The 72089-nt window shown below is 44.8% G+C and overlaps 1 protein-coding gene across 1 annotated transcript; it reads left to right on the top strand.

Moving 5' to 3' along the window:
- Positions 1 to 53836: 53836 nt before the first annotated feature.
- On the top strand, positions 53837 to 71693 carry LOC129811690 (placenta growth factor-like). Its single transcript, XM_055863207.1, has 7 exons — positions 53837 to 54095; positions 68067 to 68103; positions 69811 to 70007; positions 70151 to 70230; positions 70370 to 70399; positions 71051 to 71113; positions 71241 to 71693. Exons 1-7 carry the CDS (start codon positions 54027 to 54029, stop codon positions 71260 to 71262), a joined length of 498 nt encoding a protein of 165 aa, XP_055719182.1. The 5' UTR covers positions 53837 to 54026; the 3' UTR covers positions 71263 to 71693.
- The last annotated feature ends 396 nt before the right edge of the window (positions 71694 to 72089 follow it).

The raw sequence follows: 72089 nt of genomic DNA, 5'->3' as shown, positions 1-72089 counted from the left end.
AAACATATTTCGGTGTTCACTTAAGGGATGGTGAACTTAAGAAATGTATTTTTAAATGGTTTACATTGTATGGATTGAAATTCTCGGGTACTCAATGTGACTGTCTGTCATCACAGGGCCTTTTAGAGTGTGGCTTTCAGCATTAGACCTCTTCTAACCTGATCAGTTATCTGAATAGAAAGTGTTAGGGGTCATATAGGAGCTGAGGTGGACACTAGTTGTCAATGACCCCTCTAATCTTCACCTCAGGCCTGCCCACCTGCAGCAACTGCTGTTCCCCTTACTCTTTTGGATATGTATCAGTCATGCAACAAACAATATGATTTTAACAAATCTCAATACAATAGGTAATAGTGACTGTGACCAAGATTCTTAGACACCTTTCTTTTTAGATTTGTCAGAGTTAAAACAAACCTCTGTGAATCTACAGAATCGGTCCAATAGTATTGTATTGTAGAGCCAGCTAAACAAGTATTTATTAACTGGCCACAGGCAGAGCCATTAGACTATAACATTGGAAGCCAAAACAAATAAAAACAGATTTAGATTGTCTCTGAGGCTCATAGCGTGCACTAACAGCGTCCAGGAACCCAGTCAGACTCCAATGACCATGAGAACCCCTGGTCCAGGTCAGCAGACATGATAGCAGGTACTAATCTCAGAGGGTTTTTGCTTTAATGTTGTTGTTTCCTGTTATCGGCCATGAAAGGTATTTTGATTCATGTTAAGAATGAAAGTTGTGTGAGATGCACAACTTAGCAGTGTTAATGCATTTCACAGTATGTGAAGTATAGTTTATCAAAGCTTTGATCATACCGTAGGACATGACAACAAGTTTTGATTGAGACAGATTAATGAACATTTTACAAGTAATTTTCATCCAATAAAGTTTCCCTTTACTGACATGCTCTCCTTATAGGATCCAGCAGAGTTTGTAGATGCCAGGAGTCTCTTTAAATGTATTTGCATTAATGGAGATAGCTTGTTGCTGTGAGTGACGGCTAGTGCCAAGAACTGCCAGGAAAATCCGGGAATTGCATAACATCATCTCTCTACAGTCTGTCCATGGGAATGTCCATCTTTATTTGAGCTTTTTCACTATTTTCTCTTTCCTTAGGGGACTTCCCTTTGGCTTGCATTCATATTATTTCTGATACCATCTACTTTGGGCAGGACAATGAGTGTAGTATGCCAATTACTATCTCTCTGCATCTGTGTAATTATGTAGTGCTCTCATCTCTTCCTCTTCTCCACTTTCCCCAGCTTTCGTCTAATTTTCACTAAGACAGATTCAAATGGACTCTGAGTTACATTGCACAAACTTTTTTTCAGCATTGCTCAAATTAGCATATCATTAGACCAAAAGGCCGTTTCAATAAAACTCCTATTCAGATTAATTCAAATTCAATTAATAAAACAATTACCAAGTGGGTAAACTAAAAGAAAATCACTATTGTATACTAGATCTATATTTATTTGTATCTGTTTAATGTATTAATCCACTTCATTAAATTATTAATCTCCATGACTAAAGTATATGAAATAGTGGATATAGTAGAGTACTGTATATAGACAGACAGTATAGTGTATTTTATAATGTAGTTTCCATGGCATAGTTTGTGATATGTCCCAGCTGTTGAACATCTGCAGATGTGTGTTTCCTGCCCTCAGTAAAAAGCCTGTCAATCCCATGATCATGTGCTTAGGAGGATCCTGTTGCTTCCATGTTATGTACCCTTAGCATTACCCTGTTGCTTCCCAGAGCTCTGTAATCTGTAATCGGACTCCACTATGCAGATCCTTGAGGGGAGGGCCACCAGGCACACTGCCTAATAGTTCCCGAGACATCATCTACCCCCCCAATCATCTTCTGTCACTGTGGACTGAGAGGAAGCACGACAACACAAACAGCAGTGTGCAGGCTCCTCCAGTTAAGGAGGCATTTCCTCTTGTGCCTTCTCCCACATTGATAAGAGGCACCAGTGGGATGGGGAGGCTGGGGACGCACCAGCGTAATTGGTGATTCCCTGAGAATGTGTCACGTGAGTGTGCAAATGCACTTGCCAGAATTCATTTGTCACGTCTTATCTATTAGATTGCGGTGTTCAGAAGGGAGGCGAGGAGCGGGACAGGGGGTCCGCTGGGACAGCCTTCCCCCTCAGCCGTTACAGTGTCATAAACCCATTGGGTTATCTCTGGGTTGGAAGTGGACATAGTCACGACAGAGAGGGCCAAGAGCATCAGACTCACTGTGGGAATACAGTACTGTACACCCCCTCTGCCATTCAGACACACTGGAGGAGGAGGAAGAGGAGGAGGGATGGTTGTTTTTCTTACTGTACTGTACCCTGAAAGGGACAGATGTGGGACCACTTAAATCCCTCGTCCTGCAGCCCCTCCACATAAAGGAGAAACTTCTTAGTTGGGGTCCTTGGAGTTGAATTCCAAATCATGGCCCAATAAGTCCTCCCCATGGCCATCCCACATGTATGTGTCAGTGTGTTATGACCATGCTGTCACTGTTTCCCATAAATCCCCCATTCATCCCCTCAATGACTAATCCTTCCATCTAGAGCTGTCCTGACTGTACAGGTACCAGTAGACTAGGGCTCCTTTACAGCCAGGTGTAGAGGAGTGAGCCTGGGACCGGGAAGACCCAGAGTGTTGGCCAGCTGAACATTAGATAAGAGTGGCATTTGTCTTGTTCTAAAACACGTCCCGATGATGGATGAGTTCTGTGTAGTGTCCCTCTTTTGTTCCCTGGAGATATAGCATCACATGTAAGGAACTAAGGACATGAGAGAAGTGCCTTTCCTATGATCTCACCTGATGTCTCTGTATGGACATAAAAACAGATAACACCACGTTTCCCCAGCAAGAATGGCACTAATAGTAAAATCTGTCCTGCTACCCTGTTTAAATGTAAATCTTTTTTTACAGTACTACTACACAGACAATAGATACAGTATATACTGTACAGTAGTAGATTCTCCCAGAGCTGTGCTGTGCCACCATTTGTGCTGAGCCCACAGGCTGGAGAGTGGAGCTAGCCCAGAGGAAGTCCCTCTATGACCCATCTGTAAAGGTGATTAAGGCCCCATTAACATGGTCCTCATGTACACTGCAGCCTGGCCCTGACATTCTCCAGCTGCTGCATGTTCCTGGTGTGGAGGCGACTACACTACATGAATTATACTTAACTACTACCCAGTAATCAGTGGTGGGGGAGATGGAGATTGTTACCATGGGAAGCTTTGGTAAAGATGTACAGTGTACACTGCCTATAAGTACCTGACGTGGTTTGACGTAAGCAAAGCTAATTGAGATTATGAGATGTGGTAATAGTCATTAGGTGTAGGTTTCAGATTACTTAAATGCACTTTCTAGCAGCAAGCAGCAGGGTCAATTAATCTTCATCATTTTGGAACACTGGATGTGTTGTTATTTTTCTGATATTACAGTGAATTAAATTATTATCCTTGTTTTGCAGCTTGTTCTTTCACGGTTGGTTTAATTGCTAATTACCTTGCTTAAACGTGATGATGTTTGTACACAAAGTTATCTTGTTCTCTATTAGCTCCCCAGACCTGTTCCTAAGCACTGCTATGTGATTTTCGCAACCTGCTCCTAAATGTTTCGTATGATCCAGTGTAATCTAGGCCTTTGCTGCTAAAGGGCCATAATCCATACATGCAGGTCAGGAGCTTTGATGAAGTGGACGTAGTGAAGGTTCTGTCAGGCCCCTATTTAATCACAGCTCTGCAACGGATTGTGCCATTTAGACTGGGCCAGTTACGTTGACATGAAAGCACTTGAGCACTTCCTGCAGGCTGGCCTAACTGGGCTTGTGCCTTCAAACTCTCGTCTCATCGGCACCACTATAAAATCAAATTGGAGGAGGAGGGGGGTGGGGGGGGAGCATCTAACAAGACTGTCAAAACACCACCAGCCTCTCCTTAATCCCAACCATTCAACTCTGCATAAACACAGAGCGACTCAGTGTCAACACAGTCTTATTAACACACTGCAAGGCTTTGGATGGGAATCCTCAGTAACTCATCAACCATGACGTGGGGTTTATGCCCGCTCCACCCGTCCTGTTTGGAGCTACTGCTCTGGGGGGAAGGTGTAGCACTGGGGCAATTCCACGGTAAAGTAATTAGGCTTTGACATCACTTTTAAATGTATGTGTAACGGCTGTCCTCACTGACAGAAGGAGAGGACCAAAATGCAGAGTGGTTAGTGTTCATTATTTAATGAAAGTAAAACAAAACACTTCAAGATACAAAACAACAAACGTAACCAAACCGAAAACAGTCCCGTGTGGCACGAACACTGACACGAGATACACAAAACATAGAATGCTCACCCCAACTCACGTCCTGACCAACTAAACACATACAAAAATAACAGAAAACGGGTCAGGAACGTGACAGTATGCCAAACAAACAACATTGATTTCAAAGTTTAACAAACCATACAAATCTATGCACAAGGACTACATTTTAAAAATGTCACAGAACTGTGCAGATGCAAACTTTGGTAATGGAATTACGATAAAACGTCCTTCAGGTTTTTATGCGTCCACATTTCCAAAAACTCTGTTGAATATCTGCTCCAAATTAAGATTCAAAGATGTCTGCAGAAAGACTGGGGTGTAAGCTATGACATGGCACCTATTGTGGTCATTAAATTACAGCAAGTGAAGTGGATTTACACCCCGTTACGGTAACATAATTATATCATGGGTCCTTGATCTGTACTACACAGAAATGCATAATTATGGATATGAATCTCATTCTCCTCATGTTTCACAAGTTTGGACATCACAGCACAGAACAGCAGAGCACAGTAGAGTACAATGCAGTACAATACAGCACAGCAGAGCAGAGTAGGGTAGAGTTTAGTACAGTAGAGTGGAGTACAGTAGAGTACAGTACAGTGCAGTGCAGTGCAGTACAGCACAATATACAGTACTGTACTGTCCTTTCTGAGGATCGCCACCTTGTAGTGGTGGAGAAGCTTACACAGTTCTAATGATCCCGAAAGCGATGCCGTCTGGAGCTGAGCTAGCTCCTGGTAGGGTCATCCACGGTGTTAAGGTCGATGGGGAGGTTCCAGACAAAGTGGAATCCAACCAAGACCTCAACAGTAGAGCAGGCGGAAGATGACGTCAAGCCACAATGGATGTGAAGGCAGAGGAAGGCTGCCATCGTCTTGGACTCCATGCCACTGGACCCGACCCCTATTGGTCAAGGACTGTGTGGTGGCTGCCCATGCATCAGTCTCTCCACGTTAAACTATGTCACGCACAGGCGTCCTTTAAAAAGGAATCCGCCCTATACATCCCAGACTAAAGTCCTATGGTGTTCAGCAATGGGCGTAGGGGACAGGATTGTGAGATCTGGCTGTCTCTGGGCTCTTGGACTGAGGCAGATAGAGCTTTCAGCAGCTACACCCATGACTGAGCAGCCCCCTTTAGAATCCACTCTGCTTTCCCCAGTAGAGGAAGGGGCAAGAAAATGTTCCCTAAAAATCGCTTGCCTCGAAAACTCCTGACTGGTTCACCAGAGGGGTCACCTACATGCGGTCAAAAACAAAGAAAAATTACATTTGGAACCTTGAATGTTCACACCCTAATAGATAGCGCAACCAGTGATCAACCCGAGAGGAGAACTGCGATCAAGAAGTGAAAGTGATCATAGTCAGAGAACTGAGGAGATGCCAGATTGACATAGCTGCCCTCTCTGAAACCCGTCTGACAGATGAAGGGCAACTGAAAGAGGAGAAGGGTGGGTACACCTTGTTCTGTAATGGGAAAGCAGCTGATGAGCCCAGGATCCATGGCGTTGGATTCACAATCAAGAGCCAGCTCATCAGCCACCTCTCTGAACTTCCCATTGAGATCATGACCATCTGTCTGGTGCTTGCTAACACCAGATGGCAAGAGTTGTGAGTGCCGATGCCCCAATTCTGGACTCACAGGAGGAAGTAAAGGAGACCTTCTATGCCAGCTTAGACGCAACACTGGCAAGCATCCCAAAGGAGGATAAGATCATTATTCTTGGGGACTTCAATGCCAGGGTTGGGGACCACAACCTTTGGAGAGGCCCAATAAGAAAGGAAGGCATTGGCAACATAAACTCCAATGGAGTTTTTCTCCTCATCAAATGTGCTGAGTACAACTTTACCATCACTAACACTCTTTTTCGTCAGACAAAAACAAACTCAAAGCTCTTGAAGGCACCCCCACTCCAAACGGTGGCATCTAATTGTTTATGTCACTGTTCGAGCTAGGGATTTTCCATGCACCGGCAGAACAGAGATGCTACGTCTGGTAAGACGAGGGGTGGGTGTGTGTGTCTTTTTGTCAATAACAGCTGGTGCGCGATGTCTAATATTAAAGATGTAACGATCGTCATTGGTGGTAGAAGGATCGGACCAAAGCGCAGCGTGGTAAGTGTTCATAATGATTTTTAATTAAAACGCAGAACACTAAACAAAACAATAAACGCTGAACAAACAAAACTGTACAGTGTGGCGACAAACACTGACACGGAAACAAACACCCACAAAACAAAAGTGAAACCCAGGCTACCTAAGTATGATTCTCAATCAGGGACAACGATTGACAGCTGCCTCTGATTGAGAATCATACCAGGCCGAACACAAACCCCAACATAGAAAAACACACATAGACTGCCGACCCCAACTCACGCCCTGACCATACTAAATAAAGACAAAACAAAGGAAATAAAGGTCAGAACGTGACAAAAGATGTCTCGAGGTATTGCTCGCCTGAGGTAGAGTACCTTATGGTAAGCTGTAGACCACACTATCTACCAAGAGAGTTCTCATTTATATTATTCGTAGCTGTCTATTTACCACCACAGACCGATGCTGGCACTAAGACCGCAATCAAACAACTCTACAAGGCCCTAAAGCAAACAAGAAAATGCTCATCCAGAAGCGGCACTCCTAGTGGACTTTAATGCAGGCAAACTTAAATCAGTTTTACCAAATTTTTACCAGCATGTCACATGTGCAACCAGAGGGGAAAAAACTCAAGACCACCTTTACTCCACACACAGAAATGCATACAAAGCTCTCTCAAGACATCCATTTGGCAAATCTGACCATAATTCTATCCTCCTAATTCCTGCTTACAAGCCAAAACTAAAGCAGGAAATACCAGTGACTCGCTCAATATGGAAGTGGTCAGATGACGTGGATGCTACGCTACAGGACTGTTCTGCTAGCACAGACTGGAATATGTTCCGGGAGTAAACCACCTCAGTCATCAGCTTCATCAATAAGTGCATCGATGTCCCCCCCCCACAGTACATACATATCCCAACCAGAAGTCATGAATAACAGGCAAAATCCACATCAAGCTAAAGGCTAGAGCTGCCGCTTTCAAGGAGCGGGACACTAATTCAGACGCTTATAAGAAATCCCGCTATACCCTCAGACGAACCACCAAAGAAGCAAAGCGTCAATACAGGATTAAGATTGAATCCTACTACATCGGGTCTGACGCTCTTCAGATGTGGCAGGGCTTGAAAACTATTACGGACTACAAAGGGAAACCCAGACGTGAGCTGCCCAGTGACGCAAGCCTACCAGACGAGCTAAATGCCTTTTATGCTCACTACGAGGCAAGCAACACTGAAGCATGCACTAGAGCACTAGCTGTTCTGGATGACTATGTGATAACGCTCTCAGAAGCCAATGTGAGCAAGACCTTTAAACAGGTCAACATTCACAAAGGCCGCGGGGCCAGATGGATTACCAGGACGTGTACTCAAGGCATGCGCGGACCAACTGGCAAGTGTCTTCACTGACATTTTTAACCTCTCTGACTACCGCCCCGTAGCGCTCACGTCGGTAGCCATGAAGTGCTTTGAAAGGCTGGTCATGGTTCACATCAACAGCATCTTCCCGGATACCCTAGACTAGTGGTTCCCAAAATTTTTATAGTCCCGTACCCCTTGAAACATTCAACCTCCGGCTGCGTACCCCCTATGGCACTAGGGTCAGCGCACTCTCAAATGTTGTTTTTTGCCATCATTGTAAGCCTGCCACATACACTATACGATATGTTTAATAAATGTAAGAATGAGTTTGTAACTTCCCACAAGCCGGGTTGTGACAATGAGCTCTTATAGGACCAGGGCACAAATAATAAAATAGTAATAATAAATAATTTTGCTCTGTATTTAGCCATCTTACATATAAAATGTACATTATTTGTTAATCCAAAATTGTGAATAACTCACTACAGGTTAATGAGAAGGTTGTGCTTGAAAGGATGCACATACATCTGCAATTTGGGGTTGTATTGGAAAGAGTCTGCAATGAACACAATGGGAGATAGAGAGCTGGTTTCAAGTGTAGGGCGCAGCAGGTATTTATTGTAAAGGACCACAGGAGAAGGCAGGTAACTGGGTCCAGGGGCAGGCAGAAGGTCATACACAGGGGGTCCAAAAGGCAACAGTACAGGCAGGGATAAGGCTAGTAACGTAGTCCGGGAGATCAGGAAATAGGCAGATAACAGGAAATCCGATAGGCTAAAGTACAGGCAGGGAATAAGCAAAAGGCGTCATTAGTGAGGCAGGCCAATCCTACACAGGAGGATTAAATTACGGGAAAAACAGAGCTCCGAATATAAGTGTGTCACAAAACAAACAATACCTCACAATGAAAGGGTGCAAAGAACTGAACTAAATAGTGTGTAATGATAACATGCAGGTGTGTGAACATCAGAATTCAGGTGATTGGGATCTGGAGAGTGAGCTGCATTCATGGGATCTATGTGTTTGAGAGTGTTAGCTGGAAAGTGGGCTGGAAAGTGAGCTGCATTCAGGGGATCTACGTGTTTGAGAGTGTGAGTTGGAAGCAGACGTTACAGAGTCTCAAATCATTTTGAGAACTGGCAGTGTGGTGCCAGGACAACAACCTCTCCCTCAATGTGAGCAAGTCAATGGAGCTGATCGTGGACCACAAAAAAAGGCGGACCGAACACTCCCCCATTAACATCAACAGGGCTGTAGTGGAGCGGGTCGAGAGTTTTAAGTTCCTTGGTGTCCACATCACCAACGAACTATCATGGTCCAAACACACCAAGACAGTCGTGAAGAGGGCACGACAAAATCTTTCCTCCCACAGGAGACTGAAAAGATTTGACATGGGTCCTCAGATCCTCAAAAGGTTCTACAGCTGCACCATTGAGAGCATCTTGACCGTTTGAGAGGTCAACCGTCAGAGGAAAGCCTGTAAAATTGTCAGAGACTCCAGTCACCCAAGTCATAGACTGATTTCTCTGCTACCGCACGGCAAGTGGTACCGGAGCGCCAAGTCTAGGACCAAAAGACTCCTTAACAGCTTCTATCCCCAAGCCATGAGACTGCTAAACAATTAATCAAATGGCCACCGTGCTGTTACATTGACCCCCCCATCCATTTGTTTTGTACACTGCTGCTACTCGCTGTTTATTATCTATGCATAGTCACTTTACCCCTACCTACATGTACAAATTACCCCAACTAACCAGTACCCCCGAACACTGACTCGGTACCGGTACCCCCTGTATATAGCCTCGTTATTGTTATGTTATTGTGTAACTTTTAATTATTTTTTTATTACATTTTTTACTTTAGTTTATTTGGTAAATATTTTCTTAACTCTTCTTGAACTGCACTGTTGGTTAAGTTAGCATTTCACGGTAAGGTCTACACTTGTTGTATTTGGCGCATGTGACAAATAACGTTTGATTTGATTTGATTAGTGACCTCCATAACGCAGGGGTGTAAAGTACCAAAGTAAAAATATTTAAAAATCAAGTTAAGTCATTTTTTGGGGTATCTGTACTTTACTTTACTATTTATATTTTTACTTTTGCTTAACATTCCTACATACATTACTACATTTTCACTGACACCCAAAAGTATTTTGAATGCTTAGCAGGACAGGAAAATGGTCTAATTCACGCACTTATGAAAAGAACATCCCTGGTCATCCAAATCAAATCAAATCAAATCAAATGTATTTATATAGCCCTTCGTACATCAGCTGATATCTCAAAGTGCTGTACAGAAACCCAGCATAAAACCCCAAACAGTAAGCAATGCAGGTGTAGAAGCACGGTGGCTAGAAAAAACTCCCTAGAAAGGCCAAAACCTAGGAAGAAACCTAGAGAGGAACCAGGCTATGAGGGGTGGACAATCCTCTTCTGGCTGTGCCGGGTGGAGATTATAACAGAACATGGCCAAGATATTCAAATGTTCATAAATGACCAGCATGGTCAAATAATAATAATCACAGTAGTTGTCGAGGGTGCAGCACCTCAGGAGTAAATGTCAGTTTGCTTTTCATAGCCGATCATTAAGAGTATCTCTACCGCTCCTGCGGGCTCTAGAGAGTTGAAAACAGCAGGTCTGGGACAGGTAGCACGTCCGGTGAACAGGTCAGGGTTCCATAGCCGCAGGCAGAACAGTTGGCCAGGTGGACTGGGGACAGGTGGACTGGGGACAGCAAGGAGTCATCATGTCAGGTCGTCCTGAGGCATGGTCCGAGGGCTCAGGTCCTCCGAGAGAGAGAAAGAAAGGGAGAAAGAAAGAATTAGAGAGAGCATACTTAAATTCACACAGGACACAGGATAAGACAGGACAAGTATTCCAGATATAACAAACTGACCCTAGCCCCCCGACACATAAACTAATGCAGCATAAATACTGGAGGCTGAGACAGGAGGGGTCAGGAGACACTGTGGCCCCATCCGATGATACCCCCGGACAGGGCCAAACAGGAAGGATATAACCCCACCCACTTTGCCAAGGCACAGCCCCCACACCACTAGAGGGATATCTTCAACCACCAAATTACCATCCTGAGACAAGGCCGAGGATAGCCCACAAAGATCTCCGCCACGGCACAACCCAAGTGGGGGCGCCAACCCAGACAGGAAGATCACGTCAGTGACTCAACTCACTCAAGTGACGCACCCCTCCTAGGGACGGCATGAAAGAGCACCAGTAAGCCAGTGACTCAGCCCCTGTAATAGGGTTAGAGGCAGAGAATCCCAGTGGAGAGAGGGGAACCGGCCAGGCAGAGACAGCAAGGGCGGTTCGTTGCTCCAGAGCCTTTCCGTTCACCTTCACACTCCTGGGCCAGACTACACTCAATCATAGGACCTACTGACGAGATGAGTCTTCAATAAAGACTTAAAGATTGAGACAGAGTCTGCGTCTCTCACATGGGTAGGCAGACCGTTCCATAAAAATTGAGATCTATAGGAGAAAGCCCTGCCTCCAGCTGTTTAGAAATTCTAGGGACAATTAGGAGGCCTGCATCTTGTGACCGTAGCGTACGTGTAGGTATGTACGGCAGGACCAACTCGGAAAGATAGGTAGGAGCAAGCCCATGTAACGCTTTGTAGGTTAACAGTAAAACCTTGAAATCAGGCCTTGCCTTAACAGGAAGCCAGTGTAGGGAGGCTAGCACTGGAGTAATATGATCAAATTTTTTGGTTCTAGTCAGGATTCTAGCAGCCGTATTTAGCACTAACGGAAGTTTATTTAGTGCTTTATCCGGGTAGCCGGAAAGTAGAGCATTGCAGTAGTCTAACCTAGAAGCAACAAAAGCATGGATACATTTTTCTGCATCCTTTTTGGACAGAAAATGTCTGATTTTTGCAATGTTACTGCCTCTCATCTGTCAGACTCACTAAACACAAATTCTTTGTTTGTTAATTATGTCAGAGTGTGCCCCTGGCAATCCATAAATAATAAAAACAAGAAAATCGTGCTGTCTGGTTTGCTTAATATAAGGAATTTTAAATGATTTATAGTTTTAGTTTTGATACTTAAGTACATTTTAGCGATTACATTTACTATTGATACTTAAGTATAGTTAAAACCAAATACTTTTACTCAAGTAGTATTTTACTGGGTGACTTACTTGAGTCATTTTCTTTTACGGTATCTTTTCCTTTACTCAAGTATGACAATTGGGTACTTTTTCCATCTCTGCCGTGACGTGACCGTAACAAGGGCCATGATCAGTGCAGATGACTACTGGACAGATCATCGCCTTATCCGCTCCCCAAAGTCCATCAGACTAATGCAGAAGAAGAGGGTTCAGAAGAAGCAGACCTGGCCAAGACTGAACATCGAGAGCCTGGGCGACACTGTCACTCAGCAACACCTCCAGGCCTTGCTTGTTGAAAAACTCCCACAGCAATATCCAGAGGATATCGGAAACACGGCGGTCTGCTTAAATCAACCATTCTCGACACCTGCAAGAACACCCGTGGGTACAAGTCCAGAAAGCATCAGGACTGGTTTGATGAGAATGACACAGAAATAGAGCAGCTCATCACAACGAAAATTAAAGCCTTTTGTGTCTGGCAGAATGACATCAGTTGCAAGGCCAAAATAGAGGCTCACTCCATAGTTAAGGCTGATGTCCAATTTCAGGGTGAGGGAGCTCAAGAACACGTTGTGGATTGAAAAGGCCCTGGAAATCCAGCGTCTCCCGATCCACTACTGCCCCGTCAATGTGAATGAGGTGCTCGGCCCTCCTTTCCTTGTAGTCCACGATCAGCTCCTTTGTCTTGCTCACATTGTGGGAGAGGTTGTTGTCCTGGCACCACGCTGCCAGGTCTCTGACCTCCTCCCTATAAGCCAGGGTTCCCCAACTGGTGGCCTGCAGGTTTTATTTGCCCCCCCAAGTTTTCTGAGCAAAAAACTTGCACTTTCATTGTTAGACATAAAAGACTGTAAAAACACCAGGAAATCAGCTCTAAATGATTTGAAGCATTCCAACGCATAAGAGACACGGGATCATATACAATTTTAAACAAGGTTTGAAATGATTATGTTTTAATCAAATATTATATCTGTTTGGGCTTCTTGCCAAAGCAGATATAAGTCTACAAATTATTAGTAATTATGTTCCAGCCCCCGAACCATCCGTTCAATAAAAAAATTAAAAAAGATGAATAAAAAAAGAAATCGGCCCACGGCTGAATCTAGTCGATGATCCCTGCTATAGGCTGTCTCATCGTAGTTGGTGATCAGGCCTATTACCACCGTGTCGTCAGCAAACGTAATGATGGTGTTGGAGTCGTGCGTGACCCACGCAGTCGTGGGTGAACAAGGAGTACAGGAGGGGACTAAGCACGTACCCCTGTTGAGGGTCAGCGTGGCAGATGTGTTGTTGCCTACCCTCACCACCTGGGGGCGGCCCATCAGGAAGGCCAGGATCCAGTTGCGGAGGGAGGTGTTCAGTTCCATGGTCCTTATCTTAGTGATGAGCTTGGAGGGAACTATGGTGTTGAACACTGAGCTGTAGTCAATGAACAGCATTCTCACATAGGTGTTACTCTTGTCCAGGTGAGAAAGGGCAGTGTGAAGTGCATTAGAGATTGTGTCATCTGTTAATCTGTTTAGGCTGTATGCGGATTGGAGTGGGTCCAGGGTTTCTGGGAATGATGGTGTTGATGTGAGCCATGGCCAGCCTTTCAAAGCATTTCATGGCTACTATAAGGGCACAAGGCGAGACCCAAATGCAGACACAGGAGGCAGATGGTAGAGCTCCGATATTTATTATAACAAAGGGAGTAGGCAAAGACAGGTCGGGGACAGGCGTGAGTTCATAAACCAGGTCAGAGTCCAAACAGTACCAGACGATAGGCAGTCTCGAGGTCAGGAACCAGATCTGAGTCCAAAACAGTACAAGGGGATAGGCAGGCTGGTAGTCAGAACAGGCAGAGTGGTCAGGCAGGTGGGTACGGAGTCAGGACAGGCAAGTGTCGAAACCAGGAGGACTAGAAACAAACAGAGACTGTGAAAAATAGGAGCAAGGAAAAATACTGGTTGACTTGGCAAACGAAGACGAAATGGCACAGAGAGACAGGAAACACAGGGATATATATACACCGGGGATAATAAGCGACATCTGGAGGGGGTGGAAACAGGTGAACCAGATCAGGGTGTGACAGCTACAGATGTAAGTGCTATCGGGCGGTAATCATTTAGGCAGGTTACCTTGGCGTTCTTAGGCACAGGGACTATGGTGGTCTGCTTGAAACATGAGGAGTTCCTTTTTCCAGTCATGTGAAATCCATAGGTTAGGGCCTAATGAATTCATTTGAATTGACTGATTTCCTTTTATAAACTGTAACTCAGTATAATCTTTGAAATTGGTGCATGTTGCGTTTATATTTTTGTTCAGTGTAAATATAAGTGTTGAAATTAGTTGACAGGTGTCTTTACATCAACGCTATTGTGTTTTGATGTATTTCTGATAACTTTTAAGACTTTTTCTGCTAGATGTTTTCTAAGACCCCTTTTCCATCTGTTTATCCACAAATTAAAGCTTTTACTTATGCTTAATTTTAAAGATGGAAAATGGTTGAAAAGTGTATCTATGCCTTCATTTCCCAAACATATAGACTCTTTGCTTTTATTTGACACCCAATTTGATGTGTTCCTATGAACTTCACATGTTGCTGCTCATGGGTCCTTTTACATGGAAATGCCAACTGGATAGAGGGGCCAGTGGAGCGGAGAAAGTTGGCCAACATTACTTGGAGTGCTGAGTGTATTTGGTTTAATTCTCACCATCAATATTTCACACCAACAGTGGATTAAGTTATGACATGTTGGATAACAGATGCATTTATTAACTTTTCATTTGTCAAATAATCTGCTCTAGAATGTTAGTCAATGGGTAATTAGATATTTTAAATATATTTTAAATACTTTCAATTCTGTCCTCATTGTCTGGAATTTAAATGAATATGACTTCCCTGATGTTTTAAAAAGTGCTGTTCTTTCCATGTATTTCATTGGGAGTCAACTATAAATTCCACTTGTTCCGACAGTGAACGTGGCCAGGGATTGCGGTACATTCTCGAACTTCCCAAAGTTGGGTTGTGGCACAGATGTAGGCCAGATGTTTAATCTGTTTCCTGATGCGCCAGTGAGAACTCTGGCCATATAAACTAACTGAGCTGGCGTAGTGTAACGGCAGCCTTCCTCCTCTTCATCTGAAGAGGTGTAGCAGGGATTGGACCAAGACGCAGCGTAGTTCGTGTTCAACATGTTTAATAAAAGACGATAACACTACACAAATACAAAATAACAAATGTGGGCAAAACCGAAACAGTCCTATCTGGTACAATGAACACAAAGACAGAAGACAACCACCCACAAACCCCAACACAAAACAAGCTACCTAAATATGGTTCCCAAACAGAGAAAATGACAAACACCTGCCTCTGATTGAGAACCATATTAGGCCAAACAATAAACCCAACATAGAAACACAACATATAGATAACCCACCCAACTCACGCCCTGACCACACTAAAACAAAGACAACCCCCCCCCCCCCCCCCCCAAGGTGTGGACTCCGGCAAACCTGAACCTATAGGGGAGGGTCTGGGTGGGCATCTGTCCGCGGTGGCGGCTCTGGCGCTGGACGTGGACCCCACTCCAACATTGTCTTTGTCCACCTCCTTTGCGTCCTTTGAGTGGCGACCCTCGCCGCCGACCTTGGCCTAGGAACCGTAACAAAGGGCCCCTCCGGACTGAGGGGCAGCTCATGACTGAGGGGCAGCTCATGACTGAGGGGTAGCTCATGACTGAGGGGTAGCTCATGACTGAGGGGTAGCTCAGGACTGAGGGGTAGCTCAGGACTGAGGGGTAGCTCAGGACTGAGAGGTAGCTCAGGACTGAGAGCCAAAACATCTAAACAAAGCAAAAAAAGAAATGTCCTCTCACTGTCAACTGCATTTATTTTTGGCAAACTTAACATGTAAATATTTGTATGAACATAAAAAGATTCAACAACTGAGACATAAACTGGAAAAAGGTCCACAGACATGTGACTAACAGAAATGGAATAATGTGTCCATGAACAAGGGGGGGGGGGGGTCAAAATCAAACGTAACAGTCAGTATCTGGTGTGGCCACCAGCTGCATTAAGTACTGCAGTGCATCTCCTCCTCATGGACTGCATCAGATTTGCCAGTTCTTGCTGTGAGATGTTACCCCACTCCCCACTCTTGAGATCCGGGCTCTTCGATGGCCATAGCAGAACACTGACAATCCTGTCTTGCAGGAAATCACGCACAGAACGAGCAGTATGGCTGGTGGCATTGTCATGCTGGAGGGTCATGTCAGGATGAACCTGCAGGAAAGGTACCACATGAGGGAGGAGGATGTCTTCCCTGTAATGCACAGCGTTGAGATTGCCTGCAATGACAACAAGCTCAGTCCGATGATTGCTGTGACACACCGCCCCAGACCATGATGGACCCTCCACCTCCAAATCGATCCCGCTCCAGAGTACAGGCCTCGGTGTAACGCTCATTCCTTTGACGATAAACGCGATTCTGACCATCACCCCGGTGAGACAAAACCACAACTCGTTAGTGAAGAGCACTTTTTGCCAGTCCTGTCTGGTCCAGCGACGGTGGGTTTGTGCCCATAGGCGACGTTGTTGCCGGTGATGTCTGGTGAGGACCTGCCTTACAACAGGCCTACAAGTCCCCAGTCCAGCCTCTCTCAGCCTATAGCGGACAGTCTGAGCACTGATAGAGGGATTGTGCGTTCCTGGTGTAACTCGGGCAGTTGTTGTTGCCATCCTGTACCTGTCCCGCAGGTGTGATGTTCGGATGTACCGATCCTGTGCAGGTGTTGTTACACATGGTCTGCCACTGCGAGGACGATCAGCTGTCCGTCCTGTCTCCCTGTAGCGCTGTCATAGGCGTCTCACAGTATGGACATTGCAATTTATTGCCCTGGCCTCATCTGCAGTCCTCATGCCTTCTTGCAGCATGCCTAAGGCACGTACATGCAGATAAGCAGGGACCCTGGGCATCTTACTTTTGGTGTTTTTCAGAGTCAGGAGAAAGGCCACTTTAGTGTCTTAAGTTTTCATAACTGTGACCTTAATTGCCTACCGTCTGTAAGCTGTTAGTCTTTTAACGACCATTCCACAGGTGCATGTTCATTAATTGTTTATGGTTCATTGAACACGCATGGGAAACAGTGTTTAAACCCTTTACAATGAAGATCTGTGAAGTTATTTGGATTTTTACGAATTATCTTTGAAAGACAGGGTCCTGAAAAAGGGACGTTTATAATGGAAACGCCATCTTGTTCTCATTGACTTGCATACAATCCCATGTAATCTGTGAGCAGTATTTTCATAAGGGAAACTCCTTATCCTAACTACACATGGCATTTTGGAGATTAAGCAGCTATGATCATAGGCATGTATCTCATCCCTCAAATTTCCCTCCATCACTTCTGTCTCTCTGTCTGTCTGTGAGTCTGTACTCCACAGGGATATCATGTTCCTCCTCCAGCTCTGTTTACAAATCCTGGTCGAACACCCTGTGACCACTGCACAGAGGACGACTCCACAGCAGCCCTGTCTCTGTCTGTTTACGGTGTGAGCCATGGCCATGCATGTCACTGCTGAGTCGCACAGGGGCCGGAGCCAGGGCTGGACTCTAGGGGAGCAGGGGGCGTGACCCAGGGGGGCTGCAGGTGCAGGAGGAGGGGCACAGACTCTAGAAGTGGGTGGTGGTGGTACAGGCCCTGGGGATGGGGAGTTGGGGGTGAGGGGACTGGTACGGCAGCGGCCAAGCTACTAGCCCTCTGATCTCCATACATCCTCATCCCGCCAGAGGTCAAAGTTCACGTGCTAGATCAACACTGGAAACAGAATAAGTCTGGGATGCATTTAGGAGACCCTGTCTACCTAGAGCCAGCCAGAGTTTATTCATCTTAAGTGGGAATCTGCAAAACATGACGTTTAGTATAACAGCTTTGTTTGCGTTTTCCTTGAGAAAGCAGGGAGCTCTTGGCCCGGCTCCACGCGCTCACAGCTACCTAAAAGGTCCATGCCTCCCACAGAAAGGCTCCTCCGTCATGTGGCGGGGCCTGGGGACAACCAGCCTTCCCATGGTGCTCATGTTCCTCCCATGTCCCTCCTGGGGCCTGGGGGGACGGAGGGGGGTTGGAGTAGGATAGAGTAGGTTCGGCTGCGAGGAAAGAGAGAGGGAAAGAGAGGGAGAGAGACACACACACACACATCTGCTTTTCATCTCGATGGGAAAATTCCCCTGATCCTGGAGATTAGGCTGTAGTCCCTCAGATAGAGCAGCCTGGCTCCTCTGAGGCTCGGACATCATAAGCGAGCTCCCTCAGGCCTTGTTGGCTCAGTTCCATCGTGACCCCCTCCACCAGCGTGAACGGAACCTTAGCCTGGACTGTAGTGACACACTCCCTAGGATAGACACTGTGTGGGAGAGACAATGACACTTATGTATAATGTACAAAGGTATTGGCTGATTGTGAGCTCTAATTGTGAGTTGAACATTGGGGACAGCAAGCACAGTGGCGGCATACAATTTATTGCTTTGTCTGTTGCCTGAATTTAACATCTCTAGCTGTCCTGATGGAGACCAGACAGTGAATTATCCGGTTTAGATATGTTTAACAAATCTTAAATCAGACAATTAACATGCAGTCCACCGAGCAACTATCTGCTAGTCCTTATTGCTAGATTAGTCATATCCGGTTATGATGATGACACGCATAACCAATCAATTACGGAGATATCTATCAGACATCCCTACACTACACCTTTCTAAAGCATTATTATGCTATTCACACCCCAACTTCTAAACCAGTTTTGGTTGATTTCGATTTTCTATAACGTCATCACACCATTCATTATTTTATTTGTCTTCTGCCTTGTCTATGCAACTTGAATTGTGAAGTTCTTTATTGTATTATCTTTGTCTATGCATCCCTGGATACAATCCAGGTCAGTGAATTGATAAATAAATGGGCTGACAGTGTGATATGGTAGGTGGCCATATTTACCATTCAACATGTGTGGCACATTGACTCTGCTTGACTTGGCCTAAGCCCTCTCCTGTTCCCACGATGCCAAGGGGTACTGCTTTTTTCATTTTCTCCTGATTAGCACTTCATATTTTCACTCTCTCACACACTCCTCATGGAAGAGTTTGAGGAGGAGGTGGGAGGTGTGCGGGCTGTAGCTTGTGTCTTTTCAATGCCATCCACTCACCCTGTCCCCAGCATATCACCCCCTCACCACCTCCCAAGACCCTGACTGCACCCAAAACACATACTCATGCCCCAAGTCATGCCCTGTCACTCTCTCTCTCTGCAGGGAGTGTCAAACACAGCCCCTGCTTAGCTTCAATCAACCACAGGTTCTCTTGGCATAGTGACAGCAGGTTGCACAGACAGTGATGAGATGTCACTCACCACAACTTGTGATTCTCTCTATCTCTCCCTGTATCTCTCAGACTTGCACTGTCTGAAGGAGTTCATGATTTGTAATAATGATCTGGGATTACTGGGATGTTCTGGTTTTACAGAGAAGATGGCTCAGTTGTACATAACAGCAGGCTGATGATGCAGGGACCTCACAGGTGTAATGCCCGGGGTGTAGTGGAGGAAGGAGTCACATGCAGGAGACAGAGAGCTCAGAGTAGCGTTCTAATTTAATACCACAAACAGGTGAACACGACGCCACTCTAAAATGAATGCTCCACCACATAAACGAGAACACGAAATACCAATGAGATAATGTACACGAATCGTGACACACAAGCATGTACACAAAACAATCCCGCACACCCAGCAGGCCGGGGTGCTGGGTAATAAAGCCCCACAAATCACCCTAACCACAAACAGGTGTCAATAATCAACAAAAAGGGAGGGGGAGGAAAAGTCAGTAGCAGCTAGTAGGCCGGTGACGACGACCGCCGAGCACCACCCGAACAGGGAGGGGAGCCACCTTCGGTGGGAGTCGTTACAGTACCCCCCCCCCCCCCCTGACGCGCGGCTCCCGCAGCGCGCCGACACCGGCCTCGAGGACGACCCGGAGGGCGAGGCGCAGGGCGATCCGGATGGAGGCGATGGAAATCCCTCAACATCGATGGATCCAGAATGTCCCCTACCGGGACCCAGCACCGCTCCTCCGGACCGTACCCCTCCCAGTCCACGAGGTACTGCAGGCCCCTCACCCGGCGTCTTGAGTCCAGAATGGCTCGTATCCTATACGCCGGGGACCCCTCGATGTCGAGAGGGGGAGGAGGGACCTCCGGTACCTCACCGTCCTGCAGGGGACCAGCTACCACCGGCCTGAGGAGAGACACATGAAACGAGGGGTTAATACGATAATAGGAAGGGAGTTGTAATCGATAACACACCTCGTTTATTCTCCTCAGGACTTTAAAGGGCCCTACACACTGCGGACCCAGCTTCCGGCAGGGCAAGCGGAGGGGCAGGTTTCGGGTCGAGAGCCAGACCCTGTCCCCCGGCACAAACACGGGGGCCTCACTGCGGTGGCGGTCAGCACTCCTCTTCTGCCGTCCACTAGCTTGTTGAAGTGATTCCTGGACGGCCCTCCATGTCTCCTTGGAGCGCTGCACCCATTCTTCCACCGCAGGAGCCTCGGTCTGGCTCGGATGCCATGGTGCCAGGACCGGCTGGTACCCCAATACACACTGAAAGGGGGACATGTTAGTAGAGGAGTGGCGTAGAGAGTTCTGGGCCATTTCGGCCCAAGGGATATATCTCGCCCACTCCCCTGGCCGGTCCTGGCAATACGACCGCAGAAACCTACCCACCTCCTGGTTCACTCTCTCCACCTGCCCATTACTCTCAGGGTGATAACCAGAGGTAAGGCTGACCGAGACCCCCAAACGCTCCATAAACGCCCTCCATACTCTGGACGTGAACTGGGGGCCCCGATCAGAAACGATATCCTCCGGCACCCCGTAGTGCCGGAAGACGTGGGTGAATAATGCCTCCGCAGTCTGCAGGGCTGTAGGGATACCGGGCAACGGGAGGAGACGGCAGGACTTAGAAAACTGATCCACAATCACCAGCACCGTAGTCTTCCCTTGAGACGGGGGAAGGTCGGTCAGGAAATCTACGGATAGATGTGACCAAGGCCGTTGTGGAACGGGGAGGGGTTGTAACTTCCCTCTAGGAAGGTGCCTAGGAGCCTTACTCTGAGCGCATACCGAACAGGAGGAGACATAAAACCCAACATCCTTAGCCAAAGTAGGCCACCAATACCTCCCCCGAAGGCTCCCCACTGTCCTCTTCACCCCAGGGTGACCCGAGGAGGTTAGGACGTGAGCCCACCGAATCAATTTGTCCCGAACACCAAGAGGCACGTACTTCCGCCCCGCCGGACACTGAGGAGGAGCGGGTTCCGCCCTTAATGCCCGCTCGATGTCCGAGTCCACCTCCCACACCACTGGTGCTATAAGCCTTGAGGCGGGAAGGATGTGGGTAGGTTCGGTGGGCCGATCCTCCGTGTCAAAACAACGGGATAGAGCATCCGCCTTTATGTTTTGGGAGCCCGGTCTGTATGATAGAGCAAACTGAAATCGGGTAAAGAACATGGCCCACCTTGCCTGACGTGGGTTCAGTCTCCTAGCTGCCAGAATATACTTCAGATTCTGGTGGTCGGTCCAGATGAGAAAAGGGTGCTTAGCCCCCTCAAGCCAGTGTCTCCACACCTTCAGAGCACTGACCACCGCTAACAACTCCCGGTCCCCCACATCATAGCTACGCTCCGCTGGGCTGAGCTTTTTAGAGAAAAAAGCGCAGGGGTGGAGTTTTGGTGGCGTACCCGAGCGCTGTGATAGCACGGCACCCACCCCAGCCTCGGACGCGTCCACCTCCACTATGAATGCTAGAGAGCGATCCGGATGCGCCAACACGGGCGCATCCGTGAACAGCGTCTTCAACCTGTTGAAAGCTCCATTCGCTTTTGCTGACCACTGCAAACGCACCGGACCCCCCTTCAGCAGTGAGGTAATGGGAGCTGCTACCTGGCCAAAACCCCGTATAAACCTCCGGTAGTAGTTGGCAAAACCCAAAAACCGCTGCACCTCTTTTACCGTGGTCGGAGTCGGCCAATTACGCACGGCCTTAATGCGTTCATTCTCCATCACCACCCCCGATGTGGAAATGCAATAACCCAGAAAGGAGACGGCTCGTTTGGAAAACACACACTTCTCAGCCTTAACATATAGGTCATGCTCCAGCAGTCTACCAAGCACTTTGCGTACTAGAGACACATGCGCGGCGTGAGTGGCTGAGTAGATCAGAATGTCATCGATATAAACAACCACTCCCTGCCCGTGCAGGTCCCTGAGAATATCGTCTACAAAGGATTGGAAAACGGCGGGAGCATTCTTTAACCCATATGGCATGACGCAGTACTCATAATGGCCCGATGTGGTACTAAATGCGGTTTTCCACTCGTCTCCCTTCCGAATACGCACCAGACTGTACGCGCTCCTGAGATCCAGTTTTGTGAAGAACTGCGCTCCGTGAAATGATTCCATTGCAGTAACAATTAGAGGTAGTGGGTAACTAAACCCCACTGTGATGGCATTTAGACCTCTATAATCAATACACGGACGCAAACCTCCCTCCTTTTTCTTCACAAAAAAGAAACTTGAGGAGACGGGTGAGATGGATGACCGAATGTACCCCTGTCCCAGAGACTCAGTGACATATGTCTCCATAGCCACCGTTTCCTCTTGGGACAAAGGGTACACGTGACTCTTGGGAAGCGCAGCGTCCACCTGGAGATCTATCGCACAATCCCTACCCGGTCGATAAGGTGGTAATTTAGTCGCTTTCTTTTTACTAAAAGCGATTGCCAAATCGGCATACTCGGGGGGAATGCGAACCGTGGACACCTGGTCTGAACTCTCCACCGACGTGGCACCGATGGAAACTCCCAGACACCTTCCAGAACACTCCTCTGACCATCCCTGGAGAACCCCCTGTTTCCACGAAATAGTAGGATTGTGACTAGCCAGCCAGGGAATCCCCAGTACCACTGGAAACGCAGGCGAATCAATAATGAAAAAACTTAGACGTTCCTTATGATCCCCCTGCGTCACCATGTCCAGTGGAACCGTGGCCTCCTGGACCAAACCTGACCCTAATGGCCGGCTATCTAGGGAGTGCACGGGAAAAGGAGAATCTATCGGCAAAAGCGGAACACCTAGCTTGATGGCGAGTCCGCGATCCATAAAGTTCCCAGCTGCACCTGAATCGACTAGTGCCTTATGCTGGGAAGAGGGAAAAAACTTAAGGAAAACAATTAAGACAAACATATGACAAACAGGTGAGTAAGCACCAGACTCACCCAGAACCCCCTGAGGTGACCGAGAAATGTTCCGCCTGCCATCTCGACCCCCAGATGGACCCCCCCAGCACCGATCGGCCGTGTGTCCTCTCCGACCACAGCTGGTGCAGGGGGAGCCTCCTCCTCCGGTACCCCTCGGCACGGCTCCTTCCAACTCCATGGGAATGGGTGCAGGGGTGCTGGGTAGTGGAACGCACAGGACCCTCTCCGAACGGCCGCGGGATGCCAGCAGATTGTCCAGCCGGATGGACATATCAATGAGCTCATTCAGGGAGAGAGCTTCGTCCCGGCACGCTAGCTCCCTGCGGACATCCTCCCTGAGACTACATCTGTAGTGATCTATAAGGGCCCTGTCGTTCCACCCAGACCCCGCGGCCAAGGTCCGAAACTCCAACGCGTAATCCTGGGCGCTCCTCTTCTCCTGCCTAAGATGAACCAGTCGCTCTGGGGTAGTGCTCCTTTACTGAATCTGGGCCATTCCAGACAGCGTTAGCCCACTCCAGAGCACGACCCGTTAGGCAGGAGATGAGGACACTCACTTTCTCCGCTCCCGAGGGAGTGGGTCTCACGGTTGCCAGGTACAGTTCTATTTGTAACAGGAACCCCTGACATCCCACTGCTGCTCCATCATACTCCCTCGGGAGCGCAAGACGGAGAGCGCTGGAGCCGGAGGATGGTGAGAGAGGAGAGGAGGAATCCTGAGCTGGAGAGACTGCAGGTGGAGAGAGGAGACCACTCCTCTCCCATCGGTCCATTCTCTCCATCATTTGATCCATGGCGGAACCGATGCGATGGAGGACGGTAGTGTGGTGGAGAACCCGTTCCTCCATAGATGGGAGGGGGTTGGCCGCTGCTCCTGCTGACTCCATACTTGAAGGTGCGGGATTCTGTAATGCCCGGGGTGTAGTGGAGGAAGGAGTCACACGCAGGAGACAGAGAGTTTAGAGTAGCGTTCTAATTTAATACCACAAACAGGTGAACACGACGCCACTCTAAAATGAATGCTCCACCACATAAACGAGGCCGGGCTGCTGGGTAATAAAGCCCCACAAATCACCCTAACCACAAACAGGTGTCAATAATCAACAAAAAGGGAGGGGGAGGAAAAGTCAGTAGCAGCTAGTAGGCCGGTGACGACGACTGCCGAGCACCACCCGAACAGGGAGGGGAGCCACCTTCGGTGGGAGTCGTTACAACAAGGACCTCTCACTGCCAAAGAAAATAATACCTGCTCAACATCGGATCCCTCAGCTCTGCACCGTGGATTATTGAAATCTCTGCAAATGTAATGAGGGAATTGAAGGGGTTTATTCTGTTATTCAATAGCTCTTAAGAGATTGGGAGTGATATCCTAGACCTATGTCACAATCGTCGTAATGAGCAGACCAAGGCGCAGCGTGATTGAAGTTCCACATCTTTATTACGGTGAAACTTAAAACAAAAAACCATAAACCAATAACGAAACGTGAAAGTAGTGGTGCACATGCAAAAACACAAAACAATATCCCACAAACACAGGTGGGAAAAATGGCTACCTAAATATGATCCCCATTTAGAGGCAACGATTACCAGCTACCTCTAATTGGGAACCATACAAAACACCAACATAGAAATATTAAGCTAGAACACGCCCTAGTCACGCCCTGACCTACTACACCATTGAGAACCAAGGGCTCTCTATGGTCAGGGCGTGACAGTACCCCCCCCCCCCCCCCCCCAAAGGTGTGGACTCCGGCCGCAAAACCAAATGGGGGGGGGGTAGGGGGGGTGACTAGTGTCGGTGGCTGCTCCGGTGTGGGTCGTAGCCCCCCCCCCCCCAGACCCCGGATCCAACCATGGCGCCGGGCTGAACGCCGTGCCCGGACTGGGCACCCGGCGCAGAGGAGGGCTCTGGCCATGAAGCTGGGTTGGACGCCGTGCCTGGACTGGGCACCGGCGCAGAGGGCTCCGGACATGGAGCGGAACTGGACGCCATACCTGGACTGGGCATTGGCGCAGAGGAAGGCTCCGGCCTTGGAGCTGGACTGGACACCGTGCCTGGACTGGGCACCGGCGCAGAGGAAGGCTCCTGCCCTGGAGCGGGACTGGGGAGGCGCACTGGAGGCCGGGTACGGGGAGCTGGCACCGGACGTACCGGGCTGGGGAGACGGACTGGAGGCCTGGTGCGTGGAGCCGGCACAGGTGGCACCGGACTGGTGACACGCACTTCAGGGAGAGTGTGGGGAACTGGCACAGGACATACCGGACTGGGGAGGCGCACTGGAGGCCTGGTGCGTGGAGCCGGCACAGGTGGCACCGGACTGGTGACACTCACTTCAGTGAGAGTGCAGGGAGCTGGCACAGGACGTACCGGACTGGGGAGGCACACTGGCGGCCTGGTGCGTGGAACCGGACCGGACTGGTGACACGCACTTCAGGAAGGGTGCGGAGAGCTGGTACAGGACTCACCAGACTGCTGACACCTCTTCAGGTCAGATGCCGTGCAGAACACACCTACATAACATTTCTCTCATCTCTCTCTCTCCCAAACTTCTTCATCGCCTCTGACGGTCTCTGGCTCTTCAGGGTGAGTACGGGGAGCTGGCACAGATGGCACCGGACTGATGACCTGCTCTTCCACTCTCCGCTGCTCCTCCGCCCACCCCTCGTGCCCTCCCCCCCGAAAAAAATCTTGGGGTTTCTGTGGCCGCTGTCCCTGGCGCCATCGCTGTCCTTCCACCCTCCTTGGTGTCTCCTTACAAGGAGGGTCTCACAACCTCCCATAATTTCTTCCCAAGTCCAAAACTCTTTAACCTCCGTCACACGCTGCTTGGTCCTTGCTTGGTGGGATATTCTGTCACGATCGTCGTACTGAGAGGACCAAGGCGCAGCGTGATTGAAGTTCCACATCTTTATTACGGTGAAACTTAAAACAAAAAAAACAATAAACCAATAACGAAACGTGAAAGTAGTGGTGCACATGCACAAACACAAAACAATATCCCACAAACACAGGTGGGAAAAATGGCTACCTAAATATGATCCCAAATTAGAGGCAACGATTACCAGCTGCTTCTAATTGGGAACCATACACAACACCAACATATAAATATTAGGCTAGAACACCCCCTAGTCACGCCCTGACCTACTACACCATAGAGAACCAAGGGCTCTCTATGGTCAAGGCGTGACAACCTAGGGACATTGATGAGCTTCTGTTTTGACTCTGGTGTTCCCAACAACTTGCAAATCACTTTAATCCAATTCAGTATCGGTACAGATTTGTTTTTGATAGTTCTTGGCAAACACACCTTGAAACATGCATCCATTAATCCATGAATTGCTACTTTGATTGCATTTCATGTTGGATTTACAGTATATTGAATTTCATGGGTGATTTAATCACATTTTCTTCATTACTTATAAGTAATAAAGTGCTGTGTATTTGCCCCCTTTCAAATTTGTTCTACTTTTGCATATTTCTGATACTGAATGTTATCAGATATTCAGGGAACCCGAGAACCCGGGAACCCGATTGAACAAATAACACAACAATTACATACTTATTTCATTTATTTAATAAACAAAGTTAAGCAACACCAAATGCCCCTGTGTGAAAAAGTAATTGCCCTTTTACACTCAATAACTGGTTGCCACCTTTAGCTGCAATAACTCCAACCAAACGCTTCCTGTAGTTGTTGATCAGTCTCTCACATCGCTGTAGAGGAATTTTAGCCCACTCTTCGGAGTAGAACTGCTTTAACTCAGCGACATTTGTAGGTTTTCAAGCATGAACTGCTTGTTTCAAGTCCTGCCATAACAACTGATTTGGGATTAGGTATGGATTTCGACTAGGCCATCCCAGAACTTCAAATTTGTTGCTTTTTAGACATTTTCATGTAGACTTGATTATGTGTTTTGGATCATTGTCTTGCTGCATTCCTCCACAGCGACATGAGAGACTGATCAACAACTACAGGAAGTGTTTGGTTGCAGTCATTGCAGCTAAAGGTGGCATAACCAGTTGTTGAGTGTAAGGGAATTAGTTTTTCACACAGGGGAATTGGGTGTTGCATAACTTTCTTAATTAAATAAATAAAGTAAGCGTCCTTTTTTTGTTGTCAACTCAGGTTCCCTTTATCTAATATTAGGTTTTGGATGAAGATCTGATTCAGTATCAAAAATATGCAAAAGTATAGAAAATCAGAATGGGGGCAAATGCTTTTTCACAGCACTGTATGTGTGTTAAATGTGTGTTTCCTGTTTAGCTGAGTCAGACAGAGAGGAGAGTAGACCAGGCTGAACCAGCAGAGAGCCAGTGAGAACCTTAGGGCAGGACCCTCCTTTCTCACAACCCCAGCCTACCCCAGCCTTCTTCAGCCTCGCCATCCTGTAGCTAGCCTGTTTGTTTGTTTATAGTTTTTTAGGGGAATGGAAAATCAAACATCCTGACAACTGTGAAGTCATGCGGACTTTGTCAGATAATCAAGACTTGTAGAAGAAAACCCAACTGTATCACTGAAGATATGCAGTCACAAACTTTGCCATCCTTACCATTAGCATTTATTTTGCTTGGTTCATATACTGGCATGTGCATCTCATCGGCCCAATGCCCCTGTGTCATTGTCCTGTTGTTTTATCCACTCTGGTGGTCTACATTTAGCTGTTCTCTCCGGGCAAACAGCCATCTGGGACTGCTTGTCTCTACCATCTCCCTGGCAGCTATGCTCCATGCTCCACGACCAGATGCTTATGACCAGGGATACAACAACAAACAGACATTGTCAGGAGTAATGAAAACCACTATCTAACAAGTGCACAGTAGCCGCGGAGAAGAAAGCCACCCGTATTTTCAGGCACAGTGAATTGAGTCCGGATAATAGATGGCACTACTGCCAAATTTATATTGGCCAGTTGTATTGTCTATTATTCTAAGTTATTACAACTTTCCCCAGCTGCCTGCTCTCCTTCCCCTAACCACTGTCCTGTGTTCTACAAGCTATAGCTATATACAGTGGGGCAAAAAAGTATTTAGTCAGCCACCAATTGTGCAAGTTCTCCCACTTAAAAAGATGAGAGAGGCCTGTCATTTTTATCATAGGTACACTTCAACTATGACAGCCAAAATGAGAAAAAGAAATCCAGAAAATTACATTGTAGGATTTTTTATGAATTTATTTGCAAATTATGGTGGAAAATAAGTATTTGGTCAATAACAAAAGTTTATCTCAATACGTTGTTATATACCCTTTGTTGGCAAAGACAGAGGTCAAACGTTTTCTGTAAGTCTTCACAAGGTTTTCACACACTGTTGCTGGTATTTTGGCCCATTCCTCCATGCAGATCTCCTCTAGAGCAGTGATGTTTTGGGGCTGTTGCTGGGCAACACGGACTTTCAACTCCCTCCAAAGATTTTCTATGGGGTTGAGATCTGGAGACTGGCTAGGCCACTCCAGGACCTTGAAATGCTTCTTACGAAGCCACTCCTTCGTTGCCCGGGCGGAGTGTTTGGGATCATTGTCATGCTGAAAGACCCAGCCACGTTTCATCTTCAATGCCCTTGCTGATGGAAGGAGGTTTTCACTCAAAATCTCACGATACATGGCCCCATTCATTCTTTCCTTTACACGGATCAGTCGTCCTGGTCCCTTTGCAGAAAAACAGCCCCAAAGCATGATGTTTCCATCCCCATGCTTCACAGTAGGTATGGTGTTCTTTGAATGCAACTCAGCATTCTTTGTCCTCCAAACACGACGAGTTGAGTTTTTACCAAAAAGTTCTATTTTGGTTTCATCTGACCATATGACATTCTCACAATCTTCTTCTGGATCATCCAAATGCTCTCTAGCAAACTTCAGACGGGCCTGGACATGTACTGGCTTAAGCAGGGGGACACGTCTGGCACTGCAGGATTTGAGTCCCTGGCGGCGTAGTGTGTTACTGATGGTAGGCTTTGTTACTTTGGTCCCAGCTCTCTGCAGGTCATTCACTAGGTCCCCCCGTGTGGTTCTGGGATTTTTGCTCACCTATCTTGTGATCATTTTGACCCCACGGGGTGAGATCTTGTGTGGAGCCCCAGATCGAGGGAGATTATCAGTGGTCTTGTATGTCTTCCATTTCCTAATAATTGCTCCCACAGTTGATTTCCTCAAACCAAGCTGCTTACCTATTGCAGATTCAGTCTTCCCAGCCTGGTGCAGGTCTACAATTTTGTTTCTGGTGTCCTTTGACAGCTCTTTGGTCTTGGCCATAGTGGAGTTTGGAGTGTGACTGTTTGAGGTTGTGGACAGGTGTCTTTTATACTGATAACAAGTTCAAACAGGTGCCATTAATACAGGTAATGAGTGGAGGACAGAGGAGCCTCTTAAAGAAGAAGTTACAGGTCTGTGAGAGCCAGAAATCTTGCTTGTTTGTAGGTGACCAAATACTTATTTTCCACCATAATTTGCAAATAAATTCATAAAAAATCCTACAATGTGATTTTCTGGATTTTTATTCTCATTTTGTCTGTCATAGTTGACGTGTACCTATGATGAAAATTACAGGCCTCTCTCATCTTTTTAAGTGGGAGAACTTGCACAATTGGTGGCTGACTAAATACTTTTTTGCCCCACTGTAAGTGAATGTCCTTCTCTACATATAAATGTGGCTCAATTTAGTCTTTGAAATTGTGTTTTTTACATTGGATAAAAGTAGACTCAGAGCTAGAAAATTGTATATCATACACTATAGTTGAAACAATTAGGAAAGTAATTCTGCTTTGAAAGTTGATAAACTTTGATACATTTGTAACCTCACTTTTGAGAAAATGTCCCTTGAATGATATGGGACCTACTGGAGAGCTCTTCTTTGTCTACACCCATCCAGCATCATTTACACCCTCTTAAGCTTTAGCTCCACCCATACATACGGCTCCCACTCAGCAGGGCTTGAGTGTTCTGATGCGTCTCCACTGCTTCCAGGAGGCCCTCCAAGGTCTGGGGCACATATAGACTCGCTACCTTCTTCATGTCGTGGGGTAGTGCCCGTAGGAAGCGATCCAGGACCACTTTGTCTAGGATGGAGAGGGTGGGTACATCGGTTAGGAGCCATCCCCTGGTGACGCGCAGTATGTCGCTCATCTGGGCTCGGGGGGATGTGTCAGCTACGAACCTCCAGTTGTGGAATAGCTGAGCCTGATGGGCCAGGTTGTACCCCTAGCGGCTGAGTATCTCCCGTTTGAGTCCGTCGTAGGTCGCCTGTTCATCGTTCAGGTCCCAATACGCCTTTTGGGCATTCCCAGAGAGGAACGGGGCCAGCAGACTGGCCCACTTCTGCCTTGGCCATCCTTCCCGTAGTGCTGTCCGTTCAAATGTACAGAGGTAGGTTTCGATGTCGTCGTCTTCCGTTAGTTTGATTAACAACTTGTTTGGATGTGATTCAGTAGACGGTCCTCCTTGTAGCTTCCTGATTTCCTCAATGAGGCGGGCGTTTTGTAGTCGCTGTTCCTCCAGCTTTCGTTCCTGAACCACCTGTTGGGCTTGTTGGGCCCGGATGAGCTGAGCTATCAACTCGTCCATGCTGATGCTGCGTAAACATCAACCCTGATCTGACCACATTGTCAAAATGCCCACATTCTCCACTACTTGTGGCAGACCAGGGTCAAAACGTTGGGTTGGGTCAAAACGTTTACACAGATCAGACACGGGCAGAGCAGGATTAGCTCAGTTTCAAAGGTGTTTATTAAAATAATAGTCCAAAAGAAAAGAATAGGTCTCCCCCAAGAGACCCTCTCCGGGATACTGTCTTCTGGGCTCCGGGTCCTGCTGTATTCTGTGGGGATCAAAACTGAACTCCCTCCTGTTTCCTCTGGTACCGTCCCCAACTATACATGAGTCCTTCTCTCCCCCAGTCTCTCCCTTGTGTGCTGCCCTTCTGGGAGCGTTATGGGACTTGTACAGCTGGTGAGCAATCAGCCCTTGATTACTCACAAATCCCCAATCAGCCCCAATTAGTCCTGGCCGGATAGCCCGTCGAGACCTGGCACGTCCAGCAGATGGAGGGTTACCTTCCGGTAACCCGCCTCACCCAATGTGATACGGATCCCATATTTTTTTTAACTTTATAGCCAGAACCTCCATCAGAAGCTAGCCATCAGAAGCTAACCAGCTAATTCATCACAACTAGCTAGCTGCCACCGAGTGACCCCGCCCCGAAGCTAGCTCTGAGCCAAGCCCACCTCTCGGCCTACTCAGTGATCACTCGGCTACACAGCTGATGCCTCCCGGACTCTTATCCCAACGCGGCTAGAATTCACTTCTCCACCGGATCCTTGCCGCAAGCACTGGACCTTTGCATCGGATCATCACTGCTAGCTAGCTGCTACCGAGTGGCTATAGTGACTAACGCCCCTGCCCCGACGCTAGCACCAGTTAGCCACGAGCCAGGCGCATCTCCCGACTAGCAAACAAAATTATTACAATACCTCTTTCGCCATCTGGCCTGGACCCTTTGTCGACACGGCACCCCGCCGTACCATCACGACTGTTCTGCCGACGAAACTCCATCCGCTGTGCCCTCAACTGGCCTTGCTGACGTTGGAGCAGACGCTTCTACTAACCTCGGCCTGCTAACGTTAAACGCTATGTCTCCCGCGGGCTAGCGTAGTAACGACTACCACGCGGCTTCCCTGTTCCATCTATTGCTGTTCACTGGACCCTATGATCACTTGGCTACATAGCTGATGCCTGCTGGACTGTTCATTAATCACGGTACGCCATTTTGCTTATGTTGTTTATCTGTCGGCCCCAGCCTCGAACTCAGGCCCTGTGTGTAGTTAACCGACCCTCTCTGCCCATTCATCGCATTTTACCTGTTGTTGTTTTCTTAGCTGATTAGCTGTTATTGTCTTACCCGTTGTTGTCTTAGCTAGCTCTCCCCCAATCAACACCTGTGATTGCTTTATGCCTCGCTTTATGTCTCTCTCAAATGTCAATATGCCTTGTGTACTGTTGTTTAGGAGAGTTATCATTGTTTTAGTTTACTGTGGAGCCCCTAGTCCCACTCAACATGCCTCAGATACCTCATTTGTCTAACCTCCCACACCTCACCCAGCATAACTAGCGCATCCAGAGATGCAACCTCTCTTATCATCACTCAGTGCCTGGGTTTATCTCCACTGTACCCGAACCACACCATACCCGAGTCTGTACATTATGCCCTGAATCTATTCTACCACAAACAGAAATCTGCTCCTTTTATTTGCAGTCCCCAATGCTCTAGACGACCAGTTTTGATAGCCATTAGCCATACCCTCATCCTACTCCTCCTCTGTTCCTCGGGTGATGTGGAAGTTAACCCAGGCCCTGCGTGTCCCCAGACACTCTCATTTGTTGACAACTGTAACCGAAAAAGCCTTGGTTTCATGCATGTTAACATCAGAAGCCTCCTCCTTTGTTTTACTCACTGCTTTAGCACACTCCGCCAACCCTGATGTCCTTGCCGTGTCTGAATCCTGACTTAGGAAGGCCACCAAAAATTCTGATATTTCCATACCCAACTACAACATTTTCCGTCAAGATAGAACTGCCAAAGGGGGAGGAGTTACAATCTACTCCAGAGATAGCCTGCAAAGTCCTGTCATACTTTCCAGGTCTATGCCTAAAGAGTTCGAGCTTCTAATTATTTTAATTAATCTCTCCAGAAATAAGTCTCTCACTGTTGCCGCCTGTTATAGACCCCTCTCAGCTCCCAGCTGTGCCCTGGACACCATATGTGAATTGATTGCCCCCCATCTATCTTCAGAGTTTGTTCTGTTAGGTGACCTAAATTGGGATATGCTTAACACCCCGGAAGTCCTAAAATCTAAGCTAGATGCCCTCAATCTTACACAAATGATCAAGGAACCCACCAGGTACAACCCTAAATCCGTAAACATGGACACCCTCATAGATATTATCCTGACCAACTTGCCCTCCAAATACACCTCTGCTGTTTTCAATCAGGATCTCAGCGATCACTGCCTCGTTGCCTGCATCCGCTATGTGTCCGCAGTCAAACAACCACCCCTCATCACTGTCAAATGCTCCTTAAAACACTTCTGCGAGCAGGCCTTTCTAATCGACCTGGCCCGGGTATGCTGGAAAGATATTGACCTCATCCCGTCAGTCGAGGATGCCTGGTCATTCTTTAAAAGTAATTTCCTCACCATCTTAAATAATCATGCCCCTTTCAAACAATGTAGAACTAAGAACAGATATAGCCCTTGGTTCACTCCAGACCTGACTGCCCTCGACCAGCACAAAAACATCCTGTGGCAGACTGCACTAGCATCGAATAGTCCCAGCAATATGCAACTTTTCAGGGAAGTCAGGAACCAATACATGCAGTCAATCAGGAAAGCAAAGACTAGCTTTTTCAAACAGAAATTTGCATCCAGTAGCTCTGACTCCAAAAAGTTTCGGGACACTGTAAAGTCCATGGAGAATAAGAGCACATCCTCCTAGCTGCCCACTGCACTGAGGCTAGGTAACACGGTCACCACTGATAAATCCACGATAATCGAGAATTTCAATAAGCATTTCTCTATGGCTGGCTATGCTTTCCTCCAGGCTACCCCAACCCCGACCAACAGCTCTGCACCCCCCGCAGCTACTTGCCCAAGCCTCCGCAGCTTCTCCTTCACCAAAATCCAGATAGCAGATGTTCTGAAAGAGCTGCAAAACCTGGACCCGTACAAATCAGCTGGGCCAGACAATCTGGACCCTCTCTTTCTAAAATTATCCGCCGCCATTGTTGCAACCCCTATTACAAGTCTGTTCAACCTCTCTTTCGTATCGTCCGAGATCCCTAAAGATTGGAAAGCTGCCGCGGTCATCCCCCTCTTCAAAGGGGGTGACACTAGACCAAAACTGTTATAGACCTATATCCATCCTGTCCTGCCTTTCTAAAGTCTTCGAAAGCCAAGCTAATAAACAGATCACTGACCATTTCGAATCCCACCGTACCTTCTACGCTGTGCAATCCGGTGTCCGAGCTGGTCATGGGTGCACCTCAGCCACGCTCAAGGTACTAAACGATATCATAACCGCCATCGATAAAAGACAGTACTGTGCAATTGTCTTCATCGACCTGGCCAAGGCTTTCGACTCTGTCAATCACCGTATTCTTATCGGCAGACTCAACAGCCTTGGTCTCTCAAATGACTGCCTCGCCTGGTTCACCAACTACTTCTCAGACAGAGTTCAGTGTGTCAAATCGGAGGGCCTGTTGTCCGGACCTCTGGCAGTCTCTATGGGGGTACCACAGGGTTAAATTCTTGGGCCAACTCTTTTCTCAGTATATATCAACGATGTCGCTCTTGCTGCGGGTGATTCCCTGATCCACCTCTACCCAGACGACACCATTCTGGCCGTTCTTTGGACACTGTGTTAACAAACCTCCAAACAAGTTTCAATGCCATACAACTCTCCTTTCGTGGCCTCCAACTGCTCTTAAACACTAGTAAAACTAAATGCATTCTTTTCAACCGATCGCTGCCCGCACCCGCCCACCCGACTAGCATCACTACTCTGGACGGTTCTGACTTAGAATATGTGGACAACTACAAATACCTAGGTGTCTGGCTAGACTGTAAATTCTCCTTCCAGACTCATATTAAACATCTCCAATCCAAAATTAAATCTAGAATCTGCTTCCTATTTCACAACAAAGCCTCATTCACTTATGCCGCCAAACATACCCTCGTAAAACTGACTATCCTACCGATCCTCGACTTCGGCGATGTCATTTATAAAATAGCTTCCAATACTCTACTCAGCAAACTGGATGCAGTCTATCACAGTGCCATCCGTTTTGTCACCAAAGCCCCTTATACCATCCACCACTGTGACCTGTATGCTCTCGTTGGCTGGCCCTCACTACATATTCGTCGCCAAACCCACTGGCTCCAGGTCATCTATAAGTCTATGCGAGGTAAAGCTCCGCCTTATCTCAGCTCACAGGTCATGATAACAACACCCACACGTAGCACGTGCTCCAGCAGGTATATCTCACTGGTCATCCCCAAAACCAACACCCCCTTTGGCCGCATTTCCTTCCAGTTCTCTGCTGCCAATGACTGGAACGAATTGCAAAAATTGCTGAAGTTGGAGACTTATATTTCCCTCACTACCTTTAAACATCAGCTATCTGAGCAGCTAACCGATCGCTGCAGCTGTACATAGCCCATCTGTAAATAGCCCACCCAATCTACCTACCTCATCCCCATATTGTTTTTATTTACTTTTCTGCTCTTTTGCACACCAGTATTTCTACTTACACATCATCATCTGCTCATCTATCACTCCAGTGTTAATTTGCTAAATTGTAATTACTTCGCTACTATGGCCTATTTATTGCCTTACCTCCTCACGTCATTTGCACACACTTTATATCGACTTTTCTATTGTGCTGTTGACTGTACGCTTGTTTATTCCATGTGTAACTCTGTGTTGTTGTTTGTGTCGCACTGCTTTGCTTTATCTTAGCCAGATCGCAGTTGTAAATGAGAACTTGTTCTCAACTAGCCTACCTGGTTAAATAAAGATGTCGAAAGCGTTCCACAGGGATGCTGGCCCACGTTGACTGCTTCCCACAGTTGTGTCAAGTTCGCTTGATGTCCTTTGGGTGGTGAACCATTTTTGATACACACGGGAAACTGGGAGAAGTACCAAGCAGTGTTGCAGTTCTTGACACACTTAAACCGGTATGCCTGGCACCAACTACCACACCCAGTTCAAAGGCACTTAAATATTTTGTCTTGCCCATTCACCCTCGTAACCTTTTACTGCAGTGGGCTAAATAGAGTGTTTCTTCTTAGTTTGAATCATAAGTATACACCTCACACACATGGTTATGGGCTTAAAAAAAGAAGACACCTGTACCATGTCAGAAATAGAGTTGAAATGTATTCATTTTTGAGTTTGCATCCCAATATTACACTTTATATACATCACAGAAGACTGAAATATAGCAAAACTGTTTGACATACTGTAGAAACACTGGATTTTCTGCAGGTTTTTTAAAATTATGTTTTAAAAATATTGATAACATTCCACCCATGAGGCCACTAGGTCATTTGACAACAGGAAAGGGCTACTGGTACACATACACAATCCATGTCTAAAATTGTCTCAACGCTTAAAAATCCTTCTTTAACCTGTCTCCTCCCCTTCATCTAAACTGATTGAAGTGGATTTAACAAGTGACATCAATAAGAAATCATAGCTTTCACCTGGATTCACCTGGTCAGTCTACGTCATGAAAAGAGCAGGTGTTCCTAATGTTTTGTACACTCAGTGTAGATGTTAAGGCACAATTTTGTTTGGCTTCAGTTTGTGTAAACACTGGTTCAGGGATGGATTTCACCTCACACTTGCTCAGGCCATCTCTCTCTCTCTCTCTCTCTCTCTCTCTCTCTCTCTCTCTCTCTCTCTCTCTCTCTCTCTCTCTCTCTCTCTCTCTCTCTCTCTCTCTCTCTCTCTCTCTCTCTCTCTCTCTCTCTCTGGTTTCCGGCTAGAGACATTTCAGCACCTCTCGCCCTAGAGTTTGTCATCAATAAAAACACAGTGTTAATGGAGGAATTAACCACACCCCTTCCTTGGAGACGGGATAAGAGGCCTCGTCTACATAGATTTTCATCATGATACTGTAAGCGCTTGACACATTCACTGATCACGTCCCAAGTCATCTGATCTTTACCACTTATCTTGATGATGGTCTTTAATGTCAGGTTCACTGCTAATCTGTTATGTGAAAATAGGAAGTTAGAACAGGGTCAGTTCAACATGCTGTAACCACGAACAGAGGGAAGAATTAGTCAACATGTCGTAGTTTCAGTGCACGTGTGAGCACGGAAGTTAGAGGTATCAGTCCACATGAAAATGTAAATTTACAGTAAACGCCCATTAAGATCGCCCATTAAGAGTCGATGGCTTCTTTTTATAGTTTAATGAATACAGTGGTTGCTCCACTAAAGTTTTGTGAATATGCTGCAGGATTTAGAGGTAATTTGTGGTTTAGTATGGTACCCTGCGTCACCACTTCATTGCTCCAGACCAGCGCAAGGGGGAGTTAGAGCACTGATTATGCCTTTGGGTCCTATAATGTGTCTCTAACTGACAATGAATGGGCGACATAAACCTAAAAAGAAACAGATAATTGTGCACGACTTCAGTATTACTTATTTAAACTGTTGTTACACTAAGGTTTTTTATTCTTTTATTTTGTTAGGATTATTTTGCTCTTTCTGTAGTACTGTAGCCCACTCCCGACCAGTCACATTGTACAGCTCCTGAGTGGTGCAATGGTCTAAGACACTGCATAGCAGTGCAATCTGTATTGCTACAGATTGTTCAATACCCGTGCTGGCCTCGACTAAGAGACCCATGAGATGACTGTAGATTTTTGGTTTCTCTCCCTGTAAACACAGAAATAAATCATTCTAAATAACAAACTGGCTTTATTTACAAATTAGTAACAATGTCACCTCATGTTCAAGAATGGCCTTTATTCTCGCACATTTTACGTTATTTGAAAACAAAATCATCTCCAAAATATTGAAATGTTTTAGAGAAAGCGATTATTATTATTTATTTAGAATTATATAAAAGCCCCTTGGATATTCTCACAGATATATTATTAACCCTGTTATTAGCAGAACAATATATATATTGGTCATGTTGGTCATGGCTCCCGAGTGGTGCACAATGGTGGTTCAGTGGTTCTCCAACTGGATTCACTGAAAGCGTATGATGTTCAAGGCAGGAGGGCAGGTGGCACAGGATGGGCAGCAGAGCTGTGCACAGAAAACGGACCTGGCCCATGGGGAAGGGAGGAGGAGGAAGAGGGAGGGGGGGTGGACCCCCACCCCGCCACACTGGGTGGTAAAGAGCAACACTTTAAGGGGCCTTTGCACTAATAATGGCACTGACTAGGGAAACGTTCCCGCTGTTCATAGTGCCAGTCTGCATGTTCAAACTAAAACAACGTAACTAATAATGGCATCTTTATGCTTTCGTTAATAAAATAATGAGAAAAATACTCTTTCAAAATTCCGATGTTTATGTAGTTACGGCTCCATAACGAATTACTATGTGAATAAATATCACTAAATTGCAGAAATATTGGAACTAAGTTGTCTAATGAAGGTAAACAAATTGTTGATTACTGGAAAATACTCTTTCAAACACACACGGTCACGTTGTACAGCGCCATTATGGCTAATAGCAGGTAGCTGGACAATAGACAATAGACCCCAACCCGCCTAGAAGGAGGGTTGGGGGAGAATTCTATCATCAAATGTATATCTTAGTTAGATTGGCTGTATCACAACCGGCTGTGATTGGTTGCAATTTCAGTTTAACCTGTCTGGGACTGGGGTTCCGCTAGCGGAACGCCTCCCACATTCCACTGAAAAGGCAGAGCGCGAAATTCAAAAAATATTTTTTAGAAATATTTAACTTTCACACATTAACAAGTCCAATACAGCTAATGAAAGATACACATCGTTTGAATACAGCCAACATGTCCGATTTTTTAAATGTTTTACAGGGAAAACACAATATATATTTATGTTAGCTCACCACCAAATACAAAGAAGGACAGACATTTTTCACAGCACAAGTAGCATGCACAAAGCCAACCTAACTAACCAAGAACCAACCAAACTAACCAAGAAACAACTTAATCAGATGACAGTCTTATAACATGTTACACAATAAATCTATGTTTTGTTCGAAAAATATGCAGATTTGAGGTATAAATCAGTTTTACATTGCAGCTACCATCAGAGCTACCGTCAAAAATAGCACCGAAGCAGCCAGAGCAATTATAGAGACCAACGTGTATTACCTAATTACTCATCATAAAACATTTCTTAAAAATACACAGCGTACAGTAATTGAAAGACACAGATCTTGTAAATCCAGACAATATTTCAGATTGTCTAAGTGTTTTACAGAGAAAACACAATATATCGTTATATTAGCATACCATATGTGCAAACATTACCCCAGCATTGATTCACGGCAAAAATAGCGATAACGTTATCACCACCAAAATGTATTAATTTTTTCACTAACCTTCTCAGAATTCTTCAGATGACACTCCTGTAACATCATATTACAACATACATATAGAGTTTGTTCGAAAATGTGCATATTTAGCCACCAAAATCGTGGTTATACAATGAGAAAAGTAGCCAAGCTGGTCAGAAAATGTCGGGCGCCATATTGGACTGTGATCTAGTCTAATGCATAAATACTCATAAACTTGACTAAAAAATACAGGGTGGACAGCGATTGAAAGACAATTTAGTTCTTAATGCAATCGCTGAATTACATTTTTTAAATTATCCTTACTGTGCAATACATGGTGCGCCATAGCAAAGCTACCCCAAAGAAAATGGCGGCATATGCGTTTAACATTTTTCGACAGAACAACGATTTATCATCATAAATAGTTCTTACTATTAGCTGAACTGCCATCAGAATCTTGGGCAATGAATCCTTTCTCCGGTCTAATCGTCTTTTGGTCGAAAGATGTCCTCTTGTCCCGTCGAAATGGCCACTAACGTTCAGCATGTACTAGAAAAGTGCCCAGCTCTTTGAAGTGCGTCACACAGAAATGCCATAAAATCGCACTAAACGGATATAAATTGCTATAAAACGGTTTAAATTAACTACCTTATGATGTTTTTAACACCTATAACGAGTAAAAACATGACCGGCGATATATTACTGGCTAAACAACAGCTTGGAAAAAGGCCAGTCCGACGTCCATCGTGCGCCAAGCGCAGGGAAGAAAAGACATGTACTTCCGCTCTTTGGTGTTTTATACAGTCCCAGATTGCGCAATCGACTCCATTCAAATTTTCACCACTTACTGACATCTAGAGGAAGGTGTAGGCAGTGTTTGTATCCTCATAGCATTCACAGGGACCTAAAAACTGACCTGGGAGCAGAGGCCAAGATTTCTGAAATCTCACTCCATGTCAGGGAAAGTGCTGTAGAATGAGTTCTGTTTCACTCAGAGACATAATTCCAACGGTTATAGAAACTAGAGAGTGTTTTCTATCCAATAATAATAATAATATGCATATTGTACGAGCAAGAATTGAGTAGGAAGCCGTTTAAATTGGAGACGTTTTCCAGAAAAAGTGAAAACAGCACCCCCTGTCCTTATCAGGTTTAATCCACCAGAAAAGACAAATACAAATAATACAACAAAAAGTATTATTATTATTATTATGTATCACATCCGACAGTGATTGGGAGTCCCATAGGGTGGTGCACAATTGGCCCTGCGTTTCTCTCCCTCTAAAAACAGAAATAAATGTTTTGGCCTTTACAAATATTATTTTGGCCTTTATTCAGATGACATTCGCTCACTTTTTAATTTTTTTAAACTAAATTAGCTCCAAAATATTGTTATATATTATCAAGTTGATGGCACAGTCATGTAGCGGCACCTACATAAAGCTGAGTGACTCATTCATTCATGGCTTTGGATCAAAATAAGTACCAACATTCTTTCTGATAATCTTAAATACATGTTTTGGTTATCCTGACCTGGACACCATGTACAGTATTATAATAGCCCATTATGGGCTATTATCAGTACAATATACCTTTACCAACACCTCTCTGTATTGTGATACTTTGTGGATAGGGTCTCCCTAGTGGTGCAGCTGTCTAAGTCACCGCATGGCAATACAAAATGCATTGCTACAGATACCCGTGCCGGCCGCCACCGGGAGACCCATAAGCAGACTTTCGGTTTAAATTTAGAATCCTCCAATCCTCTATATGTAATTTTTGGTGGAGAGTCACATCATGTTTTTTGATATACTGTAGGCAACTCGAGTCTCACTAGTGTTGAGTAATGTGCTGACAGTCTTATTTATTTAAAGAGCATATTGAAGTTAGAAGCAATAGCCTACAACTATTTTAGCACCGTTTCATGCTCTGAGACAAGCATGGGGACTGGTCTTGATAAATCGATGACATTTTTATCTTAACTGAATCTCCATTTGGGTATTGGTTAGATTACAATTATGGTGTAGAAATGTTATGCTCTTAGTGTAACCTTAACTTAACAAATTCTTATTTACAAGGACAGCCTACTCCTTCCTCCCCATCAGGGAATTGAACCCCGGTCTCCTTCGTGCTCACACAACACAGGGATTCTTCAGCTAAATAGCCCAGTACTTTAGCCTTCTCCCGACTGTCAAGACATACAGCGCCATATTTCCCGTTCCATCCTAAAGGAAACCCAGAGGGGTTTTCTTTTTTCTTGGAATAGAAACACCATAATATAAATCAAATTAATCCCAAACTCTAAAAGTAATTGGAAAGGTAGATACAAATTATTCGTGACATTGTGGTTACAATAAAGTATATAAATAAGATGTAAACAAGATGCTGTGTTTTTATATACAGTAGTGATGGACAGCTGGTGGCATTTTGAAAACAGGTTTTCAAACACTTGTAGCCCGATTAGCAGGACAATAGACTCTTTATCGCCCGGCTACTGTAAGTGTGAACATCCCTCTACCAGCAATGTATTTGATGCTTAAGTACTCTGAAGTGTTACATTTCTAACTCAAAACAGCCGTACAATATTTCTTCATCAACATCTTTATGCTTTAGTTAATAAAATAATGATAACAATGCTCTTTCGAAATGCCGATGTTAATTTAGTTATGAATCCATAACGAATTACTATGTGAATAAATATCACTAAATTACAGAAATATTGGAACTAAGTTGTCTAATGAAGGAGAGCAAATAGTTGCTTACTGGAAAATACTCTTTCAAACACACACGGTCACGTTGTACAGCGCCATTATGTCTATTAGCAGGTAGCTGGACAATAGACTTGCCTAGAAGGAGGGTAGGGGGAGAATTACATCATCAAATGTATATCTTAGTTAGATTGGCTGTATCACAACCGGCTGTGTTTGGTTGCAATTTCTGTTTAATCCACTAGAAAAGACAAAACAAATAATACAGCAAAAAGTATTATTATTATTATTATTATGTATCACATCCAACCATGATTGGGAGTCCCATAGGGCGGTGCACAATTGGCCCTGCGTTTCTCTCCCTCTAAAAACAGAAATAAATGTTTTGGCCTTGACAAATATTATTTTGGCCTTTATTCAGATTACATTCGCTCACTTTCGTTTTTGTGAAAATGAAATAACCTCCAAAATATCATTGTATATTATCAAGTCATATAGCGGCACCTACATAAAGCTGAGTGACTCACTCATTCCTTGCTTTGGATCAAAATAAATAAGTACCAACATTCTTTCTGATAGTCTTAAATAAAGAAATGTTTTGGTTATCCTGACCTGGACGCCATGTACAGTATTATAATAGCCCAGTATGGGCTATTAGCAGCACCTCTCTGTATTTTGATACTTTTTGGATGGGGGCTCCGGAGTGGATGGGGGCTCCCGCAGTGCAAAATGCGTTGCTAAAGATACTTGCTTGCTAGTTGAGATTTCTACTTTTCACTCCGTTGTCAGTTTAGCCTACATTTCACTGATCTTAGTAGCAGAAAGCATTTTTTATTTGTGTTCTTCAAGGCAGCTATCAATGATCAGGTTAGGCTGCGTTTATTTGTATTTTTTATGGCGGTTTGATTGAGGCACTAGTAATGTCTGCAGTCTTCTGTTTGGCTACTTGTTTCAAGTGTATTCGCCTACAAATAAATATCTTTGCCAAAATTCGTCATCTTTCCCATATCTTATTCGACTAGTAATTGTTCTGAAATGTTTATTGCTTGCCTACATTCTACTCCCTCCTCTATGTTTAATATAACACACATACATTCATTATTAATTTCGGCTGCCTATCCTGATGGGAAGTTTGTTCTATAGAAAGTATTTGACTCTGATGTGTGCTACAGAAAGTTTTTGACTCTAGTGACAAAATTAAGGAAATTAGAAGGGGGGGATTTCGGCAGGCAAGAAAATGGCCTTGCCGAAATCCCCCCCCCCCCACCCCCTTCTAATTTCCTTAATTTTGTCACTAGAGTCAAATACTTTCTATAGAACAAACTTCCCAGCCAAAATGAATAATGAATGTATGTGTGTTATATTAAACATAGAGGAGGGAGTAGAATGTAATTTTGTGGCTAGAGTCAAATACTTTCTTAACCAGCACGGCTACCACAGCATTCTGCAGTGATACGCCATCCCATCTGGTTTGGGCTTAGTGGGACTATCATTTGTTTTTCAACAGAACAATGACCCAGCACACCTCCAGGCTGTGTAAGGGCTATTTTAGCAAGGAGAGTGATGGAGTTCTGCATCAGATTACCTGACCTCCACAATCCCGCATCCTCAACCAAATTGAGATAGTTTGGGATGAATCTCTATTGAACCCCAAAATATGAAAATTCTGGAACCCTATTTTGATAGTAAAATAATGACAACAATTTCCTAGTTGTCAAACTCCAAATTCATGAAAGTCACTGGTTTAGGTTGCACATAAAAATATCTGGAAACATTTGTGCTTGAACATGATGTTTGAATAAACCATTTATTTCTTGAATGATACCATTTTAGTAGTCTAGTACACTTTTTAATGAAACACTTTGAATGACTTTATAAGACAATGACGCTAAACATGTTTTCTATTGCGTGAAACCACAGCAATTGTGGTGCAACCAAATCTCTGTCTTTATTCAGATTACAACTGCTCACTTTCGGTTACTTGAAAACAAAATAATCTTCAAAATATCGCGATTTTTCAAACAAGCCTTAGAAATTTGGTTGCAATTTCAGGTTAATCCACCTGAAAAGACAGAACAAATAATACAACAAATATTGTTGTTAAACTCAAATATACTAATTGATTAAAAAAAACGTATTTTTTGATAACATTTTTAAAAAAGGTATAATTTTTGTAAACAATTTCATAAATAGTACTGGTGGAGTTATGCCACACATGCAGCTAACACAGATATATGGAAATGTCTGCTCTACCCAAAATTACAACCAACAAACTGCAGCATTACCACAAAATTGGAAGAGGCAGGTAGAAGGGTAGGAAAGTAAAGAAATTGTTTGTCGGCCCTGCAGTAAAGACCATAAATGGTTAAAGAAAATTGTGATGAATAAAAACCTATACCAATTTCAATTAAGAACCAACAAATTGACAGATGTGCCATATAAAATGCTAAATAGTTGGGAAGAGATTTTCGATGTACTTATTCCATGGTACAAGGTTTATGAATTGACACGCAAAACAACGCCGGATTCAAAACTTCTAAATTTTTCAATTAAAATTTTTAGACAAAATTCTTGCAACCAATATAATGTTATATATATATGGGGGATACAATCTTCCCAGCTCTTCAGATTTTGCTGCGATGAGGCAGAGTCATTAGATAATTCATTTTGGTACTGACCATATGTAGCTCGTTTTTGGTCACAAGTCCGGGAATGGCTGAAGAATTGCAACATTTACCTAGAACCAACGCTGCAGATAGCAATACTGGGTGATTTGAAAAGTCATAGTCAATCAATCAATAATATAGTAATTATTTAGCAAAAATGTTTATCTTTAATTTAACAATCTGTAGAAGCTATGAGAATAGAAAGGTTCAGTACTTTTGTGAAGCACAGTTGAAAAATATATGGTAAATAGAATCCAAAATGGATGGTGTTAAGAGATAGATGGGAGGGATTGAATGGAGCTGAAGGGTGGGACTAATAACAACAAGATAACCAATGCAAAATGTATATAGGTTCAGAAATTTTGTGAAATAGCACAGTTACAAATAGAATATAGCTCATAGTCAGGACAGGCAAGGGTCAAAACCAGGAGAGTGAGGAAAAAGCGAGACTGGGAAAAGCAGGAGCTGAGAACAAAAACGCTGGTTGACTCGACAAACAAGACGAACTGGCAACGGACAAACAGAGAACACAGGTATAAATACACAGGGGATAATGGGGAAGATGGGCGACACCTAGAGGAGGGTGGAGACAATCACAAGGACAGGTGAAAAAAATCAGGGCGTGCAGTAATAAAACACCAGGTGCAAAATATATAGACATTGTACAGTTGAAGTCAGAAGTTTACGTACACCTTAGCCAAGTACAGAAATGTTGCGAAATAGCAGTTACAAATAGAAATCAAACTGGGTGGACATCAGAAATAGAGGAAGGACTAAAAACAAACAAAATATAACTATTGTAAAATAGATTGTGTCTGTAAAATGTGTATAATGTGTATGTACTGAAGGTAGAAGCCTAAGTGTTATTGTTTATCAGTTTACTTCAATTTAGGGAAGGGTGGTAGGGTTTGCAGGAAAAGTAAAGGTATATAAAAAATAAAAAAAAAGTGTGTACAGTTGAAGTCGGAAGTTTACATGCACCTTAGATAAATACATTTAAACAACATTTTTCACAATTCCTGACATTTAATCCTAGTAAAAATGCCATGTCTTAGGTCAGTTAGGAACACCATTTCATTTTAAGAATGTGAAATGTCAGAATAATTGTAGAGAGAATGATTTATTTCAGCTTTTATTTCTTTCAACACATTCCCAGTGGGTCAGAACATTACATACAATCAATTAGTATTTGGATGCATTGCCTTTAAATCGTTTAACTTGGGTCAAACAATTCGGGTAGCCTTCCACAAGCTTCCCACAATAAGTTGGATGAATTTTGGCCCATGCCTCCTGACAGAGCTGGTGTAACTGAATCAGGTTTATAGGCCTCCTTGCTTGCACACGCCTTTTCAGTTCTGCCCACATATTGTCTATAGGACTGAGGTCAGGGCCTGGTGATGGCCACTCCAATACCTTGACTTTGTTGTTCTTTAGCCATTTTGCCACAACTTTGGAAGTATGCTTGGGGTCATTGTCCATTTGGAAGACCCATTTGCGACCAAGCTTTAACTTCCTGACTGATGTCTTGAGATGTTGCTTCAATATATTCACATCATTTCCTACCTCATGATGCCATCTATTTTGTGAAGTGCACCAGTCCCTCCTGCAGCAAAGCACCGCCACAACATGATGCTGTCCCCCCCGTGCTTCACAGTTAGGATGGTGTTCTTCGGCTTGCAAGCGTCCCCCTTTTTCCTCCAAACATAACGATGGTCATTATGGCCAAACAGTTCTATTTTTGTTTCATCAGACCAGAGGACATTTCTCCAAAAAGTATGATCTTTGACCCCATGTGCAGTTGCAAACCGTAGTCTGGCTTTTTTATGCCGGTTTTGGAGCAGTGGCTTCTTCCTTGCTGAGTGGCCTTTCAGGTTATGTCGATATAGGACTCGTTTTACTGTGGACATAGATACTTTTGTTCCTATTTCCTCCAGCATCTTCACAAGGTCCTTTGCTGTTGTTCTGGGATTGATTTGCACTTTTCGCACCAAAGTACATTCATCTCTAGGAGACAGAACACGTCTCCTTCCTGAGCAGGTTTAAATTTAACCCCAGGGGGAGGATAAACTCATTTGAGGTAAACCCAATTGCTGCCCAGGAAAAATAAACATCAGTGGTCTAGTGGGGCTGCGGTCTACTAAATCTAACTGCTCCTTGATTCCATGTTTTCTTAAGTGTCTCTCACATTTAGAAATAAATCTAATCTCATAGACAATCAATCCAAATATAATCACCCGTACCAAAAAGATCACTCTCGTATCTTTTTATTATATGTCAACACATTCAAAATCTACTGCCGAAAAAACAAACGTCCATTTAAGTTATAGAGCGCATATTCTATATTCCTCAGTACACCTGCTGTTGTACAAACAACACTGTATATACAGTTGAGTCAGAAGTTTACATACACTTAGGTTGGAGTCATTAAAACTTGTTTTTCAACCACTCCACAAATATCTTGCTAACAAACTATAGTTTTGGCAAGTCGGTTAGGACATCTACATTGTGCATGACACAAGTAATTTTTCCAACAATTGTTTACAGACAGATTATTTCACTTATAATTCACTGCATCACAATTCCAGTGGGTCAGAAGTTTACATACACTAAGTTAACTGTGCCTTTAAACAGCTTGGAAAATTCCAGAAGATGATGTCATGGCTTTAGAAGCTTCTGATTTTAGTCAATTGGAGGTGTACCTGTGGATGTATTTCAAGGCCTACCTTCAAACCCAGTGCCTCTTTGCTTGATATCATGGGAAAATCAAAAGAAATCAGCCAAGACCTCAGAAAAAAAATGTAGACCTCCACAAGTCTGGTTCATCCTTGGGAGCAATTTCCAAATGCCTGAAGGTAGCACGTTCTTCTGTACAAACAATAGTACGCAAGTATAAACACCATAGGACCACGCAGCCGCCATACCGCTCAGGAAGGAGACGAGTTCTGTCTCCAAGAGATGAACGTACTTTGGTGCGAAAATGACCTCAAATGACCTTGTGAAGATGTTGGAGGAAACATGTACAAAAGTATCTATGTCCAAAGTAAAACGAGTCCTATATTGACATAACCTGAACGGCCACTCAACAACAATCCCAAGACACCAGTCAGGAAGTTAAAGCTTGGTCGCAAATGGGTCTTCCAAATGGACAATGACCCCAAGCATACTTCAAAAGTTGTGGCAAAATGGCTTAAGGACAACAAAGTCAAGATATTGGAGTGGCCATCACAAAGCCCTGACCTCAATCCTATAGAACATTTGTGGGCAGAACTGAAAAAGCGTGTGCAAGCAAGGAGGCCTACAAACCTGACTCAGTTACACCAGCTCTGTCAGGAGGAATGGGCCAAAATTCACCCAACTTATTGTGGGAAGGTTGTGGAAGGCTACCCGAAACGTTTGACCCAAGTTAAACAATTTAAAGGCAATCCTACCAAATACTAATTGAGTGTATGTAAACTTCTGACCCACTGGGAATGTGATGAAATAAATAAAAGCTGCAATAAATCATTCTCTCTACTATTATTCTGACATTTCACATTCTTAAAATGAAGTGGTGATCCTAACTGACAGGCAGGGAATTTTACTAGGATTAAATGTCAGGAATTGTGAAAAACCTAGTTTAAATGTATTTATCTAAGGTGTATGTAAACTTCTGACTTCAACTGTACACACTTTTTTTTTTAGAATATACCTTTACTTTTCCTGCAAACCCTACCACCCTTCCCCCAATTGGAATAAACTGATAAACAATAACACTTAGGCTTCTACCTTCAGTACATACACATTATACACATTTTACAGACACAATCTATTTTACAATAGTTTATTTTGTTTGTTTTTAGTCATTCCTCTATTTCTGATGTCCACCCAGTTTCTATTTGTAACTGCTATTTCACAACATTTCTGTACTTGGCTAAGGTGTATGTAAACTTCTGACTTCAACTGTACAATGTCTATATATTTTGCACCTGGTGTTTTATTACTGCACGCCCTGATCTTTTTCACCTGTCCTTGTGATTGTCTCCACCCCCCTCCAGGTGTCGCCCATCTTCCCCATTATCCCCTGTGTATTTATACCTGTGTTCTCTGTTTGTCCGTTGCCAGTTCGTCTTGTTTGTCGAGTCAACCAGCGTTTTGTTCTCAGCTCCTGCTTTTCCCAGTCTCTCTTTTTCCTCACACTCCTGGTTTTGACCCTTGCCTGTCCTGACTCTGAGCCTGCCTGCCTGACTACTCTGCCTGCCCCTGACCCTGACCCCGCCTACCGACCTGTACCTTTGCCCCACCTCTGGATTATTGACCTCTTCCTACCCTGAGCCTGCCTGCCATCTGGTACCGTTGCCCCAACTCTGGTTTACTGACCCCTGCCTGCCTTGACCTGTCTATTGCCTGCCCCTGTTGGATTATTAAACCATTGTTAATTCGACGTATCTGCATCTGGGTCTTACCTTGATTCCTGATAATTACATGGTTTGATAAGGATGTTAAACAGATGAATGATGTTAAGAACATCTCATTTACTCAGCAGCAGCCCCTGCCCAGTCTGTTCTGGACATGTGTTATCTCTTAATGGAGTTTAGCGTATCATCATGGCCGTGATGAGTTATAACCTGCTTTTTGACTGTGGGAGACTAGGATTGCTTCCACAACTATTCACCACTGGCTCCTCATTTACAAACCTAACGGCTTTTACCACTCGCAACAACACATTCCATGATAACTCACTCTTAATGCTGTTTTTTCTACTCTGGCTGTCCAACCGCATGCTGCTTCCTTCCCCATGGCTGGCTGGTGCAGGCCATGAAACTATATCTTAGAAAAACACTTGGGAGTCCCAATGAAAGTGCCTCTGCTACGCTGCAGGTCCTCGTCAAGCTTAGCTTGAGAGAACCGCCTCGTGAGGAGAGAAGGGCCTGCTGGAGAGGAGAGGGCTATCTGAGGAAATGCTCATAGCTAGGCAGCACATATTGGACTATATGATTGTCGCCAGCGTCCCCCACCAGTAGTGGTAGTTCAGCAAATACATTGCACTCTGTTGCAGGTCACTAGAATAACTTCTCAGATGAACAATCAACAGAGACAATACTTCTATGGACATTTCCAGAATACTGAACATTTTCCCCTCTTGGCTTGTGTGGACTGTGGATGATTGGATCAGTGTTGTCCAAGTCAGAACTAACAATTCTCATGTTAAAGTTGACCCCGGTTTTTATTTTTCAATTCGGATATAACAATAACACTGTATAACACCTTATGACTAAAATAACTTCCTACTGACTGTACAAGTGTTGTGCCGGACTTCCTTATGAAGGCAACAATGCTCAGACAGAACAGACCACACATGAAAACAGGATGACACCTGACAACCTTGAAGACGTAACAATGTCGGTCTCTGCTGAGACAAAAGTGTGACAATGTGTGGAAGTGTAAAGAGGATTTGACGTGGTTCAAATTAAAGAGCTAATTGTGATATAATGGTAATCACATTAAGCAACAATAAGCAGCTTTTTACTCAGGACTGGAGCATTTCCCTCCTGCCACTATTTATCATGGTTTACCAACAGTGTGTGGGGGACAAAATATGTCAAGAGTGTCTGGGCCAATTAATGACAGGAAGATGACGTCTGGCATGATGTCACATCCTGTTGAGGTGCTGGCCAGGTGGTCAAGTGTTTACAAGTTCAGGTAACTCAGGCCATACAAATATGATACAACTCTGAATCATCACAGTCTTGTGTAATCATTCCCCTGATTGTGCTCATCTTTATAATTCATCATTTGTACTGAGGAACACATTTACCCAGAACTTCAGTGCACCATACTATAATATGGGATTCCTCAGCCTTTTGTTGTTGATGGGCCATATCATCAACAAAAGGCCACAATCTACCATAGAAGTTACTGTAATGACTTATCAATAATTGATCCCATATCTCAGGAGCGGAGGAGCTCTCTGTACTCTTAATCAATCCCCTGAAATGGCAGTAGGGGTTTCTTTGACTACCTCCCCCCTAAAGGGCCCACCGTGGAGGAAACCAGATCTGCCCACAATGATGAATGGACATCATTAATGTTGTTCATCTGTTTACCTTTTTCTCTGCAATCTGGGAAAATGAGGGGTCACCAGCGAGAGGGAAATGTGCTTACTTTGGCACCCCAGTTCCTGCGAGCCACCCATTTGGTCCTCAGAACATCAATAGCCACTGTGGAGTGTGCTGGGGACTCATTTACTACACGTTGACCTGACGACCTTCCACAGTACTTTCTACTGGAGCACTCCTCACAACGGCCATTGTTTTGGCGTTTTGGTTAGGATTGTTTTGTATCACTATCCCAAATTCCTTCACAAAATAAACATGGACTTGGCTTTCTGCTCTTAATGGTCTCCTAGATTATCTATCACTCATCCACACAGTATGGAGGAACCAGCTCATTTTCAACTCACTACTCCGCTTAAATGTCATGTGATGGAAAAGGTCATTGTGACAGTGTTCTTAATGAAGGAATAATGTAACATTAAGCCAAGGGCATTTACCAGTACTGGCACATATTAGGTAATGAGCAAAATAATTACAAAATGGTTTGGATGGTTATAGATTCAGTAAGATGTTTTAGGTCCATTGTGGCAGTTTTACAGGTTTATCACCGAAATCTAACATTTGAATGTTTAATTACTTGAAATGTAAACTTGGCTTAATATATGTTTTGTCCTAACAGATAATCCTTGAATTCTATTCATTCTTTGAATTGTTTTTGAGAAGAAAAAAACAGTTCCATCTTACTTAAACGAAACATGTGATCAGAGCAGGAATTAGACTTCCTCTTGTCTAAACACATGGACAAGCGTTAGAATGTTTGACATGGGACTAGAGAGCACAAGGATAACATTGAACCTCCAGCACTATGGTTTGAGCAAAATCACTGCAGGACCCAGGGTAGTTTCAGGGGGTGACAGACAGTGTAAAGATTCCTCTGCCTTTAGAGCCCAGTCAATCTCGCCAGGTTTGCTTGTCCTGTTAGCATATATTTATACTGCAAACAGATTGAGGGAGCTAATTAGCTCTTATCAGACAGTGCACCTTTAAAAACAGACCTAAATCACTGGGCAGATGGTGAGGCAGCAGAGGCATAGCTGTGTACTAAGTGTCTGCGTCTGTCCTCTGAACAAACACAGCCCATGGCCACTGTTGTTGTAGTAGGGGATGACCACTGTTGGTTTTAGCCCTCCATTTTCACAAGTTTTTACTTGTTTTTTTTTCCGTTTATGCAAAAATGTGAAAACACACAAAGTCCACAGTCATGGCTGATGATGCTGAATTGTGTCAGTGTGATTGCATTGGATGACTTTAGGACGTTGATGAGTTAGATATTTGATCCCATCCCTCCACACGTTGTCTGGAATACACTTTATCAAATTTGTCACCAATATGACATTCATGCTTCAGATTTTGAATGCATGAATAATAGAGAAGCACAAAGGATCTTTGAGTTAAACTGTTCCATAATCGTGTTTTGGCTGAAGTGTACGTGTGATATAGGACACTGGGGATATATCCTGTCCAGTGTGCTGTTTGGGTAAAAAAGTGAGGATATTTGGATGACTAGATAAAAAGATGAATATTGCTATGAAGAAAGAATCTGACAGCCCAAACAGGAGTGGCTCGTGGTGGTCCTTAGGGTGGAAAGTATAGACATGATTATATACATATGTGTTGTAATTCTATGGCATTCTTTGAGGAGGAGTTCTTTATCATCCATGTCCATTTGCACTGACCCATGGTCCGTTGAGCTGGGGTGGGTGTGTAGGTGGCGGTAGGGTGGGATTTCTGGGTCTCCTCAGAGTGTCTAAAATGTTTACAAACACCATCATCCTAAGTGTGGTCTGTACAATAGCGGACAGCGGTGGAATCATTCAGCGCTGCTGGAGGAATGTGTGGAAGACAAGTGAAGAATCTTTGCATTCCTGTGCTACTACAAACACAGGAGTCCCATACAGAAGATTAACTCTTTGTGTCAACAGTCAAGGAATCTACCTCTCCCAGACCCAACTAAATATAAAAGCCCATCTCTCTTAAAGAGAAAATCTCCATGCATCCTGGATCCTGAACCCATGGAGAAGAGTATTAAATGTTCCTGTTAAAAGGGAATATAAATGTTTGCTTTGCTCCAATGACTCTGTACATCCTGAGTAGTGACACTTTCTCAGACAGAGGATGTCATGGTTGGAGACAAGAATCTTCTGTATCTCACAGAAGTACCAGGATTCTCATACCCAAGAGGCTGAAAATGGATCAACTGTGCAACATAAACAATAACATACTCTCACCAAGCTGCCTTGGTGGTGCACTATTTCTTTTTTTGTTGCATTGTGGGACTAATCAGTCTTCATGAAATCAGACTATGGAGTGGGTTGGGGTGGGGAGATCGGAGAGGATATATAGTTTGACAGTGACAAAGAACATAGTGTCCTTTCTAATGAAAATGTCATCAGTGACACTCATTCTGTATGTTGGCACATTTGTAATGTCTACATCCTAACAGCCTGACAATTAGGGACCATTTTAGTCTCCCCCTAAACAGTGACATATGGTTGAGAAGAGCCTGAACTGTCCAACAAATGTCAAAGGTTTCATACAATTATCAAGAAGTTGGGGCTATGAATGGAAAACTCTACCCTATAAGAAAACAGCACATACTGTACCTCCAGGAGTTCTATTAAGTATTTCCAAGGAGGAGAGAAGGAGGAGTGTATCAAGGCTAGAGGGAGATGGAGGGAAACTGGAGGGGAGGGAATTTAAATGGGCAACATGTTGAGAGGCAGTGAGAGGCAATTAATAGCAAGTATGTCACTTTACCGAGGAAATGAACAGAGCAAGAAGACCATTCAAATTGACCAGGTTACAAAGTGTGACAGCTGGCTCCTTGTGCACTTTTTGAATGTATATATAATTGCAACTTTTGGAAAGATATTTATAGATTTTTGGACATGCTGATTTGGTAGACACGTTCTGCTTAACATATATTTTGTTTTTGTAAGCTACTTTAAAAAGGCAACAATATTACTGTATTTTTTGTGTACATTTTTTTTTTGTTATTTTGCATATTAAATTACACAAATGCATATCAATTTACTTTCTGAGAGCATTTTTCTGTAGCCTGATCAAACTCTTATCCACTTATCCACTTAACACTTATCCCGCATGACGACGCGCTCATTGCCTCACGATTATTGAAGAAGGAACGAGCGAGAAGCGTCTCTTCTGCAATTTCTTCTCTGGACTGGAGGGTTATTGCCAGAATATCTACGCGGCTTATCTGCACTTTGGTGGATTTCGCTTGCATTGTAAAACTTCATCATCTGGCTTTCTGACAAGAAACACGAAATGAAACCCTTTGCCTCGTTTGTCATCCAGATTGCGGTGACGCTCCAACTTCAGCTTTCACCTGCTCAGGTATGCTATGCTTCAATATGCTACACAGAACTCAATACAAATGTTATAATCATTTTCATTTTTATTCAAGATACGATTCATAGCCCAGGCTATCCAGTTTATTGCGAGATACCAATACGGCATATGATTGACCCATATATTTGAGGATAGGCCTAATAAATTATTATTTGTATGATTATAATGACAATTATGATTATAGTTATTCATATTATTAACAGGCTAATATTAATAATATCTATATATGTTTTTATTACACTGGTATTGACATATCAGATTAGCCTATCTATGGACTTCACGAACACTTCTTTCTAACAGGCTCAGCAGAAGCCTTTCAGACCACTATGTGTGATGGCTCATTGTGTCTTGATACTATGATCCCTTTTTGAACGCGTGCCATGCTGAAACAGTTGAGTCATGAGGTGGAACGTGACAAACTGCATCCCTCTCTGACTCAGACATTAGAGGTTTTCACAGGGTTTCCAGGCTAATTGAAAACGTTATGAATGATATGCAGTAATGGATATCTTCAGTATGTTCATTGGTTTCTTTATGAACTGTTCAGATGAAACTCTGCCTGCCTCTGACCACTCTCTCCGTCCCTCAGCCGAATTCATTTCATCTGCCAATTTCAGAGTTAGAAAATAAAACCATTGTCTTCAAATGTCCACCTCCAGGAAGGCAGGGCAAGTATGAGTATCAGAGCCTGGTATTTCTGTTAGATGTTTAGAGACTTGGCAATGTCACTCTGGTCAAAATGGCAAGAAAGTGCAGTAACAAGAAATTCACCTCTCTGCACTTTTCACCTCACCTGCTGCAAGCTGTAATTGTCTCTCCATCTTTCCTCTCAGCTTGATAACCGGAGAATGCACAATAATGATCGTGTGTGCGTGTATTCGTGTGTGTCCTCTGTGACTATACAGTATACTTATTATCACAAAGCTGGTCTGTGTTTTCTGCCTTGGCATTGCCAGACTTTAGCCTTAGTCTCAAAATGTATGGCGATACATTTACCCGGAACTGATAGTGAGGCCCCATTCAAAGTCTTGTGCCATGCTGCAATAACACTTGTAAGTGGACGTGCCACCGGACATTGGCATATGTGTTCCTGCATCAGAGAACCCATTCAGTCTCTCTCTTCCTCTTAAGGTGAGCAATTGCTGGCTCTGTCTACACTGCAGCTAAGTCCCTGGCCTCTCATGTTTAATGCAGAGCAGGTCGCCTCCCAGGGCCCATTCACAACCCATTCACTGTTCATAGACTGACTCTGCCTATTGGTCTGAATGGCACTGCAGTGGCTGCCCTGTGCCAGCAGGCGTTGTGTGAATGAGGAGACTTGAGTTTCATTGCACTGAGACTCAACTGTGCTTGAAGCATGGGGCGACCAGAGCTGCACGTCCCTCTGGGTTTTCCATGCAGAACAGAGCCCTGGGTCAGAACTCAGAGGGAGAGACTGGCAGTCTGGCTACTACAGGAACAGGATTCAGTAGGAGAGTGGGAGTCTAGGAGGCCAGAAGAGAGGCAGGGGCAGAGGAGAGGCAGAGGCAAGCGAGAGACAGGGGCAGAGGAGAGGCAGAGGAGAGGCAGGGGCACAGGCAGAGGAGAAGCAGAGGCAAGCGAGAGACAGGGGCAGAGGAGAGGCAGAGGAGAGGCATGGGCACAGGCAGAGGAGAGGCAGAGGCAGAGGCAGGGCAGAAGAGAGGCAGAGGCAGGTGCACCGGAGAAGCAGAGGCAGGGGCAGAGGAGAGGCAGGGGCAGAGAAGAGGCAGCGGAGAGGCAGGGGCTTGCGGAGAGGCAGGGACAGGGGCAAAGGCAGGGACCGCCACATCATAAATACTAATCCACATGGTCAGCTCATGGCCTGCTTAGTCAAAACATGAGGGGTGAGAAAATCCAGCTCTCTTAACACGTATCAGGTTAAGCTGGTGTCCGCAGTTTTGAAACAGATGGGGAATGTAAACTACACAACCATGAGATACAACATACAGTAAAGGAAGCCTTTAGAATAAACACTGAAAAAATATATAAATGCAACATGTAAGGTGTTGGTCCCATGTTTCATGAGCTGAAATAAAAGTTCCCAGAAATGTTCCATACGCACAAAAATATTATTTCTCTCAAATTCTGCGAACAAATTAGTTTACATCCCTGTTAGTGAGCATTTATACTTTGCCAAGATAATCCATCCACCTGTCAGATGTGGCATATCAAGAAGCTGATTAAACAGCATGATCATTACACTGGTGTACCTTATGCTGGGGACAATTAAAGGCCACTCTAAAAGGTGCAGTTTTGTCACACAGCACAATGCCACAGATATCTAAAGTTTTGAGGGAGCGTGGAATTGGCATGCTGACTGCAGAAATGTCTACCAGAGCTGTTGCCAGAGAATTTAATGTTAATTTCTCTACCATAAGCCGCCTCAAACGGCGTTTTAGAGAATTTGGCAGTACGTCCAACTGGCCTCACAACCGCAGACCACGTGTATGGTGTCGTATGGGGGAGCAGTTGGCTGATGTCAACGTAGTGAACGGAGTGCCCATGGTGGCGGTGGGGTTATGTTTTGGGCAGGCATAAGCTCTAGACAACGAACACAATTGGATTTTATCTATGGCAATTTGAATGCAAAGAGATAGCGTGACGAGGTCCTGAGGCCCATTGTCGTGCCATTCATCTGCCACCATCACCTCATGTTTCAGTATGATTCATTATGTTGCGTGTTGCGTTTACATTTTTGTTCAGTGTATACTGTATCTCACTTCTCAATGTCACCTTGCTATACTGTACTACATTAAAACAGGGCTTTTCTGGGAGAGGGCCTGGCTGGAATGCTTCTGTTAAACTTCTGCCCTGCTAATGCTGAATACAGTCAATGGTGTTATAGGGGCTGCCGGGGAAATCCTGAGTGTTTATCCACAGTGCTGTAGTGTTGGTCCAGTTTATGTTTCCAGATTACCGCAAAATTGTCAGATGAGTGTAAAACCATTTTCCTGCAGTTATTCCAAGATAAGGCATTTTACTTACCCTTTTAGGAGTCGTGATATGCTGCTTTGAAATGCAGCAATGAATTATTTCCAGACGTCTCACACAGTAGCCAAAGGAGGATTATCAGGATTTTCTCCTTCTTCCCCATCCCACACACTTCATGATGAATTCATCATATGCAGCATTCCTTGGGAACTCCCTGCGTTAGCTCCGAGGATAACAATCAGATCATAATGTGTCTTTTTGCACGTCTTCATCTAACCAGAAACATTCAATCTTACTGAATGTGACGTGTCACTTGAGTACCATGTCTGGATGGACTCTGGGTAATGGCCTATTTGAGCAGGCTTAAACAAGGTACCGAAACTTAAACAAAGTGCTTATGCTTTGGACACAGTGTGCTGTTTGAGGTCATCCTCAATCAGGTTAGCTAGGATATACTGAGTGGACAGAGTCATTCTGCTTATGTGAAGAGGAGGTCTGGGATGTAGGTATCTACCCTGCTGGGCCCACAGTAAACCATTATTCAGGCAGGCCAACCAAAATGGAAAAGCAAACATTGGCCATGTGGTTGGGGGGACCCTTTATAAATGTCCCTCTCCTGCTCTGGCTCTTTCAGGCTGGAGTGTTTCTCCTCTCTGAAATATACACTCTTAATTGATGATGATGGTTTCTCGTCAGTGTCGTGGCTGCCACTGTTGACAAATGTTTTTTTATGACTCTCACTGTGACTCCTGTCCAATATGAGAGTTCAGGCTGACTGGGCCATGAAGAGAAGTGTTTACAAACCTGGGCCGATTACTCATCCTGCTCCTTTCATATGAACAAAGGCGCACCTAAAAAGGAACTTGTGCCGTGCTTGACTGTGTAACCGGTATGAAATGGCTAGCTAGTTAGCAGTACTTGCTAGTAGCGTTCAATCGGTGACGTCACTCGATCTGAGACCTTGTAGTCATTTTTTCCTTGCTCTGCTTTTGTGGAGTGATCATTAATGATGCTTTGTGGATGACCATTGTTGATGTGTTCAGAGGGTGTCTGGTTCAAACCCAGGTTGGGGCAAGGAGAGGGACGGAAGCAAACCTGTCACAAGTGCTGGTGTGAGTGAATGTGTGTCTGACTGTCTGTGCTTCTCTGTGTGTGCATATGTTTAAGTGTGTACTTTTGTCAGCGATCCATTTATTAGAGCCAGTCAGAGTTGTTGCTGGGTTATCTCCATACAGTCAGGGTGGGTTTCCCTTTTGAACAGTGGTGGCCTGGCTGTCTCCCTGTCTGATGATCATCCAGTCATCAACCCCCTCTTTTGAACAGTGGTGGCCTGGCTGTCTCCCTGTCTGATGATCATCCAGTCATCAACCCCCTCTTTTGAACAGTGGTGGCCTGGCTGTCTCCCTGTCTGATGATCATCCAGTCATCAACCCCCTCTTTTGAACAATGGTGGCCTGGCTGTCTCCCTGTCTGATGATCATCCAGTCATCAACCCCCTCATTTGAACAGTGGTGGCCTGGCTGTCTCCCTGTCTTATGATCATCCAGTCATCAACCCCCTCTTTTGAACAGTGGTGGCCTGGCTGTCTCCCTGTCTGATGATCATCCAGTCATCAACCCCCTCTTTTGAACAGTGGTGGCCTGGCTGTCTCCCTGTCTGATGATCATCCAGTCATCAACCCCCTCTTTTGAACAGTGGTGGCCTGGCTGTCTCCCTGTCTGATGATCATCCAGTCATCAACCCCCTCTTTTGAACAGTGGTGGCCTGGCTGTCTCCCTGTCTGATGATCATCCAGTCATCAACCCCCTCTTTTGAACAGTGGTGGCCTGGCTGTCTCCCTGTCTGATGATCATCCAGTCATCAACCCCCTCTTTTGAACAGTGGTGGCCTGGCTGTCTCCCTGTCTGATGATCATCCAGTCATCAACCCCCTCTTTTGAACAGTGGTGGCCTGGCTGTCTCCCTGTCTGATGATCATCCAGTCATCAACCCCCTCTTTTGAACAGTGGTGGCCTGGCTGTCTCCCTGTCTGATGATCATCCAGTCATCAACCCCCTCTTTCATAAGGTACACATTCCCCATGTTTGCCATCCACCAGTTGTGTTGCTCACATTACATATATTTTCTGCTCTGTATTTCCTGTTGTATGCATTATTAGCACTTACTGCCCTGTGCACAGAGATGGAGGGTACTGACGGTGGTGAGTGTAAAATAACAACAGCAGCGCTGTGTGTGTACCAGCACTGACATCCTGTCTGCACTAGCTGCATTCACACTAAGGGCCAATGACTGCACTCCAATCGGCCTACTGCCCTGACAGTAAGACAGTTTTCAACACCTGCTAACAAAACCATGGGAATGGTCTCAATGATGTTGCTTTCCTTATAACAGATTCTCTTTGAGGATGGTTGGATGTGGATGAGGAAATAAGAATTTCATGACAGTGGGGGCTTTTTCATAATGTTCTCCTTTATAGTGGATTATCTGTGCATTAAAAGCCTCTATGATGAAGGAACGGGTGCAAGACAGTTCCACTGTCTCCATTCCAAGAAGAGGGTTTGTGTTAGATGATCATTTCCCTCCTTGTTTACCTCATTTGACTCTGTGAGAGAGTGCAATCCTCTGATTTGGGGGAAGGTCTTTATCATAACATTTCACAGTTGATTCATTTCCCGAGCGTCCCTGAGCTGGAGCACAGAGGAAAGAATGGCCTCCAGTGCCCGGTGCTGTTAGTGTGTGTGTGTTAGTGTATTAGTGTGAGTGAGTGAGTGAGTGAGTGAGTGAGTGAGTGAGTGAGTGAGTGAGTGAGTGAGTGAGTGAGTGAGTGAGTGAGTAGATTATTCTGTACAGGTGTTTCCTTTACATCAACACTCGGAGCAAAACAATACTTGAGTCTGACCATCTGTGTCACATACAGCCAATTACCCCGGCCGATACTGAAGAGATGCAGCTATTTATACACTGGCTCTGTGGTAGCTGACACAGGTAGGCCACAAAGTTAACACCTGAGACTTCAGACTACACGGCATACAACTGGTCACACTCTCTCTCTAGGATCACAAACTCAAAATCATGCACACAGGCATGCACATACACACACAGGCAGATCAATTCCACCTTTCTCTAACTCCCTCCTCATGTGAGCTCATGTGACGCAGACTAAGTGAATGAGCATGCCAGACTGTTTGGACATACAATGGCAGGGAGCTGCTGGCTGTCATGGCTGTTGTAGTTGCTACGTTGTTATAGTGACAAAGAGCTCCCCTTTACGCCTCTTTAGTTATAAATACCCGTCCCAGGGGAGAAGTGCAATCACAATCAGGAAATATGGATTTCTCCTTCCTCCTACGGAGGGGGTGGGGGGGTGGGGGGGGGGGACTGGGGGGGACTGGGGGGGACTGGGGAGCAGTGGCGCTCAGGGCAGCAGTCCACTCACCAGACTTTAATCTCCCATCTGGCTGTAATTTACAATGGTTTACACAGGGTGTACACCATTTACTGTAATAAGGACCACAATTACCGCTGGTCAGCCTTATCTGAAGATGTGTGTGTGTGTGTGTGTGTGTGTGTGTGTGTGTGTGTGTGTGTGTGTGTGTGTGTGTGTGTGTGTGTGTGTGTGTGTGTGTGTGTGTGTGTGTGTGTGTGTGTGTGTGTGTGTGTGTGTGTGTGTTCTAGCGTAAATATGGAATGTATGGGGCAAATGAGCTCTAAAACATCATTTAATACGTTTAAATAGGCCTTTACAGCATTTAACACATTTAAATAGGCATTTACAGATGTAGGATCTTAATGTTAGCCAGTTTGCTACAGCAAGAAAAACAATCCTGCAGCAACAGGAAATGTGAATTATATTATTATTATATAATTAATGGACAATCTTCTAGAGGTTGATACATTTTTCAAGGAAAGATCAAGTCTGAAATTTCAAAGTGGAAATTACAAACTTCGGAAGCCTCTTTAAACCTCAAATACTTCTCAAAACCTCCCTCCTGCAACAGGGTGATCAAATTAAGATCCTACCCTGTACCTATAGAGCTAATTGTCTTGCAGGTTGCACCCAGTAAAGTACTGTACTACCGGTAGATTCCATTTTAAAGCTTTTGGTTTTCAGAGCAGTGTTTTTCCAGACAGTAATCCCACCCTTCATCAAATTAATACATCACAAACCCATTAGTAAACCATACAGTAGGGTTTTAGGTTTCTCCCTACAGATGTTGGATCTTAATTAGAGCCAGTTTGCCGACAGCAGAAAAATAATCCAGCAGCAACAGGAAATTATGTGGATATGCATCATTTTTGTACGGGTTGATACATTTTACGTTCAAGTCTGGAAAGAGGAAATTACAAACTTTAGAAGACATTTTAAATCTTGAACACACTACAAGTTTGCATTTCCAGAAATCTCATCAACAAAAGAGTGATCAAATGAAGATCCTACATCTGTAACTTGATGCTTATGTTCCTAAAACACACCATAAACCAGCTGCTCTCCCCCTCCTCCATTAATACACTTATCTTTTCCCAAGAAGCACTACTCTTTAATGAGTTGATTTTTGTCTCTCCAGTTTTTTTTAATGATCTTACAATGTTTAAATTTCACCTGTATCCTAAAATGTATCCTGAATATGCTGCATATACTGCTGAGATATTTCCATGTGTGTTCAGTCGGTGTTGGTCTAGTGGGGTTAGGGGAATGCTCTCTGATCATGGTTATGATCTGACCATCCTAGAGCTCCAGCTGGACAGTGTCAGACCCATAGGGGGGCTGCTGTCATTGGGGCTATGTTCACCTAATGTATACAAAACAGAGTGCTACTCTCCCTTTCAGCCAGTGGCGATGGATACGGCCTTACACCGACTCATTGATGAGCCTCGTAGTTCATTTTATAGTCATGGATTTGTGGAATCCAATGTTTAAGACGAAATGCTCATAAGGAAAAAATGCCCGGTTAATAAGGGAATTATTACTCAAAAGTCAATTTTTTGGTTTGTCTGTCTCTTGCTTTGCTAGTGTGGTCTCAAGTTTAGAGGCAGGCTCACCATTCAGCAGGAGACCTACAACATGACACAGTTCCAGTGGCCCCTGTGTTTTGGGCCAGGGCACCCCACGAGGGTAGTTTCTGTGCTCCACTGGACTGGGTCCTGAGGTGGGGGTGGGATGTGGGCTGGATTTTCCCTAGCCCCCCTAACCCCTACACTCACTGACCTGAAACACATCCCAGGCCTGTCAACCCACAATGGCATTGACACAGATTCAGAGCAACTTCAATTGTGCCTGGCTTTTCCCCCTTCCCTGTCCCTTTCCTTGAAAAAGTTTAGGTGAAAGACATAGAAGGAATATGATCCCTTCTGTCCTGTGTCTTTTCTACACTGTAATGAGACACACTATCACTGTGATATTTTGGGGCTGGTGTGTGTCTGTTGAATATCAACTGCCATTTTTGCTTTCACTCCCCTATCAAGACTGACATGGGGGAAGATGGCCTTATTGTCCCAAGCAGGCCTGTTACTATACTATCTCTTTCTAGTCTCTAAATCTGGCTCCTCTGTCCTGTGATGTCTGGCCAGCTCACACTGTAATGTAGCAGTTTGACAGTCCAACAGGAGATGAGACAGACAGACAATGTAATCAAGTTCAGTGTAACCTCCACCATTACAACCACTCTCAGGGGAGGAAGAGGTCTTGTCTATTTGGACCTGCTGCTATGCTATTAAGTCTTTGATGTGTGTTATGAACAGGAATGTGATTTGATTTGGCAAAACTTCTTGCAGGCTCATAAGAGGTTATACACAGGGCTGTTCCTGAACAATATTATCCCATTTCATGGGACTTTTCATCTTTTAATTTTTCAAATGTCATAGTTATTGCCAAAGTCTCCCATTAACACCTGGACCTCTCAGTGTAAGGAATCAAAATACGTAGTGTTTGTCTGTAGTTCAGTCATTATGTACCAAATTGTTGTGATTCATGTGGTTGCAATTATCAGTACAGTCATTGCAATAAACTAACAGGGCATCTCCGCATCTCATCTGAGACTCACATCCAAAAAGTCCTATTTTTGCTCCTTAAACTTCCTCCCTGCCTCCCACAGACGGCTTGAAGAGAGAGGAGGTTAACGATGACACATCTCAGCTGTGTGGGAATCAGGACAGAGAAGAGTTATGTAGTGTATAGAGCATGCAGCACCAGCACAGGGCACGGAGCGTGCAGCCCAGGCAGGCCCTCATGTCTGACCCAGGGAGGGAGGGAACACACAGCAGCTAGAATTGTTCCATAACGCAGGAGGGATGGTGAATCAGATGCAGGAGAGAGAGTGAATCATTTCAAAGTATTTGTGTGTACTCTAAAGTTGGGTATCAGGCCTGTTCTTAACAATACCTAAGAGAAACCTAAGTTTCCAGGCACATTACATTAGCAGTTACAGATAACGCTTACAGTGAAGTGCACCAGTCAGAGGGAACAGTTTAGTATAGAGTACAGTAGCACTCAGCACTTGATAAACGGATGTGAAGAGATTACCATGCAAACCTCTCCAGCAAATACAGGGCAAGGCATAGAAGGGCTGAGATGGGCTGGAGGAGCTTGAACCCTGCTACACCTTCAGTATGTAATCAGACAGTGAGAATGGCCTTTCTCTGGGAGCCCTCTGGCCCAACACCAGCCCATTGACAGACAGACAGACTCCCTCCAGCATCCATCCCATTGATCGACTCCATCGGCAAGTTTCCATCTGAGATTTACCCCAGTGTTTTACGCAAAAGACTTTACATAACAATGGCTAATTGGGAACTTTAACACCTTCTCACAAAATAACTGTTTTGATGATGCAGAGATTGTTAATTTGGCTCGCCCCAAGTCTTTAGTGTCACACTCCTGATGAAAACATAAAAACACTACAGCTAACATTACAGCTACTGGCGACCCACTGGTGCTGGGTAAGTCTTAGGTGGAAGTGCAGCACATGAGTGCTGTGTTAGGCCTACTGCTTCTAAAATCCCCATGGAATTGATATAGAATTCTCTTCTGATAGCAATATGGGACACAGGTCAGCTGTTCAATACCGATTACTATTGCACATAAAAATGTAGGCCATGGTCTTGTTCTACATGTCACAACTGCTCCTGCAACGCACTCTACTGCTCATCCTGTGACTCCTTGATCTGCCGCCAATCCTCCTGTACTCTCACCTCTCACCTCTCACCTCTCACCTCTCTCTCTCTCTGTGTGTGTGTGATTGTGTGGGTGGAGACAGGTGTGCTAGAGTCAGAGCAGATCCCCACCAGCTGCAACCTGTTCCATAATCAAGACCTCTACACATACTCAGTCCTGCCACTTCCACGCCGCCAGATCGTAATTTTTGCTCAGTCAGTCTGTGTTACGAGCCGATTGTCTCCTGTCCCACGTCTCATCATCGTGCTACTCTGTCCTGGATTCCCCACTCTACTACTCCCTTGGATTCCCCCCCGGATCTGCTTACCCTGTCTCAACCTCTCTCGCTCCAGCCTCAGCCTCAGCACCTTGTTTCCAGCAACCCGCCCGAGCTTCCCCTGACCTGCACTCCATCTTCCCCCTGTGTTCCAATAAATACCTTGGTTACTTCATCCCCGTCTCCTCGTCTGAGTCTGCTCTTGGGTTCCCCTGTTTCACTCCGCGTAACACTACGCCAGGAGGGTCAATTTATATGCCTCAAACAAGCTGTGGGAATGAGACACACAGTAGATATTTAGAAGCTGTGGTAATCCCAGAGTGAGACAAGACTAAGAACAGTTTCCCAGTTTATACTAAGTAATTTTTCAATCAGACAAGGGCCAGTATTCTTTTGACCTGAATCATCTCCCAAACTCTTCTCACATCCTCAGACACACACACACACACACACACAAAGTAAGGAGTTGCTACGTGAGGATCCTCATGCAGCCCTGCTAATCTGCCAAACATTTGTGGGCAGCTTGCTCTCCTGTTCACAGCCACAGATGGTGCCGAGTGGCACTGGTGGACTTACCATAAGGCAGAAGATGCAATTGCATCAGGCCTCACATAATCAAATTTTATTGGTCACATAGACATATTTAACAGATGTTATTGCGGGTGTAGTGAAATGCTTGTGTTCCTAGCTCCAACAGTGCAGTAGTATCTCACAATTCACAAAAATACACACATCTAAAAGTAAAAGAATGGGGCCTCATGAGCTGGGCATACATAGCGTCCCAACGGTTTGTGCTACACACTAATATGATGACCCCTTTATGGAAAGATGAGACTCTCATAAACACGATGGTGCTCTATGACGCTCGTGTCACGGGACTCGTCTGAAGGTAATCCGGTACCGTGCCAAATTCTTTTTGGGAAGTGAATAGGGCGTTTCCATGTAAAAGTTTTACAGGTATTTCCACTTTTTAATTTTTTCCTAAGCTTTCTTATACTATATCTCTCAGATATAGAACACTTCAAAACAAATTTCATTTTGATTACATTTTTGACTCCATGTATGAATCTGTTATTCAATGCAATTCTAAGGCCAAATTGAATGTTTCATCCACCCCCCCAAAAAATGTATTTTCTTTATACCTACAGGGGTCATACAATTTTAAATCAAATAGTTAAATGATCCTTGGTATGACCATCTTAAAACAATTCCATATGTTAGCTTACTAGAAACCCAGCCCCGGGTCCTTAAACTCTAGGGGGATACAATACGCATTTCTGTAGTAAAAAGACAGGTGCTGCTGATAATACTGCCATCTTCATAGAGGCAGAGGACACGTATGTTTAGCCCATGTAGCTGATGCTGTCTGGTCAAAACGATGGCGTGTCATACTCTTTTTGGCCAGATAGCATCAGATACATGGCCTTCATACAGTATGGTAAGACAAGAGGGCCGATGTTTCGCTCGCTAGGATGCTTTCTCCGGTGAGATAGTTTCAGCCACTTACAAATTGAAGGAAAGTTGGCGGGTACACAGGTCACTGTTCGGATGCTGGAATTATTTTAGATGAACGTGCCAAGGTAGCCTACTTTTTGAAGTGATTTGCTTGACAATTAGATGAAAATATGATGACTGGTTGTGTTCATGGCACATTAAAAGGTAATACATTTTTATTTGGAGACCCCTCTTGAGGCCCCTGTGCCTGTGGCCTCCAAATCTCTAAGTCTGCCCCTGCCAAGAGGCTGCCTTATTGTGTCCAGACTCAAGGCTTACCCCAGGCTCGGATAATCCACAGCAAATCCTCCCAGCCCCACCACACACCAAAAGGCAAACCAGTCCTGAGCCAAAGAGCCCTTGTGAAGTGGTGGAGTGGAACCCCTCCCAAACCACATGAAAACCCAAGCAAAATAAAGGCCCAAATCATGTGCCAATTAACTCTGGGAAAGGATTTATAGAATGACCTCGGCATTTGGTGGACAAGGCATAAAGACATTAATCAATGCCCGACTGAGTGGGAAATTACTTAACAATAATGCTGGTGAACTCTGTGTTTAACTGATGTTAGATGTAACCCTTCATAGAGGAGAGTAGTGCAGCAGTTTCACAGACAACACACAAAAGCCACCCACTTGCAGACCCACAGGCCTACAGGGGGTCTACCCATGGACCCACAGGGGGACTAGCCACGATTCTACACACGGGTTCAACAGGAGCCTACCCACGGGCCCACAGGGGGGATATCCACGGGCCTAGCCACAGGACCACAGGGTGGCTACCCACGAGCCTATGTTGGGGGAAAGTGGTTACCCCAAGGATCAGTAACAACCAGGTGTTCCCCAGTGGTTGTGTGCAGAATATCAGGAGATACTGGGAGAACTACCAGGTTTAAGGGTTTCTGTGGTTTCTGTGCTCCCTGTTTGTGACTTTGTAATATCTCTAATGTCTCCTGATGTTGAACAGAGATCCTGAACCCTCCACCTCTTCACCTACAGCTCAGGCCTGGCTGCCACAGGAAACTAAGAGGCACTTAGGAGGAAGTGCGCATGTCAGACATCTGCTGTCACAATAACAGATGGATTATCATTATGAAGGCTGGACGGGCATTCCTCTTCCTTCACATTGTTTGGACATATTTGGCTGACGGCAGCAATCCCTGACAGCTACTATCCTCACTATCTGACTTATTCTGGTCCACAACAGGAAGGAAGGCATTTCTGTGATGATCAGTTTGTGTCAAAAACAGACCTAATGGCATTATTCCATCTGACTGTGTGTCTTTTTGCTTGTGTGCCATTTTTTTCCATTGCAGGCTATGGTAACTGTTGGACCAGCATTGTAACACACACAGTAGTTGGGTGGATACTCAGACAGTGTATCAAAAATAATTGTCATCAGTTACTCATCACAGACAACCAGCCTGTGAAACTCAACACTGGTGTAGATGACAAATTGAGGAAGCAGGTTGTTGGTCGCCTGTCTGTCCAGTGGTCCTGCTGGAGGATATTTGACCAAATGGAGATTTCTCTTCCTGAGCCCATAAGATGGAGTCACCCAGAGGTTTTGTGTTATTGCAGCCCTATGAGAAATGCATACTGTTTATCATTGGATGATGGGAAAAATGAAGACAGAGGAGGAAGCCACCAATGGGAAAATAAATAGAGAGCTGAATCTTACACCACAGGAAACAAGTTTTTAACTTGAACAGTTGGATGTGCTGTATAAGAGACTGGATCTGGTGCTTGCCAAACAGAGTTTCCCATTGAAGGTATCATGAAAAAGCTGCTCCATCTGCAAGCAGTCCCCGTCTCCTTGTATTTCCAATCTTAACCACTAGAGGACATAGCTGTATTACAGGAAAGTCAGGCCAATACATTGGGGTGTTACTGTATGAAACTCTTTCCAGAACTGTAACTATCAAAGACAAGCATAATGTTTATGTGTAGCTTCTGGCAGCACAGTAGATCTTCCAAGTCCCTATATATTGTCTGTGATTGCTGGAAGGTTTTATTTGTCAAATAAATTGTAGTGTCCAGGTGCTTTTTTAAAACCCTTAAGTCGTTGTCTGTTTTGTTTTACAGATTACGGCCTCATCCAGCTCAAACAGCACAACTGGAGGTAAGAATTTTCTATGCATTTGTACTACACAAATTAGATAATGGTGATCATATATTTCAAAGCAACATATATTTCATGATTGATGTGTGAGAGTCTTCTGAATTACAGAGTTGCCTACAGGTGTTCCCGAATATCCATTTTTGGTTTACAGACATTGTATTCCTACAAGCTGTGGTTATTAGTTCTGGGATCCCCATACCACTGCTCCGTGTTGTTCTGTATGGCAAAAGAGAGCTTAGGTAATCAAGGACACTCATCCATGCAGCTTGTCTAGCTGACAGACAGATGAAAGAGAAGCTGACACTCACTATTTTTACAGCCCACATCCTTCTGCCCTAAACCATGGGGTGCCTTCCCCTTATCATCTTCCCTTGCTGCATAGCCATTTAGTACAGTGAGAGATGTCAATGCTGAAAGACACAAAGTACTACAGCACTCTCTGTAGCTTGTTTTCTCTCAAACCCCTGAATCAGAATCGATTCACCTATTAGCAGTGTAAATATAGGTATTGTTAAATGGCGTTAAGGAATGCACCTTGATTGCGGTGGAGGAAGTCAGGTCACTTAATCAGCTCTGAGGGTTGAGAGTTCAGGGTTGAGGGGGTAAGTGAGGACAAGCAGCTAGGGATTACCCAAGGTCACTGTGTTCCCCCAGCTGTCAGAAGGGGTAATGCAGGGGCTGATGAATGAGGTACTGGGGACACCCCTTTCACACGCTTCCTCACTCCCTCTCTCCCCACTATACTGTAAATCGCTGCACTTATAGTCTGTTAGGAGGATAGAGAAAAACCACAGGAAAAAAGAAAGACAAGATACTGACAGAGAAGTGTGGGGAAGTTATGGTTAGACCAATGATGGGCCATAGCCCCATAGCCCCGTCTCTCTCCCCACCTCCGCACCACATCTCCTTCACCCCTCCCTGGCCTGTCTGCTTTTATAAACAGCTGTTGTGGTGCCGGGCTCCATGCGGTGACCCCAGGGTCAGCCAAATCCCAGAGGTGCCTGGGGGGCAGCTCAGCTCTTCTCCAGGCAGGTTCTGTTCATAGACATTTTTCCACTGTTTGTTTTCTCTTTCCTCTCTGTTTGTTCTGGCAGAGTTGGGCCCTGTTTTTCTTTCCTGACGATGCTATGGGGACACTTTCACACATATGCTCCCATAGGAAAACTTGTATTACACAAACAATTTTTCTTAAAAATGATAACAGGATACACACCAGGCACATGACATTTAAAAAAAAATGTTTCAGCAGCAATATTTGATGAGTGTCCTGAATCTATTTTAAACGATCTGCAGATGGCTCTGTTTTTGCCCTAGTGGTTGCAATAACATAGACAGTGAGTAGAGTACATCACGGCAAAAAAAAAAGGAAAGCAGACAGGGAAATATAAAGGAAGCTGAAAACACACACACATAACTCAGCCAGACCGGGCTAATGAGGCACACTGTAATTGTGCAAGTGTGCGCCTGTCCCGCCTGAAGATTGTTGAAACTGGTAATCCCCTCTACGTGCAGGTTCAGCACCAGCCATCTCTTCTCTGGTCCAGATCCATCCGGCTGGGGAGCTGCCAGGAGACAGGCGTGGATGTGGTTGGGGCATCCAGGACTCTGTACAATGGCTTTGTGAGCTCATCACCTCTATTCATATGACCTGTGATGGACAGCTGTCTCACCATCTCTCCTCTGTCCTCTCTCTCTCCTCTCCCCCAGTGTTAACGTTCCAGGAGGTGTGGGGTCGTAGTTTCTGCCGGACCATAGAGAAGCTGGTGGAGGTGGTCCAGGAGTACCCCGGGGAGGTGGAGCACATCTATAGTCCCTCCTGTGTGCCCCTAGTGCGCTGCGCTGGTTGCTGTGGCGATGAGAATCTGGAGTGCCACCCTACTCAGACCTCTAATGTCACCATGCAGGTAATAGGGCTCGTCCCTTCTGAGGATGGCTGCCATGTTGTGAGATCATCAGTCTATTCTATTTGCATGCCAGGACAAAACAATTTGTTTTGTTTTTTACTTTTCCGCCCGCAACATGTTCAACAAATTGTCTTACTTCTTAGCTGTTGAAAATCAAGCCAGGGGAACAGGGTCAAGAATACGTTGAGATGTCTTTTGTGGAGCACCAGACATGTCAATGTAGGTAAGAGACAAAAAGACTACCTGCTTTGGTAATAATAATTTTGGTCATGTAAATCAGTTACATTGTAATATGATCTTATGTGAAATGATATGACTGAGTTTTATATAATTAATCTGTATTGTTCATATTTCATTCTCAGAATCAGGAAGGCTGTGGTGAAAAGTGAAAGGTGAGCATAGCAATTGTCAAAATGTCCATTGTATAGTTTGAGAGTGGGACAGAAATCTTGCTGTCTCTGTAACAGTTGATACAAGCATTTCGCTACACTCGCAATAACACCTGCTAACCATGTGTATGTGACCAATAAAATTTGATTTGATGTGATTTAGTTGAGCTCATATTTGTCACATTACAGAGGCGGATGCAAGATGCAAGCAACGATGGTTTAATGAAAATAGTTTACAGTATCCACAGGACAGACAGAATATACTCAGACAGAATCCAACCCAGGGCCTAGGGCACATCCTCTGATGATAGAGTGCTGAGAAATCCAAGGGAGTGAGTCCGGCTGGGTAGGAAGGAGCACAGCAGATAATCCCCACAAGGGCTGAGAGAGAATGAGCACTGACACACGACACAACCTCAGGGAAGAAACAACGATCTGACAACAAGAAACACAGGTTACAGAACATATAAAGGGGAAGATAATTAATTCCAGCTGGCGCAGACAATCAGGCCAAGATTGGGAACCACGCCCACACAAACACAGGAGAGAGAGAGAGAGAGAGAGCGAGAGAGAGAGAGAGAGAGAGAGAGAGAAAAGAGAGAGTGAGGCAGTGGATTCATGAACCGTGACAATATTGCCGATGTCTTTCTGCAGGAGGGGACAAAGAGGAAGAGGAAGAAAAAGAAAGGAGAGACAGAGAGTGAAAGATTGTGACAAGTGAGTAATGGTGTCTGGAAAATGAAGAAAAAAATCTGTCCATCGACCCCACATTACCCCTTCTACTTCCATGTATAGTAATAATGGCCAACATTTTAATGTGTCATCTATCTTGTTTGTGTCCAAGGTGTCAGCCCCCTCGCAGGTAACTGCAGGAGCAGCCCTACACCTGTTGCCACCGGCATCTCTATTTATTCTCTGCCCAGCGCTAACAGTATCAAGAGTCTTCTAAACACTGTGTCTCTCTGCACCTAGAGACTCAATCAGCTGGGTTGTTATGGTGACTGACAGGCCCTCCAGCCTAGGGGAGTTTTTCTGACTTAAGTTCTACAGGAAGCACATGTTGCTGGGTGAAAAAAACCACCTTGGTGACAACTGACCTGACAGATGTTTCTGTGAAGCGGTGCAATGGAGGACCAAACTTTTTAAGGTTTTAGACTAACAATCACGATGGATATGTTTGGCATTATTACATGATTATTATTGTTTAGTGTTGTTTTTTATTGCTGTGGTTGTTTTTGCTGGTGATCCCGTTTAAAAATAATAGGTCTACTTATAAATAAATGTTCTATTCATGAAATTGCAATGTTGTTTTAATAAATCTTTAGGACTAACCGACTAACCAAATACTTGTGGTCCTCTCATGGCACGTAGGTTCCTAAGTAGACTAGCAACTCGTTTTCCCAACTGAATGAGTCATATTTAACTTTTTGTCTTGTGGTATAAAACTTTGTACAATTATACATTAGTGCTAGCCTTCAGGGTTGGGTAAGTTACTTTCTCATTGTAATCTGTTACAGTTACTAGTTACTGGTCCAAATTTGTAGTCAGTAATGTAACTTTTGGATTAACCAAACTCAGTAACGTAATCTGCTTCCCATTAAGAGGCATTAGAAGAAGACAAAAATGATCCATCAAATGCATTTGGCGTGTCATCATAGTGGTCTCGGACTTGTAGACCGACTCGCTCAGGTGA

The sequence above is a fragment of the Salvelinus fontinalis genome, chromosome 15 (assembly GCF_029448725.1).
Source record: "Salvelinus fontinalis isolate EN_2023a chromosome 15, ASM2944872v1, whole genome shotgun sequence".
In the NCBI taxonomy this organism is placed as follows: domain Eukaryota; kingdom Metazoa; phylum Chordata; class Actinopteri; order Salmoniformes; family Salmonidae; genus Salvelinus; species Salvelinus fontinalis.
Note: the sequence above shows the minus strand (reverse complement) of the source record. Positions and strands in the feature narration are given on the sequence as shown.

Bases quoted from the DNA above. Each gene is read 5' to 3' on its own strand.
- LOC129811690 (XM_055863207.1), top strand. From the start codon at position 54,027: ATGAAACCCTTTGCCTCGTTTGTCATCCAGATTGCGGTGACGCTCCAA. The intron at 54,096-68,066 runs GTATGCTATGCT...TTTGTTTTACAG, and splicing joins TTCAGCTTTCACCTGCTCAG to ATTACGGCCTCATCCAGCTC. The intron at 70,008-70,150 runs GTAATAGGGCTC...CTTACTTCTTAG, and splicing joins CCTCTAATGTCACCATGCAG to CTGTTGAAAATCAAGCCAGG.